At 37.6% G+C, this 71,794-nt stretch overlaps 4 protein-coding genes across 14 annotated transcripts in view; 1 reads left to right on the top strand and 3 right to left on the bottom strand.

The window, feature by feature from the left end:
* Positions 1-11,575, bottom strand: part of LOC113059914 (histone-lysine N-methyltransferase ASH1L-like) — a 24,009-nt gene extending 12,434 nt beyond the window's left edge. For 3 of the 7 annotated variants that reach the window (XM_026228595.1, XM_026228596.1, XM_026228597.1), the window contains exons 1-3: positions 11,157-11,575; positions 6,734-7,358; positions 2,616-6,051 (exon numbers count right to left, since the gene is read on the bottom strand). In XM_026228595.1, coding sequence (XP_026084380.1) covers positions 2,616-6,051; positions 6,734-7,201 — 3,904 coding nt within the window. In that variant the 5' untranslated portion in view covers positions 7,202-7,358; positions 11,157-11,575. The remainder of the gene's footprint in view (positions 1-2,615; positions 6,052-6,733; positions 7,359-11,156) is intronic. The other 4 variants (XM_026228593.1, XM_026228592.1, XM_026228590.1 and 1 more) reach the window with 4 other exon arrangements.
* A 7,444-nt stretch (positions 11,576-19,019) lies between these two features.
* LOC113059912 (E3 ubiquitin-protein ligase RNF115-like) lies at positions 19,020-30,138 on the bottom strand. The gene is made up of 9 exons (XM_026228589.1): positions 29,982-30,138; positions 27,595-27,653; positions 25,584-25,638; positions 24,183-24,451; positions 22,315-22,383; positions 21,929-22,001; positions 21,749-21,842; positions 21,414-21,529; positions 19,020-20,052 (listed from the first exon to the last, which is right to left on the bottom strand). Exons 1-9 carry the CDS (start codon positions 30,057-30,059, stop codon positions 19,933-19,935), a joined length of 933 nt encoding a protein of 310 aa, XP_026084374.1. The 5' UTR covers positions 30,060-30,138; the 3' UTR covers positions 19,020-19,932.
* A 510-nt stretch (positions 30,139-30,648) lies between these two features.
* Positions 30,649-37,058, top strand: LOC113059911 (DNA-directed RNA polymerase III subunit RPC3-like). 2 transcript variants are annotated; one of them, XM_026228588.1, is made up of 15 exons: positions 30,649-30,734; positions 31,476-31,622; positions 31,746-32,010; positions 33,850-34,050; positions 34,226-34,308; positions 34,381-34,482; positions 34,678-34,770; positions 34,916-34,996; positions 35,107-35,158; positions 35,415-35,475; positions 35,559-35,709; positions 36,027-36,128; positions 36,213-36,262; positions 36,341-36,490; positions 36,581-37,058. In XM_026228588.1, the coding sequence occupies exons 2-15, from the start codon at positions 31,476-31,478 to the stop codon at positions 36,660-36,662; spliced, it is 1,620 nt and encodes a 539-aa protein (XP_026084373.1). In that variant the 5' UTR covers positions 30,649-30,734; the 3' UTR covers positions 36,663-37,058. The 2 variants fall into 2 exon arrangements, with proteins under 2 accessions (XP_026084373.1, XP_026084371.1); XM_026228586.1 differs by having other exon boundaries at positions 30,654-30,779.
* Positions 37,059-37,172: 114 nt separating this feature from the next.
* On the bottom strand, positions 37,173-66,082 carry LOC113059910 (integrin alpha-10-like). Of its 4 annotated transcripts, XM_026228583.1 has the most exons (32): positions 65,976-66,082; positions 65,692-65,754; positions 64,979-65,191; positions 60,464-60,575; positions 60,111-60,220; positions 59,922-60,010; positions 57,640-57,754; positions 57,422-57,549; positions 56,184-56,332; positions 50,530-50,680; positions 48,239-48,404; positions 46,923-46,996; positions 46,655-46,799; positions 46,388-46,536; positions 44,916-45,059; positions 44,508-44,711; positions 44,148-44,278; positions 43,807-43,973; positions 43,514-43,656; positions 43,206-43,316; positions 43,016-43,101; positions 41,386-41,527; positions 40,696-40,788; positions 40,523-40,599; positions 40,206-40,295; positions 39,664-39,763; positions 39,458-39,571; positions 39,255-39,362; positions 38,486-38,596; positions 38,273-38,368; positions 37,729-37,842; positions 37,173-37,618 (listed from the first exon to the last, which is right to left on the bottom strand). In XM_026228583.1, the coding sequence occupies exons 3-32, from the start codon at positions 65,028-65,030 to the stop codon at positions 37,562-37,564; spliced, it is 3,528 nt and encodes a 1,175-aa protein (XP_026084368.1). In that variant the 5' UTR covers positions 65,031-65,191; positions 65,692-65,754; positions 65,976-66,082; the 3' UTR covers positions 37,173-37,561. The 4 variants fall into 4 exon arrangements, with proteins under 4 accessions (XP_026084368.1, XP_026084367.1, XP_026084369.1 ...); XM_026228582.1 differs by having other exon boundaries at positions 65,692-66,082; XM_026228584.1 differs by having other exon boundaries at positions 39,664-39,748; positions 65,692-66,082.
* Between the last annotated feature and the right edge of the window lie 5,712 nt (positions 66,083-71,794).

The raw sequence follows: 71,794 nt of genomic DNA, 5'->3' as shown, positions 1-71,794 counted from the left end.
ACTGGAGTGCATTCCACAGCGAGCCATGCCCTGGGTCTCCAGCACAATAAATAACACATTTGACAATAAATAAGGACAGGCAGTGAGAATAAAAGCTGCATGATACGGTTAACATCACTTTCATGTTATCCCTCTAAAAATTCTCTGAGAGGCAAAAAGGAAAGGAGAAAGAAAGTCGCAAAAAGATAGAAAAAAATGGCCTATGTAGTTGTTTCCACGAGCATCTACAAAGGAGCTATTTATGGTTTCTGGATGACAGCCAAACCTAGACTACAAAAAATGTCCATCAGCTCTGAATGGAATTGTGAGGACACATTAACGTCTGATATATCAGTTTTAATAACATTTTGAGGCAGAGTAAATACAGAAGAGTGGCATTTTTAGGGCACATCTGGCTCAGATTACAAAACGTGTTATTGCCATTTATTCGCTTGCGCTTACAAAAACATTCCTTGCTTTCCCCTATTATTTCTGTCAATCATTTTTCACATTTCACTTGTAGATTTCCATGCTCAGATTTCATCCTTTCCACTAGCACCACCACATTTCCTCACCGCTGCTGAATGCCTGCTTTTTCATATTCACCCTTTCCAAATCAAACAGACTGTTTTGGCCACAAGCTGACAGAAGGTCTATGGCAGAGTCTTAAATGGAAATTCTTTGGCAGGAACATGACAGAATAAGCACATAATTCCCAGTGGTTAAATGTATAGCAGAAATCTGGGTAGTTCCCTTTTACAGAAATACTCAAATGTCAAGTATTAAAAATAAAGCTCGTGTTTACTTATAAATAAGCACTTTCATACCTCACTGAAATGTAAAAGCAATTTTGATACCTAAATGAATCCATGCTCACTGAAAATACGGAGTCATCATGACAAAAAAAAACAACAACAACCAGTGTTAAAGTGCTCAGTGATACAGACTATAAACATCCCTGTAGTACCTTAGCATTTATATCCAGAAAGTGTTCATAAGTAAGTGAAATTAAATAAAAGCAAAATGGTTCTAATGAGGCGATTCATTATCTAAACCTAAAATCTAAGATTATGTTAAAAGGAAAGGTTAACACTATTCTTTTACTTCCTTGCAAGAACTGGTATTTCCTTAAGGAAATCAGGAAAAACAATTCTTTTATTTGTTGAGAATTGGCTTCAGTTTGCCTTTGTTGTGCATTAATAGGCAGGAGTGGCAAGGACTTCTGAAATGAGAAGAAAAACACAGTTTGGTCTTTAGTACTATGTAAATTCATGTTCCAGATTAATTTTTCCTTCACGATTAGGGACTATCAACAAGCAACCATTAACAAAATGCTTGTTACTCACAGATCATCATTTCAAGTTAACTTCGATTCAGATGTGACTGAAAGTGGAGACGTCCAAGTAAATGAGCTTTTAACTTTGTAATTAGCACATCGATATGCATTGGTTTGACTCATTGAGTCCAACTCACAGACTGGATGCAAACATGATATGCAGGCCCTGTCGCTTAGACAAGGGTAATTATCCAATCATAGTGATGATAATGATAAGCAGGAATCATCCAATTGCCAAAGTTATCAGTCATTCACAGTGACATGAAGGCACTGCTTCCCTATGGGACATTTCACCTGTATTTTGCACGTCAGTGATGTGAACATGATGAGCTTAAAGACTGCAAAAAGATTGCTGCACTCTAAAGGCTGTTTGAATGAATGCTACTTTCTCTTACAATTTTGTTGAGCGTCTGGCTCTTCCTCTGAGAAAGCGGCCCTGATGGGCAGTTACTGGACATAATAAACAGTAAAAGCTCATGCACTAGCAGACACCACGCACTACACAACACCAAATGTTCCAGTCTTCCTGCTGTGAGAAGTTCTTCACATGCTGGTATTTATTTCTTACCATATGCTTTCAGCAAGGCTAACTAATCAAATATGCATTTCTTTTTATTCTAAAGGTGTGTATTTGCATAGAAATGACTTAAGCATTGATTCACAATTTGTTTCATGTCAAATACAAATATATGTGGTAAAACATTTTTTAAATAAAAATTAAATTCTATTCAACTCTAATCACATTTCCCCCAAATATACTCTGGACTGTGAGCCACAGTCACTTGATAGTATGAGATACCATACAAAAAGACATTAAAAACACACAGGTTTTGCAGTTCCCTCACACATCACTTCATCTACAACTATCTAAGGATATATAACACAAAACAAATGCATAATGATTACAACATCAATGCCAGAATACCATATAATGTGTAGAACTAATGCATCACAATATTTACACACAACAGAGACCATATACCTCTCAATGGTCTGCTAAATAGATTCCCTGCCAAGGTAAATCTGTGTAGCCAATTACATGCAGAGCAAAATCAAGCTCCATTTTGGTACCTAACTAGTAAAACAGCGGGAGACAAATAAGACCATAGACTCTCAGTCCTGTAATAAAATAGTCTTATTTCACTCTTCAGAGTGTGTAAATAATTCATTCCAATCATTTTCTCACGTAGTTAATAGGAACAAAAGGATACTGGATGTTAAAACTGAACTTTTCAATACCAAACACTGAAAATCAGTTGTGCATTACATGCAAACAAAAACTAATCTCAAGCCATCTCACCTGATGTTCTTATGCCTCCAGCTGAGCAATCCTTCATTAAGGAGCCTCCAGGTCTCATTAAGTTCCTTGAAGCAGACTGAACTTCACCAACACTTTTTTGAGCTGTCATGTGACTGTACGCACTACTAGCAAGGTTGGGGTTCCTCAGGAAACTGTGATGGTGGATGGCTCTGTCTGCTAGGGGAGGTGATGGCAGGTCTTCATCCCCTTCATCATCGTCCTCCTGGTACCCTGAACCAGCTTCTTGGTTTAAAACCCTGTTCCTCGGCTCTACCTGTGTGCTCTCTCTCCACCTCCATGGTTGCTGATGCTCTGCCCACCTAACTTTTGATACCGGTCTCATATGTGCAAGTCCTATATATGAAAGTGGTGAGGTTTTATGTTTGTCTGCTTGTTTTGAGGGTGTTGAGGAAGAGCAGGGGGGATTTGAGGCCGGACCCCTTCTGAAATGGTCTTTTCTGGGCTTACTTTGTCCTATTAAACCCTCTTTTCCATCTCTTTCTCTAAGTCTATCATCCACAAACCTTTTACCTCTAGCCTGCTCTCTGATGTCTTCTCGTTGCCAGCTATTTCTACTGAACCAGTCAGGGGAATGAGATGTTACATTAGCATAGTTCCCCTGTGGCTTTCCGCCACAAAGTAGAGAGTCACTTCTCAGAAACTTGTGCTTCCTTTTATGGAACTTTGATGGGCTTAAAATGGGATTTTTGGAGTAGGGGTGCACATAAGAAGGTAAAAAGGGTGACGAAGGGTATATAGTTGCAGATGGAGGGTATCCTCTATAAAGTCCAAAACCAAATGAAGTGGTAGAAAGTGGCATTTTGTATGGCGAGTGGTAACAACCACCTCCCGACAGTGGGAAGCCAAGTTTGTGCACTACTGGGCAATGTGTGACAATATGTTCACTTGGTTGTGAGGGACACCCATTGTTCCTCTTAAAATCTGCCAGTCCAACATAATGCAGAGAGTCACGAGAAAAGTCTGACTGAGGTGAGTAGTAACCACTGAAGTTGATTTGAAACATAGCTGGATGATGAAGGTTTTGTGGTAGACACTGAAGAACGTGAGGATGAGCTTTTCCTTTCCCACTCTTCCTTCCAGAATTTGCTTCATCCCCACACCCTCGTGATGAGATATGATGCACAATACGAATCTCACTAAGTCTGACCACTAATTCCTCAATCTCTGCCAGAAAGGCCGGGTCTTGCCTTTTGGCCCTGAGTTGAAGATACTTTTTCTTACATTTGTGTTTATGTCTCCTAATCTTATCATGGCTAAAGCAATTATGACCTTTTCTATGGCACTTGTATTTGAGTCTTTCTTGCTCCATTAATCCTGATTGTCCAAAGTGTGTAGTTCTGTGGTCATCAGTCCTTACAGAGCCTAACTGGGATGTGGCTGAAGGGCATGGTGAAGACTGCGAGGAGGAAGGAAGTTTTGATTTCTCTTCGTGCACTGCTTTAACCCTTTGGGTACTGGTTACCTTTGGAGCAGAACGTTGATTATATTCATGGTTGCCAAGATGAACCTTTCTTCGAAAAGAGGGGGACATAGTGGGTGAAGGGGACACAAGATTCTTAAAAGGAGAGCTGCACAAACCAGACTGGCCATCAAATGAATGGCTATGATCATCAGAGGTGGACCAAGAGTTCAACTGATCAGAAGATTCTGCCAAGACTTGCTGAGACTTTTGACCTAGAACTTGTTCAGAGTCTTGGCCAGAAGTTTCTCTTTGAGTTTTAGGTTTACGACCTCTTCTTTTTCCTATGTAGACAGTACCACGTTTGCTGATATTTATTTGTGGACCAAATTTTCCCCCAAAAGAGGTAACAAGTGAGGATAAAGTGTGCGTTTCATCTGAAACCGAGCAATCTGCATCACCTTCATTGTCTTTCTGAACAACATCAGAATTGTAACTTTGGCTTTGCCCTGAAAGAAACTCTGTGAGTACTTTATCCTTCTTCTTCACTCTCATCTTATTGATATTTGTGATAATAGTCTTCATTATCAGCCTATTTCGTTTGCGGCTGATTTGAGCATCTCTAGCTTTAGACAAAGAGGGTTTGAGTTTTCCTGCAGCACGCTTCTTCCCAGATGCTGAGTCGAGTGATTTACATCTCTTTTTTTGGACAAAAGAGAGACATTTGGGATGACCTAGTGTTTTGGGGGTTGGCTTTGGAAGATTCAGGCCATTCTCTGGATCAGGGATATCTGCATCTTCAAGTATGGGGAATTTAGTAGAGGACTTTTGAGACTTACTTTCCTGAGGAATCTCCCCCAACTTGGTCATCTTTGGACGGCCCCTTTTCTTGGGAGGGGGCTCAGAGGAAAAGGTTTCTGATCTGGGTGATACATTTTGTAGTTTATTAGATTTAGGAAGTTGTCCAGCTTGTCTTGATTGCAATGACAACACCTTTGATGACTTAATGGAAGGAATTCTTTTATGGTTTGATTTTTGTGGTATCTTTTTACAGGCAGCCAGATCCATTTTCTCGTCTGGATTTTCTATCTTTGTCACCTGAACAGCTTTTTGTTTCTTCTGTGACATGAGGTTTTGTTTTGGATGTAAAGGTGGCTCATCACTTGGAACGCAACTGTTAAACTGAGAATCTGCACACCCAGGGGGTTGAGAGGAACACTGCATATCTTCGTCTTGGTTTGAACTAAGCCTGGCTCTTTTCTTATTCTTGTCAATGATTTGCCCCACCCTGCTGCCATCTTTTGGCTGGACAGCAACAGCTTGGGAAGGTTCCATCTCTCTGGAGTCAACTATGACTTCACTTTCATTATACTTATTACTTCCTCTGCTCTCCAGTAACTCTGGCATACAAGTGCTGTTCTCAGGAGTTGCTGATTCAGCAGATTTATCTGAAGCAGTAAGGAGCAATGGTGTCTTGACAGAGGGACTTTGCTGATACAATAAACCATTTTCCTTACTCCTACTGTTGGTGTTACTCGTGTTTTTGTAACATGAAGGGTCTCCATCTTCTTTATCTGCTGCATTTAAAACCTTGTCAACATTACTTTCCTTGATTCTACACTTTTTTGGAGGGCAGGGACTTCGCTTTCCTAAATTCTCACTACATGATATTGGATATGACGTGCTTTCACTGTCATTTTCAATACTGGAAGAAGTATCATTTGAACCATGTGAAGTGAGGGAGGAGATCATTGCTTCTCCAGTTGGGAGATTTTCACCCTTCTCTTTTTGAGCATTTAAAACTTGGGCGCTGTCTTGTAGACTGGAGTTCTGTGGTAAAGAGGAAGGCGGAGAAGGGGCAGCTGGAGGTGAATATGTCTGCTTCAGCAATGTAGAGGAGGTTATCTTATCTGAAAGTGGTACTTTGCTATCTGTTTGTGGCTGAACTGCATACGAAGGTCCATCTGATGTTAATAATGACTTTGAGTCAGTCTTCCTCATGTGTTTTGATGGAGCCTGTTGGAAGAGAGTACATGTGCTGACCAGAATTCATCAGGAAATGTTTGAAGATATTCAGTCATTCAGGTCATTCAAGGATATCGGCAAAATTAAATCAAAGCCAGTCTGGAGTAGCCATAAATTTGAGTAAATTTGACAGGCTTCATTAGATGATGATTCTGACAGACTTTGACTTAATATCACTGACATTTTATAATAACACATCACTAAGAGTTATTTTTTTAATGCTCTTTTTGTGTAACGACTCCATGGTACTATGATCTGAGGATCTAGAGGAATTTGGGTGAATGAAACAAAAGGACATGGCACATAACATTTGAGCAAAAATAAAACCAATGTGAGGAATACATTTAGCTTTGGGCTTTCCAGTAACTGTTTGCAGGTCATAAATGAATAACAGAGTGCAGATGAAGGACTTCCAACTACATATTTTTCAATGTATGGGAGAGGGAGATAAAATGAGTGAGAATGACAGTAAAAAAAAAAAAAAAAAGAACATAAGATCTGAGTGAGCAAAAAAGACAACGTGATAAAATTAAGGGATATAAAAATAGATAAAACATTTCAAACCACTGGTGGCTAATAATGGAAAGATACAGACAGAAATAGTAACAACAAGAATTTGCATAAACTGAGGAAAAAATGAAAGCAATAAAGAAAAGAACTGAGAAAGACTTACCTTTTTAGAAGCTGTAATGACTGATTTAGAGTCAGCTTTTTTGGATGATGTGGGAAGTGGGACACTCTGCCTTGTAGATGCTTTTGGAGAAATGCAATCGTTCCTATCTTTTTTCTGAATCTCACGATGAGACTGCTTGCCCACTCTGATATCAGGACTGGGGACTTCACCTCCACATGAACTATGTCCATCTCCATGTGCAAGCCTCTGAGAGATTCTGATTGTGGGCCTGCATATGAAGTTCTCAAGGCTCTTTGGGGGCTTCTTTGTCCGTTTCGCTCCAACCGCTATTTTCATTCTTAAATTTCCATCTGACTGGTCGGACCTTGTATCTGTTAACTCCCCCAGACTAGTCTGCTGCTGCTTAACTTCACTGGTAACACTCTTTGAGGATGCATCTGGTTCAGCCTCTTTGGGTTTTCTCATCTTCTTCCTGTCCTCTGTTGTCTTTTGCTTTTTCTTATCCATTTGAACTTTCAGAGTAGTAGATGCAAAGGGGAGAAGTTTTGTCAATAAGTAATGTTCAGCTTATGACGAAACGTGGTGTTTTTCAGTCTTATTTAATGCTCTTCTATCATCTCACTTAACTTGAGAGAGTAATAAGGTATTGGTACCATGGAAGGACCTATAAACAAGTAAAAACAAGAAAGAGAAGAACATTAGTAACAGTTTACTCACAGTGACACAACATTAAAACATTTTTCACAGGAAAACCTCACTGCATAGTGAGAAGATTAGATATGCAGGCAGTACAACAGAAAATGCTACAGATTTCAACTTTTGCCCAGATCAAAACACATATCTTGTTAAAAAAGCCTGCAACTTTACACTCAACAGTCCAGTTACCTGAGCTATTGCTGACTACCAGGTCAAATACTTAGTGCTCAATTTAGAGACATGGATTATCAAAGCATGTGCAGCTGGCTATGAACAGGCCGGTTCAGATGCTAATGGAATTTGTTATTGAGTAGCTGACATGAAATACTTATAGAAAGTAGACGTCCTGCAGCGTGACATGTTATGCTCTATCTTTAAAAAATATAATTCAGTTGTCACAAATTCACAATGCAAGATTACTTAACTAAAATTTTTTTTACAAATGTGTATATGTGTATATGTGTATATATTTATAATAAATATTTGCAAATTAAGCATTATACTATGACTTGGTACAAGCTGTAACAGCTTTATGGTCTGCAGCAGTGGTTCTCAACCAGGGGTCAGGGGCCAGGGCCCTCTAGGGGGCTTCAGCAAACTTCTAAAGAGGCCACAGGATGACTTAAAACAATTCAAAATAAGACAAAACAAAAATTAAAATCAATTCAAATATTACAACAAGATATTTTGTAATTTACTTAACCCATTTTCTTTTCTTTCAGGAATCAGGGTTCCCACAATCTTGATAATTGTAGATACATGATGGAAATTATCCCTTAACTTCAAACCTTAAAAATGTCCACAATTTTTTAATCCTGCTATTTCATTTATAGGAACTAAGAGTCTCGGGTCTTCCAATATTGCTGTGTGTCTTCTTGGAGTCAAGAAGGTTGAAAAGCACTGCTGTATGGTCAATCAACAGATTACATTAAGGTGATTAAAATGGTAACAATCTTAAAGGAAATGGCTGACCGTTCCAGTTGTTAAAATCAAGCAGTTCAGAAAAATGAGGTGCATCGTATAACCTATTGCAACAACTTTGACAATACTTTTCCACTGGAACCTTTTACTTTTAATTTAGAAGGGAGGAATGTCTTGTAACTACTTTTAACTGAGTTGAAATGCAATGATCTCTCTGCTTCCCGAAGACATGCACATTTTCAGCCCGATTGTGGTTTTTCTATGTGTTGCCCTGCCAAAACAGTTCTGAATATTTCCAAATTTGGTGTAATAGAAGGGCAGCATAGTGAGTGATGACGCAATGGAGATGAAGACTACATCTTTAAAAAAAATCCAGACAGCTTTATCTAACAAAGTATAGTCCTTAAATCTTAAGAATCAATTACAATAATCGAACTCTTAAGGAAGCTTTACATTAACTGTGAAGAGAACCAGGTTAGTCAGGTAGTGTCTACTTTCAAATTAACTCATACAATACAAATCTTTGAACCTACAGTACATAATGAGGTACATTAAGAGCACAAAACATCTTAATCTCCTATAGATCAGTTCCCTCGGGACATACCCACATAAAAATCCCCAGCAACTGTGAAAAGCTGGCTGAAACTCTGTTTTGAGTTGTCTGAAAGGCAGGTGCTTTCCCACACAGAGTGAGGTCATTCTATGGAAGATTCCGCACGATGACCTCAGTGCGTTAACTTGCACAGGGGACCCATAAAATCAGGCGGCTGACCTCCAGGCTGCAGGGAGGAACACGCTAATAAAGCCCAGCATCGGTAGCCTGAGCCATCTGTGCGTTTTCGCCTGGACTCTGTCAAAGCATTTCCAATAACTTTCTATCCACTCATACAGTCCCGCCTAACCACAAGGTAAAGTTTCCCACCATGATCTCCCGTCGTGAATCATCTTGTAAATCTAGTAAAAGTAAAACCTATCGCAGGCTGTTTCAGCCTTCGCTAATTCTTATAAAGACAACACAATCCAGCAACGTTTCGCTTGCTGAGTGCAATCTCCTCAACTCCTCCTTTAGGATTTGGAGCTAAGAAAACAATCCCAGTGGAACGCTTGAAAAGAAAAATGGCCCGAGGAGAGGAGAGAGAGCGAAGTACAATGATGTGTGTGTGTAGAGAGCAGAAGAGGGAGCTCTGTGGCTATTAGTAGCACAGTTCAGGAGCAATGTGAGAAGGACGTTTGAGGGTCTTTCTCTCCCTGGGACCTGAGCCTACTTTTCAACATTTACCATAATTATTCATTTTCTTGTACTGCTTCAACGTTCCCTCCATCCGCAGGTTTCTAACCCCTCATTCTCTTCCTTTTTCGTGTCCTTCCATCTCATTTAGGCTACTTCTGTTCATATTTTTTTCCTTTCAGTAGCCTATATAATCAGCTCTCTTTTTTACATTATATTTCTAAAGCATTTTCAAAGCAGACCACACTGAGCGGTTAAAGAAGTCACTGTTTCCCCCGTAAATCAAAACCATATGCTCTTCCTTAAAAATCTGTTTTGGTGTTGCTGATACAAATCTTTGCTAACACACGAACATCTCGAAACAGAAGATCACTGTTCTTGTCATCTAGAAATATTCTGCATGTTCCTTTCTTTCTTCCCCTTTCATTTTCTCCAAATTTTCTTCACAGTGTCAGTTTTATTGATCTTCTCCACCCAATGCTTTCTCAATCCAGCCCTTCAGCGTCAAGTGCAATGAGTCTCCAGGAAGTTATTAGGTTTCACTATGTTTCAGTTTGTGTATGTTATCTTATTACAAACGATTCTCTTGTACTGTTCAACCCAATGGGGTCTTCTGTCCTCTTATGTATATTGAGACAGTAATAGGCAGGTTAACACCAGCTTTTATCAGTTAAGCAGACCTATTTCAGGCAGATTGAATCAAATATTGTTAATCTGTGCAATGTGAAAGTAGCACACAATAGTGTGAAGTGCATTAGAGTAGCAAAACAAGATGACATCACTGAGCACTGCCCTTCATTCGGCAAAGATGTTCTCCCTGACAGGACTTAAGGGTTCTCTGGACAAACTCCGAGAATCGACTGCGATTTGCCCGCAAATCCATCTGCCAAATGTGAAAACACAAAACGGGGATAAAGCGGTTTCAATTCTACAGGCTCCTCTGACCTAGATATAGCCGGGTGCTCCAGAAATAGCAGAAAACGAAAGCATTTTATGAAAATATGATAGAGATAGGGATATGACAATCAAGTCAATGACAATCATGTTTTAGTTGGCTGGCCGCTCGAGCAGACAAGCACAGTATGTCAATGCAGAGTGAATAGGACTTGATTGATGGGACATTAAGTAGGATGTAATAAATTACCCTCTGTGTAGATATCATCTTAAGAAAGGTTTTTTTATTGTAATATATATAGTGAAAATAAAAACAGTGAAATATTAATACGATCCGGTTATCTACAGCGCGAGGCAAATCGATATAAAGTTGTCTGGAAAGTAGCAAAAAAAAAAAAAAAAAAAAAAAAAAAAAATACAGGATAGAGAGACCGCGACCCAGTTTCTAATCTATTATCGCTTATTTTGACTTGTTTACTGGTATTATAGCGTTATTACTTGGAAAGCTCAAATAGTATATGCGATCCTGCACGCGCGTATGTTTACGATAAAAAGTGTCGTAGTGTATTCCTGCGCGAGGGCCTAATGTCCCGTTTCAAATTACATTTTTATTAAGCGACGGGAGTAGTGCACTCCGAAATATATGTGCTGTAAAACCCGCAGGAGATTTGAGAAAACAGCAACTACAACAACCATTGCCTCACGAAATGAAAAATGACTTACCCCAGCTGCAAAGAAGACGCATCGCATGAAAAGGAGCAGCTAATTTACAAGTGTGTGCAACGAGCTGAAACGATAAATGGGGGGTGTTGCGTGTCCACGGGACCCATGAAGATGAACATTGTGCAACACCACACGATACTCACGTCCCCCCTTCTTCTTCTCTTCGCCCCCCTGTTTCTATTCGTCTCTTGCGCAGTTGTTTTACATCAAAAGCATGGTGGTACATTGTGTACCCAATAGCCACAACCCAAGTTCACCGATGAGGGGAGACGGAGGAGAGCAATGACCGTGCTCTATGTTTTCGGTTACTGAGCTGATGCCTGCAACTTGAGCTAAATTTACCCACCAATAACACGAGCTATTCGCATGTGTGTGTTAGAAAATGATATCGAATAATCTAACCGGAGATGGCCGACTTTGAAATGATGAGCAATGATGTAATTGAATTGTGGGCCAACCTGCGTCGCTCGGTTTAGAGATAAACTGTTATTATTTATTGAGTTGTACATCTTTTGGAATTTATCAATATTTGATATTTTATTTAATATTGTGCACGCATATCATCACTGGAAATCTAGTAGCATACTCTTGACGGTTGGTTCTCAAATTACCATGCGATCTTTTACTAACATCTATTTTAAGTCTTTTATTTACTTGAATTACGATGTAGCTTATTACAACATGCCATATAATATTTAACGGAATAACTGCGCATTTACTGCCAGTGACCTATAGGTGGTAGTGCAAACATAATACATAGATACTAACCAAAAAAAAAAAGTTATGTAATGTACAGGCTAGACTGAGAATATGTTAATGTCATAAAAATAATCTACAAAATCTGAAAAGGATTTCCGACCCACAATAACAATTTGTGCTTTATGCATCGACAAGTTCTTGTTTATTAGCCAGGTTTAGGGGAGTTGCAAATTAAACTAGTTGAAAGCACAGAGGGTGCTATATTTAAACCATAAACGGGTTGTTGAACACGTTTGTTATAACAATCATTTCTCTCTTTGAGAGTGCCATCTGTTAGCATTACAGTTCATCTCAATGTTTTATACATAACAATTAAGTAGGCTCTCATGACATAATCAGGGTCAAATGTTGGTCATATGGGTGCTCTAAGCAGAATTGTATTGTGCCCCTCCCCCAAATATTATGGAAGTAAAAACAAAACAAAAAACAACAACAAAACCTATTAACAGCTATTATAGGGGTCAAAATAGAACTTTAATAAAATATTTTTTTAACTGTATTATTTACAAAGTACAATTGTAGTTCTGTAGCAAAAAAATAAATAAAAAATAAAATGACACATATAAAATAAAATATTTTAAAAGATTAAATAATATAAAAATAAATAATGATAAATGAAATAAAAAACTGCTTCATCCTCTTTTGCAACACATTTCATTACTGACCCTGCATTAAATATAGAAGATATTAATACAGTACAGTTGTCTGATTGAATTTTATATAGTCTCAATCATTTATAAATCACACAAAAGAAAATTAAGCAGTTTAACTATGATAAAACAATGTTAATTTTGATGTCCATATGTTTTTGTTGAAGAAGGCTAAGGCTGTAGCAATTCTATCTCAAAAAGGTGGCCAAAAATGTAAGATATTTGAATCAAATGTTTGGTGAATATTAAGCAAGTATTTGTTCATCCTGTAAGTTTAACAGCAGCAATTAAAAATCCTTTGCAGGCATTTTTAAATTGTTCATTTATTTTTTATTACATTATGTATTTTAATAGTGTTTAACCATATGATTATTATGAATACTAACCAATCATTATTGCCTCATTGTTTTTATATAATGCATTGTAAGACATTTTAAATGCTTTTGTTCTCTTAGGTCTGTTTTCATAACCACAAAAAAATATAAATTGTATATTTATATAAAATTAATATAGAACAGAAGGTTTTTTAGGGTGGAGTTGGTATGTGTATAGTGAGTGGTGGTGCTGCATCTAACTAATAAAGTAGACCCAAATAAGGATACAATAGTAAGCCTAACTACATAAAATTAAATCAATAAAAATTAAAGGGCATCACAAACATATTTTAAAAGTAATTTAATAAAGACAGACTTTACTTTTTGAAATGTTTATGGATCCAAAATATATGAGCAAAATAGGATTGGATAGGACTTGCTTTGACAAATATTACATTTTCCTAATAAATAATTATAATAATAAAAACAATCAATGATATATACTTCTCTGTTCTAAATGTCATCTTGATTTAAGTAAAGTAAAAGTGTTGATTTATTAATTTAAAACTCAGCAATTTTATTTTTGAAACTCAGAAATGACTTGATGATGAAATGGAGAAGAACGTTGACATTCAAAAAATAAAAAATGTCTCTTTTAGAATTACAAAAGAAGCAATTGTAATCTGCATCCAAATTAAAGTGCTTGTTTCTTTCTCGTGATACATTCTGAGATTTATTTTGGCTCAGAGTAAAAATTAACTACATATATTTGACACAAATCCGAGCAATGTTTTTATTCAAACAATTTTTATTTTAAGAGTAGAGAGATGAACGAAGTGCGATTTGATGAATGAAACAATGACTCGCTCATAATGCACAAAAGACAGTCAATTGTCGCCACCTACTGGTGTAACTATATAGCTTGACTAAAGACAGGTTCACTAAACTGCGCCATTAAAGCACAAATTGACAACAGTACAGTTTAAATGTAAATTACGCAGAATGAAAATATAAAACAAGTGATATTTACATACATTTTTTATCTTTATTTTGTAATGTACCTCAGGGGAGCCAAACTATTGCACTGTTGACACTCCATGTCGTCGTATACAAAGACACTAAAGGCTTTTGATTTCAATATCTTTTTTTTTATTTTTTTATTTTTTATAAATGATCGTAGTTTTAAATATGTAACGTTAGTAATTTATATGAAACTTAATTTAATTTAAGGCTGAATGGGTATGGGTACAACAACAAATAATAAAAACGAATATATATATAAATATAAATTACGTATTTCGTATTAAATTAACATAATTCATATCTGATTACAAGCCAAACCTTGACATTTTGGTCATACGTCTCCGTCATTTACGTAATGACGTAACTTCCGACGTTTATCGAAACGATGATGGCGACCTCCATCGGCCGTGGTCCGTGACAGTACGACCCGTTCTATTCAAACAGAAATACGTGGTTATCGCTGTACACGTAAGCCTTAAATGACAAGTTGTTTTCTACGCATCTGTCGACTTTTTTTCTAGGGGTAAGGCGGGGTTTTGTGCATCACGTCTCATACACTTTCATGCTTCCAGCCAGCAAATCTCTCGCGAGGTGACAGACATCATGATCCCAGACTCTCTCTCAGAGATTAACATTATAAAACAGGGTTTCCTTTTGTCCATAAGGAGACACTTGCATAACAATCAATCAGTTTAATAGTTTTAATGTGAGTAGTTTGGTCAACTTGATTAAGTTACATTAAGAGAACCTTGCAAATTTGCTTTATTTTTTTTTTCAGAAATGTTATCTGCACAAACTCACCTCGCGACTGTGTCCAAAAGTAAGTGTCATTCACCTTTCGCATGTTATTTTATATTTTTGAAATAAAGAATATTAAAGGTAAGACCATTTTACTGGATATAATACTCATGACCATTATGTATCAAGCAACACAGAAGTTCAGGCACCACATTCAAAGCAGTGGCCAGCAGCTGGAGGCAGTTGCTGTGGAAACCGCATCAGCTGAACCGAATCTGCTGTCAGTCTTCAGAACTTCACAGCAAGATCCAGTACGTCCTAAAAACAGAAACTGTGTAGTGTCTTCGTTTATCAGTAGCTTTCACACATACCTATTCATGAAGTCTACCTTTTTTGGGATAGTTCACCCAAAAATGAAAATTCACTCACTATGCAAAGTGAAGCATTTTGTGTGATCCATCGGGCTTTTGCTAAATAATACATACATACATACATGAAATAAATAAATTAATTGCTTGGTAATTTACCTATTATTTAAATGTTTACTTGTTGAGCTGCCCCTTGAAACTGCATGTAAAATATGTTATGGAAATCATATTACATTCTTATTACAGTTGTTCTCTCCTTTCTCAGACGTACCATTCAGAAAGACATACTGGGCAGTATTACAAGCTCCCCCCGGCTCACATCCAAAAACTCTTCCCTTATGGACTGCCTCCTGATGCACATTCCTGATAGTGAGCTCCTTTGACCCTCATTCAGTCAAAATGTACAGTGATGTGAAGTTTGGAGCCTGATGCTGCTATGATGTTTTGTATAGCTCATCTGCGGGTTAAGAACTGTAAAGAGCTGGTACCATCTTCTTCCCGCCCCTCACACTTCGACCAGCCAATCCAAGCATCCCAATGGCTGAAGAACTTCAAAATCACCAACAAACGATTTTTATCAAAGGTACAACTTGAAGTGTTTATTGAACTGTAGTGTTTATGAGATTATGCAAGTGCTATTTTTTTTGTGTGTGTGTGTGTGTAAATTACCATATCACGTTGTTTTTATTTATATTTCTAAGTTATACAATAAAATTTGTATTTTATTTTAACAAAATATGGGCTTGCTTAAGTTGTCTAACTTTAAAATATATACAAAAATGTGTTTTAAAATTGTAAAACTGTAGAAATTAAAATTTCACAAAATATACTCCACTAGCTCGGTTAATGTTATTTATTGAGCTGCTCTGATGTCAGTCTGATCAATTAACAGTTAAAGAGAGAAAGTACTGAAAAGGGGCAGCCTTTAGGGGAGTTTATTGATCGGGTGAGTTTTATTATTACAGAAGTTTTATAGTATAGTTTTTAGTTAACCATATTTTTTATGGTTTTATTTCATTGGAGCAGCTGTGCGAAAGCTGAGGCTGCAGGCAGGGGGCGCCATAGAGGACGAGGGGGCCTTTAAACTGGCTGTAGCTGTGGATTAAATGCTCTGTGGGGCAAAACATCTCTTCGAAAGGAGGACAGAACTATGGTTTGTTGGTGTAAATTAGCCAGTAAAAATAAAGTAAAAATGAATTAAAAAATATTTACATAATTATGCATAATTATAAAAATTTTATTAAAGAATTGGTGCATTTGTTTGACATCCTGCTTTCTTTTCCTTTTTATGTAGTGTGAGAGCCAGAGGAACTGACTTTGATTCATAATCTGAGGAAGATGATGAAAAACAACTGGGTAAGAAAAACTCTTACTTGAAGGAATAGTTCACCCAAAAATGAGAATTTGCTATAAATGCACTCACCCTCAGGCCGGCTGAGATGGGTTTTTTTCATATTGAAACAGATTTGGAGAAATTTAGTATTAAATCACTTGCTCACCAGCGGATCCTCTTCAGTGAATGGGTGCTGTCACAATAAGATAAAACAATCCTCAAGTAATCAACACAACTCCAGTCCATCAGTTTACATCTTATGAAGTGAAAAGCTGCATCTGTAATAAACAAATATATCATTAAGACATGTTTACCTTATAACTAAAATATGAGTCCTCTATATTGCTTTCTCCTGTAAAAAAAAAAGTCCTCTCTATTCCGAATCATGAGATAAATATGCTCATATCAAGTACAGTTTACCATTTGAGTTTGCAAAAGAAAAGTATCATTAAAGAAAAACATTTAAAAAATAATTGAGAGGAAAAAAGGAGGAAGAATGACACTGGAGGAAGTTATTATGGATTATGGACTGTTATTTTGACCATAATAGATAGTATATGATGGATTTGTTTCTTAGAAACATCCAGCTTTTCATTACACAAAGCATTCATTGATGGACTGGAGTCGCGTGTAATATTGCAGTGTTTTTCTTAGCTGTTTGCACTCTCATTCTGACGGCACCCATTCACTGCAGAGGATCCATTGGGGAGGAAGTGATGTAATGCTAAATTTCTCCAAATCTGCAATGAAGAAACAAACTCATCTACATCTTGAATGCACTGAAAGTAATTACATTTTCAGCACATTTGTTTGCTTGGAGTCTGAGCAGTGTAATTGGGAGTTCTGTGTGTTAAAAGAGAATAATGAGGCCATATAAAATGTAGGAAGTTCCAATTTATAATTTTTGGTAGCCATATCACCCTTGAGCCCAAGACTGATTGTCCACTGAAGCTAAGCAGAGTTGAGCCTGGTCAGTACCTGGATGGGAGACCTACTGGGGAAACTGGGTTGCTGCTGGAAGAGGTGTTAGTTAGGCCAGCAGGGGGTGCTCACCCTGTCGTCTCATCCTAGTTGCTGCATTTTGAACTACCTGCAGATGTGACAATGTTTTCTGGCTGACTCCTGTGTACAGAGAATTACAATATTCAAGCCTTGAAAAAATAAAGGCATGGATGAATTTCTCAAGATCTTTAAAAAAGAGAAATATCTTAACTGCAATATACACCCCCTGCAATATACAGTAAAAAAAAAAAAATTTACGTTCCAAATACACACTGTACCTGTATATCATGTCTTCTGCTCTGTCCCAGCTGCCCAGACGCACCCCACGATCCAGTGAATTTCCACCCAGAACATGCCTCTGTTGCAAACAGGAAGTAGAACCAGAAGTCGGTTGTCATCAAGGATCATGAGGCGAGTTTGGAGAGAGAATGAAGAATGGAGTCCTGGACCCAGATCCAGGGCAATCCACACACACACTGTGTCTCCGGACTCCGGAGGAAAACCCAAAGCCTGAAAACTGTAATTTGTCAATTAAAAGGATAAAGCTCTTATAAAGCATTCATGTTATTTTATGTTAAATTACTCTAACCAGGAGGCGCTATTCTGCCTTCAAAAATTGGGTTTTAAAACCTTAGTCTCTATTTTAATCTGAAATACTGCATTAATTGAAAAGTAATTGTAAAAAAAGTAGATTTTTTTTTAATTATTTTCAATGGGAAAAAATTATCATAATGCATAAATATTAATTAGTACCATGAGATTCAAAAGAACAAATATTACTGAATAAAAATATATCAGATTGATTTTACTGAAAAAAAAAAGTTACATTTCAGGTGTCACAACTTTCACTTAAAAAAAATGCTTTCTAAAGCTTAAGTTTGCTATTAAATATAGCTTTCACTAGCATATGTGTTTACTGCTAAACAGCTATTACTGTTAAGTGCTAACATTTGCAAGCATGCGCATTACTTTTTTCCAGTATACTTGGGTTGTGTGTAAAATTACACATTGATTTATAAATCTGTTATATAATCCAAATACAGCATTCTTCTATACAATATGCAAAACTATCTAGTAGCCTCTAGCCTCTCACTGCAGAAGACAAGATCTAGGGGTGGAGATTGGTAGGTTTAGGAGGCGGAGATGGGTGGGTTTAGGAATTGGGGGTGGAGACAGATAGGTTTAGGTATATGTAATGTGGGAGGAGTTGGATCTGGATCCAACCACGCCCCCCGGGTTTATGTTTTGCAGTGAGGACCATCTCATCTTTTTGTACCTGACAGCAAGTTCCTGTGGGAGGAGTCACATAGAGTGGGCATGGCCTTGGAAATTTACATCTATATCAGACCTGATGCCTCAGCTATGTAAATGGTTATCAACAGGTAAGAGTATGTGATAATTACATTTAAAATGACTGCAGCAACCACAACTACAAATAAATAATTTCACTCAAGTCAATGGTGGTTTATAATCTATACATCTCGCTTGATAAATCTTAAAAGTAAGCTGTTTGGGAACATGCTAGGATTTGGCAGTCAGAAGACGATTTATGAGTCAATTATTAATTTTAAATGCAATGAAAATTGTGATCAAGTCATGTTTTAACAAATAATGCCAACATTGCTGGAAAAACTTGATGTATAAGACACTAAGAATTAAAAAGACACAATAAATGCAACTTTTCACAGACATCTCTTCTGAGAATGCATATTTATGGCAACAAAAATCCGTAGGAAGTTCTGAATGCATTTGTGGTTCATCTGTGCCATAAGATGTCAACATGTCTCCTGGTTTTTATTCAGTTTTATTATTAATACATCATGGTCATACACATCATATAATATATATTTATATACTTTAATATTTAGCAATTCATCATCATTTATTTTTGTTTTTCGTCTTCCTTAAATGAGTTTTCCAACTAAAATTATTTACATTCGAAGAAACTGTAATAGAAATGAGTGAAAATAACTAAATCAAATTCAACTGAATGACATTGATAGGTTTGTGGTATATATACACACCAGAGTTGGAATCAAAAAGGACAGAAAGACAAAACTTCATGATCTCCTGAACAAAAGGGATGTGAGAACAACAAAAAACCTGGGGAAGTAAAGCAACTTTCATGAACCGTAAAGACACGGCACCCCCATCCCAATGAGAATTCACATTGAACGATAAAAAACGCTATCTGGGGAGTACAGCTCGTCTCTGGGAAACTGAACACTGTACCATCTAAATGTGGGGTGGGAGTTGTGCTGCTATAGCAACAATGTGCCCGAGCCAATCCGCATCCTGCTCTGTTAGTTTGTTTGTTTGTTCACTCAGGGTAGGAATAAGGGAAGGGTATACTAAACAAAATTCTGTGTGGAAAACTGTGGAGGGGGTCAAAGACATCTGAAAGACACAGAAACATTAGGACAGACAAAACTGAGAAGGACTGTGTTAGAGAACAGAGGTATACAAACCATAGTAAAATATACCAACATGAACACAAATGATAGACAAAAAAAAAAAGCAAAGAGAGACAAACAGCTTGGGTTAAGACAAAGAGCTTGGATAAGATGGACGGACGTGTGTGCGTGTGTTTCAGAAGGACCATCTCTCGGGTGTGCGAGGATCAGTGTTTAGGGAGGAAGGCTCTGATGACGACTGAGTGCCGCTTTCATCCCCGTTAAGGCTCTTCCTGCACACAGGACACGTGTCGTGCTTCAGAGAGGAAGAAAAGAGAAAGATATGTCAGTGACAATTCGTGACCTTGAAATTATAGTTAAAACCGAAATTGAACCTCATGTCATGAGATAAATCTGAGCATGATTGGATCTAATAAGCACAAAAATACACATTTTCCAATTCTGAACAAAATAGAATTACTGTTCACCCCCGATGCTGTCTGTGGTATTGGTTATCAGTGAACAGTGAATTGTAACAAGATTCTGAGATTGGATTATCCACAAAGGAAACATACTGTATGATGACTTTTTTGGCTAAAACTACAATGAATTTTGGATAGAACTACTATTTTTTGTACAACTGTTGGCACAAGCTACATTAAAGTGATTTGAATATGGATATTTTTCTTACAAAAATCCATCGATTCGCTACAGGAGGCCTTTGTTCACCCCCCGGAGCCATGTGAGACACTTTTTTTTTTTTTTAATGGATGGGCACTTTTTATTTAACTTCATTTGGACTGATGCATGCAACACCCGCAGAGTGCCATTAAACAGCTTGAAAGATCAAAGACAATTTTTTATATAACTCCAAATGGTTTCTTCTGAAAGAAGAAAGTCATATACACCTAGAATGACTTGAGGGGGAGTCATTTATGGGCTAATTTTACTTTTTTTTGAACTAACGCTTTAATACAAAAGTCAGTATTTTCCAGATAATATTTACTTAATTTGCTTTGGCCTCAGAACAATAATATATAAGCCAGTTATTGAATTGAACAAACAAGTCTTTTTTTTATTACACATTACACTTACACTACCGTTCAAAAGTTTGAGGTAAGTACTTATTATATAAATAGTATTTTAAAAAAATCATACTTTTATTCAGTGGGAACAAATTTAACATTAAGTACCTTTACTATTTCAAATAAATATTTTTTGCTTTGAGCTCATTATGTTTCCACAGAAATATTAATCAGCACAACTGTTTTCAACATTGATAATACTAAATGTTTTCTGAGCAGCAACTCAGTATATAAGAATAATCTGTTATTTTATAGTTTCAAAGTATTTCCTACGATGCAAATCACGTGGATGTTACTGAATCAATCAAATGTGTTTGAAAAAAAAAGACTGTTTGATTTGTAATAAAAAATTTCCATATGTTTTACATTTATTATTTTGAACTGTGACCCCAATCTTTATTTACCAGATGTTTGTACACAAATAAAATGCTTTCTGGTGCTTACTAGATATCCAGGAATATTTCCATTACCATTCATAATTGATATTAATTCAAAAGATTCTCATATCTAAATGCATTCATGACCTTTTCCTATGTCTTTTCCCCCTTCTCTCCCTTTAGTTCAGTTCCTTCCTTCCTATTGTTTCTCTCACCAGTTCAAGCCAGGGCACGATGCAGTCACTATGGAAGAAGTGGTTACAGGGCAGCTGCCTGACCGGCTCACCGACTGTGTAGTCTTCCTTACATACAGAACACTCCATATTGCAGTCTAGGAGAAGTGAGGAGAGAGAGAGAGAGAGCGTGCAGGGGGTGAGAATAATGAGATTTCAGCGCCTTAAATAGGAATTATAATTCATCACCACTCAAAACTCATACTGGTAGGTCAATGACCCCCACTGAGTCTGTGAGCCTTAAATCATAACAAAAATGACTGTGCCTCTGACAGACCAGAATCAAAAAAAAAATTAGCTTCACAGAAGAGACTAACCAGTGTGTTCCTGAGTGATGATAACAGTGGGGAGGGAGGAAATTTTCTCTTTCTCAGCAGGAGGAGGACCCGTGTTTTCAAACTGACCCAATAACTGTGTGAGAGAAAAAACAGATGATCAGCTTATTTGCACAGAGCCAGGGATCCGGTAACACGCACAGACAACCAGTGTACAGCTACCTGTGTGATGACTGCATCCAGACCCCCCTGTCCCCAGGCGTAGTCCCCAGGGTTTGAGTGCAGCATGCCCGTCCTAACACACACACACGTGACAGCTTTAACCATATACATAAATACACACTTGCCCTTTATAAAGCTAATCTATATTATATAACTTAGTTGTATAAGCCTCGACATATAATACAAATAACTATATATAATCTATAATATATAACTAATTATGGTAAGTAGTAAAATGAGTCATTGTATGCCAAAAGACCACTAGAAGTGACATCTAGAAGACATCTTTCACAGTCAAAATGAACCAAACATAAAAATACATTTATCTATATATAGACTGACTGCCCAAACTACATAGTTGCAAAATCCTGAGTGAAAATCTTTACCATGACAGTGGAGGAGAGCCTGGTACTCCTGAATTGGCAAAAAGGCCTGCGAGAAACTGCTGTACTATTCTAGAAAGAAAGAGGAGAGAGACATCAGTGAGGAACTGATATTGGTGTTGGGGAATTCTGCCAACTTCCTTAATTTTTTTATTGACATTTCCGGAGCTGTTTTGATCAGTCATCTGATCCACACGCACTACATGTACATATTGCCAGTAACTACAAGAATACAGATTTTGTTCCCCACATTGTTTTGTGGAACTGAATTGTTTACACATTCCTGTTGAGAAGAACAGTTCATTCATGCTGGGACATATACCTTTCTGCATTAGAAGTTTACTTTCTATTGTAATACTGTAGTAGACCTAAAGTTACTGGCTTATTTATAACCATTTTTTTTAACTTTATTTTCTACTCATTATGCCCATGTTCAGTTTGTTAAGTTTACTTTTACTCCTGCCATTAAGAAATATACACTATCATATGCCTTTGTCACTTTTGAACAGTTTGTTACAAGATCATGATCTTGGTGCCTATGGATTCCTTGGGTCATGCCAGAAGTGTGGATGTTGATTTTTCAAGGACCAGACTAACCGTCTGTCCACCAATTAGAAATTTGTTAAAAAAATAGCATTTTCTATTGAACCTTTAAAGTATCTGCACAAAAACAAGCAGGGATCATCGACAGCATGTCCCCGAGGTACCTGACAAATCTGAACACAGCGCCACTTAGCGTTCCAGTGATATAACAGCTTTTGCAAAAATGCTTATAACTTACTTATTTTTGAATCATTTCATTCCTTGGGTTATGCCAATCTGTCGATATCTCATGTGTCATTTTCCATTAATATGTCTGTCGTAAGTAAATGAAAAACAGTTTTTTCTCTATTCCAGCTGCAAATTTTGTCCAAAATTGATCAGATGATTTTTGAACTGATCCGCACAGAAATTACTGAACTGATTTTTTCCTGAGAAATACCTCTCTGAAGTATACTGTGCCTGTGTTTGTTGACTTATGCCAGTTAGCTTGGCATGCTAACTGGTTGCCATTCTGTCTAATGTGGCTCTTCAGCAGGTTAACCATAGACTACATTAGCATTAAGTTAGCTTAGCATGCTAATCTGGTTAACATGCGAGGTCAAAGGTACTGTGGCCGGAAATGGTCTCAAAGTTGCTTCTGTTCCAGATGTTGGATCTTCCATGAGTGTTCATCTTAAATCAGAAATGTATTTTTGCTCAGTCTCATCTGAACTTTTTTAGGTATTTTCTATTTCTGCTGTTTTTGTTCTTCCTGCTCTTTACTGTGCTACAGCCCTGTATCGCTGCTTGCAGCTATATTTATTATTGTCAATAATATTATTTAATGTGAGGATAGCTATTATTTATAAGATATTAATTTTACCTAGTGTTTAATCTTCAAATTAAAAATTTAATTTATAATTTAATATTAAAACACTGTACCTTATATTATAATATCATTGCAATAAAAAGCAGCCATTTACAGCAACATATAATATGTGGATATATACACCAGAAAGAGGTAGATTTATGCAATGTTGTACTTTACTTGCAAACAAAATGGATTCTATATTCCTTAATGGATCACAACAGCTTGATTAATCTGCAAAATGTTATCTTTACTGTCTGACTGTCAGCTCATTTCATGGGAGACGATTTGATCTTTATTAAGCATGCAAAACATTTATGCTGAAATCACATTTGGTGTGAACAGGCCTTCAGCAGAGATTCGGTTAAAATTAAAAAAATAAACTATGACAGGGCAATCTCAGAGAAAAGAGGATGAAAACAAATCCACTGATTTGGGATACAGAACATAACCAAATGAAAAGCTGAGATATTTAGCTTACCCCTCAACAGCGGGAGAGCGCTCCGGTCGACTGCTTCCTCTGGATCGGTACCTCCTCTGCATGTGCATGCGTGGAGGACGACCAGGACCCCAGTGCTCTCCTCCGACTAGAGGGCCACTCAGGGACCCACCAAGCCCACCTGGGACAGAACCGCCAAACGGCCCTGTTCCAAGACCCCCAGACCCACTGCCACCTCCAGGAACCCGCTCGGAGTCAGGACTGTCTAGATCCAGACTGAACGGCCTCTCCACGAATAACAGCTGCCATAGCTACAGTTAAAGAAGGTGTAAGAGAGATAGTTATAAATGAGAAGTACAATGTACCTCATTTAAACTTAAGGTCCCGATATACTTCAAACGAAATCAAAGAACGAACTGATATGACATCATTATGAACAAAATCAGCTCAAAACGAAGTTCATTTTGAGTTTGTTTTCGTTTTGGCTCCTAAACACCTTTGAGATACCATTGGTCTGTGCAGATTACACAATCTGTGGGTGTGTTCTGGAACTCCACCTTCTTTGACGTGCAATTTTTTTTTCCGGTTCGTTTCTCATTCAGCGGAGGTCAGGCAGAAGAACAACATCTCCAAGTAACTAGCAACATGAATACACCGTGTCGGATAGCTGAGCTGCCACAGATATATCCGCACCTGTACAATCGCTCACGGAGAGACCTTAAAGATTCAGAGAAAGCATTTAATTCCTAGAATGAAACCGACAACCCGGAGTTATGCAAAAACTGATGTAGAGAAACATCAGATGAAAGTTGTCCAAAGCTATGAAAAGAAAGAAAGGAAAGAGTAAAGATATAAGGTAGCAAGTACCAAATACGTGTGTTTTAAATAAATGTTACACCATACTTCTGCTGCTGTAATACTTTCAATAAGCGAATAAAAAAAAAAATGGTGTTCCTGTGGCTCAGTGGTAGAGCATTGCGGTAGCAGTGCAAAAGGTTGTGGGATCGTTTCCCATGGAACACGTTAGGTAAAAATTGATAGCCTGAATGAACTTAAGTTGCTTTGGATAAAAGTATCTGCTAAATGCATAAATTTAATTTTAATTTTAAAAGTATACAATAAATGAAATGCCAAAAGAACATACAACAATAAACCTTTGTTTTTATCAAATCATGACACCACACAAAATATAAAAAAAAAGTTTCATAATTTATCCAGTTTAATAAAATAAATGAACACTAATAAAAGTGCAGGGGTGTTGGAATGTTCGAAAACAGTACAGCGTCGCTCAGCCCTTTCAAATTTAGTTTTGCCCCAAATGAAGAACAAAAACGAACTTTGTTTGAAGTATATCGGGGCCTTGAGACACCAACTCCTTTTTAACAGCTACACAATCTGTATCTCAGGCAGGAAAGATGTTGTAGAAGGAAGGGGTCAACATACCTCAGCAAACTGTGAAGCTGTGTCATCAAGGCTATTTGAACTACTGTCCAGAAGACTAAGGATGAAACAATCACATTCATGTCAGATCTGGCTACATACTGCGGTTTCATTCACTACAGTACAGCTGACTGCCACAACGAGGGAGTCATTGATCTAAACCAGTGCTTCTCAATCCAGAACGGCACAATTTGGATGTCTCACTCATTTAAAGGCTAACACAGCAGCTGCCTCGCTGCCCATGGTGTGGAGACAATGACTTCACAGAAGCCTTTTAGTGTGACGGCACCTCCTTAAAAAACTGGTTACGTCTGTTTTCCTGTGAGCTTAAGTCATAACCAAGCAAATATTTAATGACTGCAATGTTTATTATTTGTTAGGAATGCTGACATGCATTAAAATAATTAAAAATGAACATTTGTGAATTTATTTAGCTTTTTTTTTATTATCTGATACCGTATTCAACAGCTGAACCACACAAGCAGTATCGTGAGATACCATAAGCATCCATTATGCTGCCTTCAAAAGACCACCAGCATTTCTGTACTACATAGCATGTAAAAAAGGAGTATATAAATGTGAAACAGTGAGTGAACATTACCCAAATGACTGACTGCATCGGCAGAGATTGCATTCAACTGGTGGACACTTTGCTATCCTTCAATGTCAAAGCAGCTGAGGAGTCATCAGATTTGAAAAGTTTGGAGGAAAGTTGAGTTGAGTAACTCTTTTCTAGCGCAAATAGGTCAATGACAAATAAGAGTGTCCAAAAAAAATCATTATTTTATAATTCTAGTTTTTAACGTGTGCCAAGTTCTCAGAGGTGAACTTATTCATGATCATTTTCTTCTGGATTTAAAAAACATTTATACAATTTTCAAGAAAAGTTTCAATTCAATAATGACTTATAATGTCTTATGTTGTGACCATCAAGAGAAAGGTAATAACTTTTCTTTACACCTTAAAAATATTAAAATTATTTTATTTTTAAAGCAAATACTATGAATTATTAATTCCAATAATTGATTTAGCTCATTCCATAAGCTTTTTGGAGGGTTGCACCACATGACATTACACAACTTGAAGTACACTAACCTTGCAGTATCATAAAATGATCAAATTATTTATATATTTTAAGAGACATTTCTTACTTTGACACACAGTCAATAGTGTGTGCAAGGTCTACGGTATCATTTCCTGTTTTATGTTGTTTTTATTCCCCAGCATTTTTCTGCACTTCAGTTACACCACATGACTTTAAAAAAAAAGAAAAAAATTTAATTCACAAACCTTAACCATTGTTTTTTTTTTTCCCTAGGAAACAATAATACAATATCATGCCAACCCACCTTGTTTTTGTTTTTTTCAAATCGCTGAATAAATTACATTTTTTAAGTATGTTAAATGAATAGATCAGCCAAAATCTTTTCACAAATCCTGTCACACTATTTTCAAGGTTACTGCTAGTAAATCTTAAGCAAGAAAATATAGAGTCAATGACAATGGCAACATGGGAGATGTGGTATGTCCAGCAATTCTTCGTGTACTTTCACAGTATGCACTGAATATAATGATTTCAGACACAACACAGGTCTTCTAAAAAAAAAAATATATAAATAAAAAGCGGAGACATCCACAATGTGCAGGATTGAGAACCACTGATCTAAACCCTTTCCTCAATAAATTCCAAAATGACACAAACTAAACTGAGTTGGTATTCAACACAATTCAATTGAATCCTTCATGTTCCTCTGGCAGAATGGATGCACAAACTATGAATGATCTACAACTTTTCCTTGATTTATCAATACTAAAATATTACATCACAGCTCTGTGTTCACATCTGTAACTTCTCACGTCCGTTTGGCGGTGCTACGAATCCAGGTGACACAATCAGCTTATTTATATTCTCCAGTAGGCACTGAAAGAGCTGCTGTGTAAATGTAGCAGTGCAGGAGTAGCAACATGCCACTAGAGACAACGAATGAGGAAGTGCAGCCATTGAAAAGCTCACCTGGAGTCTTCTGTAACCTCCTCGATGAAGCCCGAGTCACATCTGGGACAGATATACTCCTGAACACAAGCAAAATCACAATTAGAATACAATGTCGAAAAATAATAATAAATCGCACTGTTGACATCAACATTGTAAACAAACAAACAAATGACATATGTGGGTTTCGTGGGGACACACACATTTGCATAGCACTACAAAACACATTTATTTGAATTTTAAAACAAATATTCCTGTATGAGGAGAGACACTCCCTGTAATGTGTGTGGCACAAAGAATTTCTGTCTGATTCCCATTTTAATTTTTTTAGTATTTGAAAAGTAGAGTTGTTCCGATTCCGATACTAGTATCGGAAATATCTCCGATACCACAACAAATTCTGGCATCGGCATCGGCGAGTACATGAACCCATATACCGATCCGATACCATTTTCTTAAAAAATACCTAGTTATGACCGCAAGCTTTGCCTAACCGCTGCACGGTTCTTCTTCGCTGCTCAAAATGCATTGAAAACACAGGAAGTTGTGCTGTGTTGCCACAAGCAACCCCTGTTTAGAGCAGCGAAGAAGAAATGAAAACGCGTTAGCAGCCCTGATCTATATATGACTGGATCACTCATCACATTCTAAACTGCCAAAAGACAGTGAAGCCGCTTCTATATTATAGATCAGTGGTTAGCAGTATGTCTCTGTAGTACCGGTAGTTACAGACTCTCGAGTATATTCAGTACCGGCAGCTGCGTTCAGTCGCTTCCGTGTAAGTCAAAGCGCAGGGCTCCAGACAGTAGCCGAATATATACTAGTGTCTGTGAATATTAAACTGCAAAATACTATTTAAATATTACTCCCGCAAAATCTACATCTCTGTGGGTGACTGGCACAGATGCGCGAGAGCTCGCTGTTTTGTAGTCTCTGCTGTGTGTCATGAGGACACGAACGCATAAACCGTCACTTCATGAGAATTTACCGTTTCATTTGAGAATACTGTCATATCATAAACACAGACACTCAAAGATCTTCATGGCAGCCCATTAAAATAAATGTTTGGTTTACATGAGTAAATTGACAATATATAAAGCTACTGTTGTAGCCTACAGTAATAATAATACGTCTCTATAATAATAATAATTATGCCTAGATGGTTGCTTGTTTTTTACTTGTTTTGTTGTAAAGAGATTATCTGATTAATAGATCTTTTTTTATATTCCTAGACTTATTTGTTGCAGTTTTTTTATACAGTTATATTGTAAAACTTAAATACCTTTTTTTAGTTTGCGGTGTTAGATTTTTGGCTGCATTTGAAGTTCTTTTTTGCATATGAAAATAAATAATACTGTCAAATTCATGTTAGATAATAAAAATATTGTAATAAATACAGTAGTTCACCATGTATTTGTTCATGTTTTATTGAGGGATCTGTCTGAAGCACACCATAAAAAGAATTCTAGCAATTTACACAGGGCTAGTAGTATATACAGCTGTATATACAGATACACACCCAGGTATCGGATCAGTACTCGGTATCGGCCGATACCCTGAGCCCAGGTATCGGAATCGGTATCGGGAAGAGAAAAAGGGTATCGGAACATCTCTATTGAAAAGGTCAAGACAGGTCATCCTGCGGGTCTCCAACAAAACAAGGACAATGGCTGCTCATCTCGACATGCACCACAACAGGGAACACAGTTCTGCCTCATTCACACTGTACACACTCAGCGTGAAACAGTTATGATTCATCTTCTAAACAGTGAGACGTTTAATAAGTTAAATGGGTAGTAATTAAAGTAAGTAGTGTGACACAGCTCATCCTCACCGAACAGCTCATGATGGATTGCCTTACTGACACACTGACCAACAAGTGCTTAAATTATACCGTCACTGACAGATTCGCGATGCACGTCAAACGTCACGTTACAACTAACTTAAAAAACAGAAACAGAAATATTTGGTATTCCGGTTTCGCTTTTGAAGAAAGTTCAGGACTGATCACATTTAAAGACGTTTTTGAACATCTCTCAACAGTGACAACGTGAACTGAACATCTATTAAAGCCTAACATGTCTTAAAATGTGAATATGTCACTATTAGTAAAGAAAGATATCACGAAAACACAAGACATTAGGGTAGCATTTGTGTTAAAGGTAAAACACGTCAGTTTTCCCGTGCACGAGCACCAGTCGTATGTTTAAAAACACCAGTCATCTATAAATACGTTTATTTTGGGTGTGTAATATTATATACAAACAACAAGACATGACAGGCCTTTCGCCAACATCAAGTTGATACACTGCTACCATGCTAACTTTAGCACAACAGCCAAACCTGCCGGAGCGACAGCGGGAGTACAGAGACGAACCGGATGTGCGTTACGAGCGACGCGGACTCACCGGCAGTTTGGGGCTCACTTCACCCTTACAACAGTGACAGAAGAAGCGATGCGGAGGGACCGCCGCAGCCTCCGCCATGTTTTCCGTGAGACTGTCTCTGTCTGAGCCCCAAACAGCAGCAACAGCAGCAGCAGCAGCCCTCGTCGTCGGTCCGCCCACTGCAGGAGGAGGCGCTCTGACATGAGAGCTCGGAAGTCCGATTCATTGTAGCGAGTCGATTCACTTGGACCGTTAAATGAACCGGTCAAAACGATACATTGATTCAGAGTCAAGTTTATTTGTCACACATCCTTAAAGCTGCAGTGGAATGTGCTTCCTACAAGCTTAAGAATGTAAACATTAAAAAATGTAAATAAAGGGAGATATTAATTAACAATAATGAATATTAAAAATTAAATTAAATAGCATGAAATGTGTTCCTGTCTCAGTCAGGGCCATCATTATGGGCCCTGCGTCAGCTAAGATCTCAGTATGTATCTTTTTCTATGAAAACGTATATTTTTTGTTGTACATTGTCATATATTATGTTAACGTTTTCAGTCTGTCATTCGTCTAATTGTTTTACTTTCAGAACATAGTTTTTAGTCCAGCGATTCACGTTCGGTTCTTTTGAATCATTAAAAGAATCAGTTCATTGTAACGATTTGTTCGCTGTTCAAGCATCACACTGGAACCTCCACATGACCACCGAAATTCGTCACTGCCAGTGCTGATCATTACACACCGCCTAAACAACACATGTGGGATTAAAAAGTGAGATTAAAACTCTAAACACGTAAAGCTAGATACTTTTTAGAGGTAGGTTCACGTTTGTGCATGATTGTGACTTTTTGTGCAGTGTTAAGCTACATGAGATATTTGATTTTGTAGAAAGGCTAGACAGCAACAAATGCTGATTTCATGTGTTAGTTTGTGTAAGGAGTATCACCTTGAACCTAAATATGAATGATGATTCCTATACGTTTTGAATAGGATGATATTTTACTGCTTTTAATATGCTGCTTTTACTGTAATGTTTTACTGTGTGTGTGTGTATAATAATCTATTATGGTCATGTAGTTGTGAAAATAACTGGGATTATTGGCAGTAGATCTACACTGATTGCTCATTCCTCTGGAATTAAAAAATTAATGATGCAGTCATCTTACATATATATTATAGTTTTAAAGTGAAGGCATTCATCAATGACATCATTCACAATGTTCCATGGGAGTTTTTGTTTTCTTTAGTAACAGCAACTTTTCTGATTGGTGGATCTTTCGTCAGGATTATGGGTAGTGTAGTTATTAATTGGGAATTCATCAATGAAAGATTAGTTTTAAAAGCCTCTGGGCTGCTACAAGCCCACTTGACTGCCTCAGAGCTTGTGGCTTTATAGCTTTATATTTTGTCACTAAAAATTGAATTGTGCTCCTTTGTCGGTCCTGCTACATTCGTGTTCTGTGTTTATAAAACCATGTTATTTCATCTGTATCTGTTATCTCTTTTCTGCAGATGACAGTGCAGGAGGTGCGTCTGTGTGGGCTTCTACTTCAGCAGCACTTTGGAAATGTGGTGGAGAAAGTGGGCACTCATCTCATCCGCAGTGGAGTTCTGACTTTGCGAGCTCTTGCCTATGAGACCAAACTTCCTCTTGACCTGGTATTGACACGTACTTAAGCTTTTCTATCACACCCTTTTCTTTCTTGTTTTATTCTTTCTGTCGTCCTTTTGCAGAGCCAGTAAATGAATTGTGTTCTCTTTAACACACTCTTTTCCTGCTAGGTCAAGAAGTCTCTGTGTGTGCTAGTGCAGCATGGGATGTGTACGTTTGGTGCTGGGCGTCGTGGTCCAGCGGGACCTGTGGAATATCGCATCAACTGTGAGAGCATCATCCACATGCTCCGTTATCCACGCTACATCTACACTGCCAAGAGTCTTTATGGAGACACAGGCGAGCTCATAGTTGAGGAGATACTGCAGAGAGGACAGATGACTATGAGCAGCACAGTCAGGACTGTAGCAGACCGGCTGACCAACAATATGCCAGGTGAGAAACTATATGAATACAAGTAGACTGAAGGGCAAATTCATATATGAAAAAATAACAGGATTTATTTTGGCTTTCAGTATATGTGATATAAACAGTATAAAGGATAGAAACTTTAAAAGGGAACTTAGCCCCTTTAAACCAAACCCAACTGAGGCCATCTTGGTATAAGTATGGTTTGCATTGTCAGCATTCACCTTATTTCACAATTACGTAATGCCAAATATTTTGGAAGCTATTTTACTGTATAAAGGGGATGTTGGCATACAGAAGAGGAAATGAGTTGTATATAACATTACTTTGAGTTGACAGAAACCTACAAAAAAAAAATATTGTACAGATTGAAGACAAAAGTCTTTATACTGCCTTGGAATGTTGTGTGAAAGTTAATATAGGTATACATACTGTAGATATTATTCTATTCATTTTAGTTATGGATGTATTAATTATTATTTTTGTATGTACAACAATCAATTTAAAGTTTTGAACTTTCATTATGATAAGAATATGTTTTGCTACATCCATTTTTTCGCTGAAAAAAATCCAACAAATTATAATAAAAATGTTATTTATCAAGCCTAAAGTTTTTTAGGATTGCTATGACATTTTGTTTTCAATACTTCCAACAATTAACTAAACTCTTAATGCACCAACACACTTACAACACGCAATTGGCTAAACAGTTTATTTCATGCACAAAATCACACATTGCAAACTAACCTTCAACACTACAATAATACCCTAACACGATACACTACATCTACTAAATCACTGTAAACATATCTCAAAATCAAATTATTATTCCAAAACACATGTTCTCTTCCAACAGGAACATTTAGTCAACCATATTACAGCAGTAAAGGCTTTATTTATAACAGGACATTAGAAAAAGAAAGAAAACAAGTATAATATATAGCTGTGATGTACAGTATTATATGAAAATACAAAATTATACATAAAAAATTCAACCGGAAAAGCCACCGAAGAATTAAAAAAATAACTAAATAAATGTAATTTAATCTGCCCAATCTTCTGTGTTTGGCCACGTTCTCATCCACATCAGACCTGATATCTTCTCTGGCCAGACAATCTTTTGGTATGCCTTATCCTTCCTGATATTGTTCAGCTGTGGTGTCTTGGCATGCAGCATCCATTGCATCCTGTCACCAGTCTTTGGTACACATCTACTAAAATCTCACAACTATGCAGGAGTGCACTATTCCGCCCAAAATCAGCCCAAAGAGTTCCTCTTTTACTGCGTGCCATATGCTCATGCGACTGAAAGAACCTCAACACCTGAGTCTGTTTCCTAGATGGGCATCAGCTGTCATTTCTATATTTGCATAACTTCAGTCAGCTGTTTCTCATTAGCAGTGTAATAGAATAAAATACAGGGGACATATTCATGCTTCAATTCAAAATATGAGCAGATGTTTACGTTGACTTTAGTGTTAGAGCATGACGTTATCTGTTCTGGAAAATTTGACAGTAGAATTACATTGTTTTGGTCTTGGTTGAGCTTGTGTGTATACAAAGTTCAAGCATTTTACATCTGTGTTAACTCTGCGTTAACATATGCATTTTGTGTCAAAGCAACAAGAAATGTGTTAATTGTACGGATGTTGTGCTAACTTTGTCTGAGTCTGTTTTTAAAACCAGTTCTTAAAACCAGGTTCTACATTCATTTTTGGGCTTGTTTGTATTCTTTAAAGAGGACCAGACAAATGTGTTAGATAGAGAAAGGACGTTGTAATTACATCTGAAATATGCTCCATCCATTTTCTTGTCTTGATTTCTATTAGAGATGTACCTATTGAAACATTTTTTTTTTTGCACCAGAGGGCCAGAGTATGGACTACAGTGAGGTTGTCTCTGCGTTTTCCCGGTTGGTTGAGACTCATTTCCTGCAGCGTTGTCCTCCTTTGGCTTCAGCAGGATCATCGAGCTCGACACTCGACACTCCCCTTCCAGCTGCAACACAGCCCACTGAACCAGAGAGCCACCCAGACTGCTACAAACTACCCTATATCAATCTCACCGGTCAGTTACTTCAGTCAAAACACACACCGAGAAACATTTTTACTGGTCAACTCATATGGTATATACAGTACCAATCAAAATTACTTACCCGATGAATATAGTTCTTATAGTCCATATGAGTATTGTTTCAGAGCTAGAAATATTCTGTCCTATTGAGAATAAATTGTTTATTCAGGTCAAGGAAAACGCAGACGCTCAAGCGAGGGTGGTGAAGCTGACCAGCGTGCAGCAAAGAAAGCCCGGACAGACAATAGTGAGGTATTATGATTGTGATGTCCATTAACTGGGTTTTTCATGCATTGTACATCTGTTTTCTCCACTCTCCTCCAGTGTGGTGATGACGGGATCCATTGGCAAGTGAATTTTCAACGCTTTCACCTGCACTTCAGGGATCAGGCCATCATTAGTGCCGTTTCCTGTAAACTTGATCAGGTGACCATAACCACCTTTCTGTATATCATCGTGCTGCGAGATATAATTAGCTTGTGGACTGAATATTCTTTCACGGCTGTGTCTGAGACAGAATGTTCTGGTTTCTCACATTTAGACTTTCTCCTCCAGGGAAATAATAAGCTGGTAGAATGTAGGTCTTTATCAGCTCAATTTCTCTCTGTTTCTCCCCTGTAGAGTAGCAGTGAGATTGTTAGGACCATGTTACGGATGAGTGAGGTTACCACTCCGGCTCACGCTGCTTTCACACAAGCTCTTTCATCCAACGAGGTAGTGGACAGACATGCATGTTTTGTTCCTTAATGAGAAACATTTAAAGTGATGCTTCTGATTATTTTAGGATTGAGTTCATTAGTGTTTAAAATGAGAAATGACTGTGTTGAGGTGTGATCAAAACCTTACTGTTTTCCGTCAGATTTTCCGAGCTCTTCAGTCCAGTTACAACATCGCCAGACCCAATTTAGATCAATACCTCTCTCTCCTGGTGGATGATCCGGTAAAGCAATGAATACACAGATACGCCCTTCTTTATAGTTGCTATTTATACAAGAGTTTAATGACTTTAGAAGGTTTTAAATGGCTTAAAAATGTCTTTTTTTCTACTAGATGGAATTTGTGGGGAAGACGGGTGACAGTGGCGGAGGAATGTATGTCGTCAGTATCCCTTTAAAACACCACCTGAAGGACAAAAGGATACTTTCCATGTCTAACTGCAAATAGTTTTTTTTATTATAATTGATTTATTTATTTTTCAGAAGTATAGGGTTTGGAATAAATGCAGCCTTGGTGAACATAAGAGACTTGTTTCAAAACCATTTCAATCTTACTGACCCCAGAATTTCAAACGGTAGTGTTTTATTCTACGCGTATCTAAAAACAATAATAAATTGGTTGACCCTTGACCCTGTGGTCAGATCTCCACCGTGCACTGGCTAACCTGGCCAGAGCTACCCTGGAGTCTGTGGTCCAAGAGAGGTTAGTAGAGTCATAGTGTTTTACCTTCCTCAAATCTTTTGATTTAGTTTTTAGTTGAATGATGGGGCTGTGCTTTATGTCAGGTTTGGTTCGCGCTCCGCTCGAATCTTTCGTCTGCTGCTGCGGAAACGGCACCTGGAACAGAAGCAGGTGGAGGATTTTGCCATGATTCCAGCCAAAGAGGCTAAAGACATGCTGTACACACTCCTGTCTGAGAACCTGGTCCAGCTCCAGGTAACACACTCACAGGTTCTGTCCATTTATAACGAGAAAGCAAGCAAAAACGGCCATTTTTTACCTTGAATGTGCAAGGCCTCTGGTGTCTTATGGATATAGTACGTGTGTGGGTAGTATGAAGACAATCCGTACTACATTCGCCAAGTTTAGTTTGACTTGACACACAGCATCAGTTGCATTGTTTATCTGCCTTTAACACTCCCATGGCCTCATGGGACAGTAAAGTAGCATTTTTTTTTTTTTTTGCTTTAGTGTAGCTTTTTTAATAGTTTAAAAATCATAATTATTCACCACTCTTTATATTGTATGTGCAGGAAATCCCCAAAACGCCAGACTACGCCCCTTCTCGCACCTTTTACCTGTACACAGTTAATCAGCTGCCCACCGCCAGACTACTTCTGCAACACTGCTACAAGGTACAGAGCTCATACAAACATCCTCGGAGTGTCTATTCAGTGCTTTTTATAATGTTTTAACATTTGTATGCGGACCCTGTTCAGACCGTTTGCAACCTGATCGAGAGGCGGCTGTATGAGACCAAAGAGAACAAGTACGTACCTCCATTTTTGTCCATTAAAAAAAAAACATTCAATCTAAATACTAGTTCTTAATTATGCCATTTTGATAGGCGACTTTTGGAAAAGTCCCAGCGAATTGAGGCCATCCTGGCGTCCTTGCAGGCCACAGAGGCAGAGGCGGCCCAGCTGACGGAGGTGGAGGAGATGATCACCGTTCCAGAAAGACAGCAGCTCGAGTCCCTACGGCACCACATTAACAAGTACCAGTTACTCTCTACACATGAATCAGTCACGTGATTCGTGTTCGGCCAATCATTAATCTGTTGTCTTTGTGCTCGTGATGGTGACAGGTTGGATTCCAGTGAGAACCAGGTGGATGAGTCCATATTTCTTCTGGAATCTTACATTAAATCTACACAGGCCTCTCGCTGACAGTTTATGCAACTGTAGGATAGTTCAGAAAACAAAGTTGTTGATGTTTGTTTGAAAAGAGGAGAAATAGGTGTCAAAAGAAGAGGAGATGGGCTATTACTGTTTTCAAACCGAGATGTTTATTTCTTTTGCAACAAGAAGTGACTGATTTGTATTTAATAGTGTATTTTGTGTAGCTGTGAACAATTTTATTTTCCACAGGGAAAAATAGAGATGTAATTATTTTATTTAATGGTTTAACATTTTTTATTTAATAATTTGTCCTGATTTACAATTTACCTGTGCCTTGAATATGAAGACTGAAACGGACATTATTTCAGTTAAGAAAAAATGTAATAAACTGCTTGGAATTACAACATATGCTTTCAACTTGAATAAAATTCCTTATTTTGTGCATTTGCTTGTTTTCCTGCTCGTTCTTTCAATACAATGCAATTGTAAATAATCTGGCTGTATGAAGCCAGAGGGTCTTCCAGATCCACCTTCTTTCTCATCCGGTAAAACCTTTTTCAGTACACTGGGATTCATGTGCTTTTTTGTGCCTCAACAGATTCCAAATCAAAACGCTAGGTGACCCAACTGACCTGCAAGAACTGATACACCCATCAATCTCAAAGCTTTACACAACATGCACACCTTTGCATATCCATTTATTAAATACTTTGGCACTTTTTTACACTCTCGGCTCCATTCGAAATATTTCATCAGGTTTAAATCCATTCTGCAGATTTTACCCCAAAATCAGCAAAGAAAATAAAAGAATAAGTCTGTAGATTCCACCTGGACTTGATGATGGATTGTTTGTGGTCCTGGAGCAGAAGTGTCATGTCTCTAAAGGGGAAGTAATGGCTACAAAAGGCATTATCTCCTGGATGTAAAGGAAATTCTGCTCTGCAGTGTCAGTTGTCTTCATTCTCATCCTCATCCGTCCTCGGTTTCCTTGTGAAAAACCCCAACTGTGAAAAAACATTCAACACATGCTATTAGTGGTAAATATAAATTGTTTTTAAGTAGTAATGTGCTTCAGATGTGGCAGCTGTACACCTGATTGTGTTGTGCTCAGTACCTTCCAAAGGATAAATACTAAGAGTGCAAGAAGCAGCAATCCTCCAATGATGCTGCCAATCAGAATCCAGAGAGAGATTGGGATTGAACGCCCCTTCAGCACTTCCAAAACCGTCTATACATACAGAGACAGCAACAGAGTTTAAAGACGAAAGCTACTCGAAAACTCTGAATTTGTCATTTTAATTTTAATTTTTATATAACAGCAGCAATATATACAATTAGGTCCATATATATTTGGACCCTGACACAATTTTAGTAACTTGAAGTGCAGACTTTAAACTTTTAATTCAAGGGGTTGAGCAAAAATATAACCTTAAATGCTTAGGAATTACAACCATTTATACACACACACACACACACAAAAACTACTTTTTAATGAGTCTTGCCTTTAACACCATCATTTATCAATTAAGATTTATTTGTGGATATGGAATACCAATGGAAACAACAGGATACATTTTTTACATGAAAAACATGTAGTTGTTCAGGAACAGGTCTGAACATCCCTGGTTTATGAGTTTATGTCCTGTCAGTTTTCTCACCTCCCTCAAGAGGGCAGCGTGTCCCATCTTAATCAGACTGGACTCTCGAGCTGACAGCTGGTAAGAGCCCACAATTGTCACTGCTTTAAACTTGGCCTGATAGAAGCACACAGTAGTTCGAGGTTAGAGACTGAAACACAAACACATCCCAGTAAAGACATCTGACCTCTGAAGCCATTTGCCTGTGCGTACTAAAGTCTGAGAGATGCAGACCTGTCTGAAGAAGTTGTCGTGTATCCTTCTGGTGATGCGAATCAAGGTCTGTCCCTTCAGTAGCTGCTGGATGTGACACACGACCTCCACACACCAAGAGGAACTGCAATTCTAAATATGAAAACAAAATGAGATTAGAATATAAGATGCTTAACAGCAGTACATAAATTAGCGGTTATTTTCACAAATATCATTATTTCTTGCACCCTCTGATGGTCGTTTCGGCCCTGGGTACTTTAGGTAAGGGGTTTTCAAACTAATGTTCACAAGGAAGTGCTAGGAAGTCTGTGGAAATGTTTAAAGAAAAGCTATGCAAAAATAAATAATATTAAAATGAATAAATGTGCTTAAAATAAATAAAACTAGATTAAAATAAGTCAATTAGTTAGTAAATCAACAAATACCAATCAACTAGAAAAGTTTAAAAGGTAACAATTTATTTCTAAATTAAATGTAATATATATAATTACTTTATCAATTGCAAGTATATATTGCAGCTTTATACAAAAAACAAAACAACAACAACAACATACAGATAAAATTTTCGGTCTTCTTCTGCTGCTTTCATTCTCTTAGATATGCAACCAAAACTTTCTGGTTCATTCCAGTTTTATTTTATCCTCTTGTCCACTCAAACACTTAACGGGAATTTTGTCCCATTTTTCAACCAGACAAAGAACAATGTCTATGCAGAGACATTCAGCACAAATCAACTAAACTCACCCTCAAAAGTCTAAACTGGGAGTGAACATATTATCTGTCTTCTCACCAATAATTCAGTTTTCTTCATGTCCTCTGGGTGAAATGGACGTACATCTCTCTGACTGGACTTTAATTTAGAAAGATCACTGATTATACTGCAGTTCACACCTGAAGACTACAAATACACAGAAAAACCATCAACAACTACAAGAACACAAAGATGCATATGAATACAGTAGAACTTTATACACACATGCACGTGATACTAACATTAAGAGAGAAAGCATCCACCACAGTTGCAAAAACTCTGTCTCCTGAAGCCACGGCAGGAAAATTGACGACCAGCTCCAGATTACTGACAGAGAAGCAGCCCAGATTCTGCACCTGATAACAAAAAACATACTCACATGTACTCATGAGCTTACTTATTTTTTACAGTATAAACCAATGAGCCTTTCAGGTTTACTTTCACCCACCCTGAAATGTGTGTGGAACTCGGGTCCTGTCCCCTCTGACAGCGTCCTAGTCGGGTGAACCTCATAGCGGTTTAAGTTGGAGTCACTGTAGTGAAATGAACTGAAATAAGACAACCACAAGTGCATGTTGTACACTGAGCATGCAGACATTTATTAAGGTTGCACTTACGTGTAAAAGCTAAGGTGATGTTGGGAAATGTATAAAAAAATTATCATTAATGTTCTTTGGATATGGGATGAAACATCATAAAGAAAAGAAAATGCAAAAATCCTTTATTAATGGCTATATAATAAAAAAAAAATTTGATTGACGTATACAAGGACTTTGAGTAGCAGCATTTTCATTACTCTTTTGTAATTAAAATGATTCTTTTTGGCATAATAATAATAATTATTATTTATTATCATTATTATTATCATTTTGTCGAATAAAAATGTGTGCTACTACTGCTGTACTATTGAAGACATACATCAAGTATTCACAAAGAATACTTAAGAAAAAGCAGACGTTCAGACGTGTGTACTGGTGTACTGGTGTGTACCTTGTGACGAAGAGATCCGGCTCATACTGTACAATACTCTGTAACTGAACAATGTTGTCTGAAAGTGTGCCTTCTCTCTCCACACTGTCACTGTGGAAATACACACACTTAGTATACTGTAAATATATGTATATAGTGCATGTATGTATGTATAGTATATATATCTGTAAATCTGTAGATGTTTGTGCGCAGTATGTCGAGTGGCACAGAAGTGTCATGCTACAATGTCAAAAATGCAAAAAAATGTATTATTAAAATAAATGGCCATAACATCTGTGGGAATTATCATTTGCTAATGGTTTATGGTGTGTGTGTACCTGGAAGCATTAAGCTTCATCTGGACCTTACTGATGAGAGACGTACAACTGAACTCAAATTCCAACATGAAGTTCACCTGAGAAAAATGTGGCAGTCACTGCTCAATGAAACAAAACAGCTTAATGATTGTTTCAAAGAATCATAACAAAACGTTGTCCTTTCAGAGGATTACCTTCGACTGAAAGCGGAACACTGGGTAACTGACATTACAGGAATGACTGTTGGAGCTAAGAGCCGTGCACTCAATCTTAAACTGAGCGTCTTCCTACAGAGAGAGAGAGAGAGAGAGAAAGAGAGAGAGAGAGAGAGAGAGAGAGAGAGGCAAGAAAAAAAGAGAAATTACTGTAGGATGCAAGACCAAGTGTGATTCATGAAACATGAACATTTTGTTTAACCTTAAACATCATTTTAAAGTTTAACCTTAAAAAGTTTTTTTTCAATTATTTAAACAATGTCTTACACTCATCAAGACTGCATTGATTTGACCAGAAATACAGTAAAAAAGTAATATTGTGAAATATTATCATATATTATCCTGTGATAAAATGCTGAATATTCAGCAGCCTTCATTCCAAACTTTTTAGTGTCACATGATTCTTTTTTTTTTGTGACATCATATTTTTTAAAAAAATTTAATTAACTGAATGCATCATTGCTGAATAAAATTATTAATATCTGAAAAAAATCTGATGTATATTTTGTGTGTGTGTGTGTGTATTTACATATATTTGTGATCTTTATCAGTGAAGTATCGACTATATTACTCATTTGGCAAATGCAATCACACTGCCATATTTAACACATGCTGATGTGTTTGTATCCAAATGTTTTTATGAGTTAAGAAGACAGATTGAGCTGGTACCCTTATACTCAAACTGCTGAAGTGCAGATTTTTGGAGTAATGAAGAGTGAGGCTAGTGTTGTAGGCATTTTCTAGTCTGTTTTGTAGCTGCACTTCTACTGGAAGCCGTTGCCGAGGGCCACGTATAACATACGGTTGCTGCCTGCAAGAACAGATGAGAGCAACATTGACATTAATTCAATTTCAATCACTGTTTAGCAGTCACTGAACATGTTGAATCTTTAAAAATGTTTGCTATGGCTACTCTAAATATTTATATTTTAACTATTGAAACTAGTTCTGCCGATGGTCAACATGTTTGCACTAGTTGTGGATCATTAGGTGTGCTTATTCTATACATGCTAACAGCCAGTGTTGGGTATAGTTACTTTGGAAAGTAGTTAGTTAGGTTACAACGTTACCATCAATTAAAAGTAATCAGTTATGATACAGCGTTACCTATTCATAAAAGTAACGCGTTAGAGTACTCATGCGTTACCAAAAATTAAAAGCCGTTTGCAGCGGCTCACACATGACAGACACAGCCCCCGGCCCCTTTAAATGCACCTAGAAGTCGTGACTCCCGACAATGAATAACGTCAGTCATCCGACTAAATTAACACTGCAGGATAACAATAACAGGAAAGACAGTCAGCAATCGGCTATTCCACATGGCGTTTTATTTATTTATTATCACAGAACATATTATTAATCAAAATTCGCACCTAACGTTACCCAGCCCGGGTAGCCTAGGCTACTGTATATTATGAGCACCACAAGATAACTCCTGATTTTTCTTTAACTTTAAATAATGCAGTTATCAAAGTACAAGTATGCTTACTTGTAAACACAACCTTAAACAGGTTTGCAGATTTAAATCCATTTAGAAATGATGAACAACCAGCCAGCCAATGATCTAACAGAAATTAACAGCTGCCTGTCAAACAAAAATGATAACAAACCGAATTAAATCCTTCACTGCCACACAGGCAAATGACAAATCGCTTAATAGCCGAACTAATTATTATTAAAGTGTCACTCACAGTCACAAGCCTAAATTCGCTTTAACACAGTCCTCTTACATTTACTCTTCAAAGTACTGATTACAACGTAGCGTTAAATTTGAGGTAGAATTTTTGGCGGTCGACAGAAGCTTTTCACCAAAGCAGATTGTGCATTTTACCGTTATGTTCTTTTCTTTTTCGTTGACAAATTGAAAATAATGTGCGTACTTCCATAAACCAAACACTGTCCTCTCTGCCATCTTGCCGGGAGTTCGAAAAAAAAAAAAAAAAAAAAAAAAAACCCCACACGCACACACACAGGGTCAGGCGCAGGGCACAGACGCATCACAGCCATTGACTTTACGATCACAGAGCTTCGGCTCCGCTGATACTGTACATCCGCAGGTGGCACAGTAGACCTAGGACTACTGTCTGACAAAAAGCAGGCTGCAGTCGGGATTTTCCTTTCCTTAAAATAACGGATTACTTTTTTTAAAAAAATAACGAAGTTACTGATTACTTACGCACGAAACTAACGCGTTAAGTTACAAATTTCAGGAAAAAAGTAATTAGAGTACTCTAACGCGTTATTTTGTAACGCGTTACACACAACACTGCTAACAGCAGGAGGACAATTTCTCTGTTACCTTGTTCCAGAAATGTTCATATGGGCCTGCAAAACCAGATCAGTTACACACACATCGTCCTCCCCACAGTCTTTGAAGAATGGGATCTAAAGTCAATAGAACAGATCAAACTTTGCAAAAGTATGAGGGGAAAAAACATTCATTTATATTCCTATTCTTCAAAGGAATAGTGCAACTGAACAGCACTCACAGACTTCATGAATGTTGTTGGCCAGCCCTCATCTAGTACTGGTCCACTCTCTGTGTCATTGATTTTGAAGTGCAAAGTGAAGCTGATTGGTTGGATGTAATCAGCTGTATCCTAGATATATAAAGGAAGACAGAAACAGAGAGAAGAACAATTTTCCTTGAAAACCATCAGTAAGTACTCATGTAATAAGAAGGATAATGTACAATCCGTCGGCCATTAGGGCATAACAACCCCTTTTTGTGATATTGACTGTTTAATTGTACATTAGCCTTTACTTCATTGATTTTTTTGAAGACATTTAGACTTACAAAGACATGAAATGGTAGCGTGTAGCACATGGTCTGCCCCACACGAACAATGATGCCCATTAGGGTCTGCCGCTGGGAGTTGTAGTCAAACAGAGCACGAGCCAAGATTTTTCTGTCATCCAACATGGCCTCAATCTGCATATCTATACAAATATGCAGATGTGTTTAGGGTAGTTTAGGAAGTGTCTCAGAGTTGTTTTTAATAGACATGCCGTACATGAAAGGAATTAAGTACAGTAATAGAAGTATAAAATGAAAAAGAAAAAAAGCTTTTTGGTTAAAAGACACTTTACCAAAATATGTGCGGTGAGAGCCAGGAGAGTGAGACAGGGCCAGAAAGCAAACCGTGGCGTTAAGGCATGCCGAGTCTCGGCCAGCCCTGTGGCAGTTCTTCTGTATCACGTTTATAGAGTGTGGCTGGAAAGACAGGCTGACGTTGATCTGCACTATACTGCGTGACCTGTAGAGTCCAGAGAGAGGTCAGGAGTCGAGCAAAGTTGTTACCACGGGTCATAATCAAACTTGACTTTAATACTGTTTGATACACAACTGAACGTGATGAATTGGCAACTTGTATGATTGCAGTGTTTAGAAGTTGCATAAAAACACAAGAATGTAATTATGCATCGAGTACTTCAGCAGAACGACATTGCCCTGTGCTCCCACAGCAAGATCCAGTAACTCATCCCCATCCAGATCCAGCAGAGCGCTCAGGCTACGGCCAAAATACTGCAGCCCAGCAGAGAGAGAGGATCCTAGGATACGCTACAGAGAGAAAAAGACAGGTTTATTAGTAAGCAAATATAATATACAGGGGTCTAAAAGTTAAAGACCACTAGTAAAAGTTGTCACTAGTTTTTTCAGTAATATTGAAAAATTTGGGGTGAGTAAGTTTTTTTTTTTTTTTAGCATGGGTGCTATTTTGTCTGATTGTCTTATATCAATGGTTTCAGAGTTGTGGTTGGTTGCACACATGAACTAGTGATATATTTACTTGTTTATACTGAGTTATGATGTAGTATTCGTCGCCATGGTAGACGTAAAGAGCTCCCTGGTGGTCATCCTCTAGTGGAGCTCCCACAAGCAGGTCAGCGAATCCATCATGGTTTAAGTCAGGGGCTACAGCCATGGCATAACCAAAGCGTGCATCCTGTGCTTTCTTCTGAGAATGTAGCGTACCATTAGGGACAAAACCATCCTGGTAGAGAGAGACAAATATAGTATCAGAGAGAGAAATAGTGGGGAGCATATTTCAGGTAAAATGTTTATGCAATTAGACATTAGTTCTCTAAAATGGCATAAGTTTAAGACTAGAGGAAGTTGTTTAGCATGGTAGCATGCATCTCTCTGTATTTCTCTAACATATACATCACACAAACAGTACTGCCACTGTGGTTCTCACCCCATCCGAACAGTAGACATAGACTTTGCCTGTTTCTTTGTTTCCTGCTCCCAGGAACATGGGAGCAGCTATCAGCAGGATATCTGTTATTCCGTCCTGATCCACATCCATCACACACACCTCACTGCCAAAATATGAGCCAATCTGCAGAGAGAGAGAGAGGAAAGAAGGTTCCCACACTTTTTGGCCAGTGTATTTCCATTAGAGATGCAATGATATTAAATCTATGGTGGATATGATAAGCCTACAATTATTTTGATGTTATGGCTGATAACTGATAAAAAAAAAAAACTGAAAAATACACAAATCCGTTCAAAACATTTGCTGGCAGTAAGATTTCTTTTCAAAGACTATACTTTCTATTCATCTAGCGGATTCACCCTGTTGGGGTGAATCCGCGGTGCCATCGAGCAGGGCGTAGGAGTCAATCAAATCAATCAAACAAAGTTTTAATAACCCTCGCGGATGACTGCCGCGCACAAACAAAAACCAAACACAAAATAAAACCCAGGTCTAGTCCTCTCATCCTTCACTGTCGTCACTCCTCTTTTATATCCTTCCGATCTCCTCTGTGGGACTCGAGACCGGTGAGTGTCGCAAGTGTCACTCATTTCCATATCACTCCACCGGCCTCGCTCCGTTCCCACGGCTCTCGTCCCTGCCACACTCGACAAATTCGTGTAGCCCTAGAATGAACTGTGTGTGTGTGTCATTGAAACGCAAATTTAGCTGCAGCCAAGTGACTTTGTGCAACCCATCTTGTTCCATTCTGTGAACCACAAGTGGGTCGCGACCCACAGTTTGAAAACCCCTGCCCTAGAGGACACTTTGGGGGAATGCCCTCGGCGTGACCAGTGTCTGAAGTGCATGTGGAATCATGACAATGAACTTGACATTGGCCTATAACGTGCTACTGGTGGCGACCACGAATATAAAAGGGCACCTTTAAAACACGTCATTAGCTTCTTGTCTTTAGGAGCCTTATGTTTGTGTGTGCTTGCGTGGAAGGTTGAGTAAATGCGAATTTAAGAAATGTGTGCCACCGTGTAAAAGTTTCATCACACCTAGTGATTCACATAAGCTTTGTGTGTTTTGTCTATGGGTGCAGCATGCATAGTCGGCTCTCAAGCTGTGCCGCTCTCAAGTTCATTGTCATGTTTCCACATGCAATTCAGACACACAGATCATGGTGATGGTGTTCCCCAAAGTGTCCTTCTCAGGGAACCATGGTTATATGGGTAACCTGAGGTGTTTTCCATGTCTGGTAAAACCCTGAACATCACTTTGATTTTATGAGCGACCTGAGAAAATAAAACCCATTTGCTTTTGCTTACTAAGAAAATAAACACAAAATTAATTGTGAGAGGGTTACAAGGGTTTGATTGAGATCTTATGTGTGGACCAGAGACAAAGTGTGTGAAGGTGGAGCATGTAAGTATAAATAAATACAAGAATAAAGGAGAGATCTCCACCTGTTCTCCATTTATGGCCTGTGTGATTATGACATCACCATCAGGGGTGAGGTCAAACAGGATGACCTTTCCTTTGTGCTTGAATCTAGGAGCACCAGCAACATACAGCCTCCTCCAGTCACCTAGAACCACTGAGGAAACTGTGTAACCTGCAAAAATTCACACATCCACATCTAAGCATTAGTAAATTGCAAACGTTATGTTCAGGTATAAACTTGAAGAAGTTATTAGTTATTTGGTGATTGGTTTTATAAAGTAAAATTTTACCTAGGTATGCTGCATGATTCTTCAGCTCCAATGGGAACTCTTTCTCAAAGGCCTCTCTTGAGGGCTTAAGCTGCCCTTCTTTGCTCTCCTTCAGGACGCCTCCCTCCCAGTCATATGCACCCACCATGCCAAACAAGATGCCATCCTACAGTATGGTCCAAAATAATAAAAACACAATTGCAATTTTATGTTCATATATCCAAGTTTATAATTTCATATATTTAAATAGGCACAAATGCATATGGACATAGAGTGTGTTGAAACTCACATCCAAAATGTGTGTCGAAAAACCAATCTGAGACATCTCCATGAGAAAGGCACTTTCATTGTATCCCAGGGTCCCTGAAACAGCAGAACACATTATCACTGCATTACACACTGTAAATGAATACACATACAAATGCTGTAATCAAATTTCAATGTAAATAAACTTTTCCCACTATCCTTTAAATCTTTGAAGTCAGATTTGTTTTTAAATTAATACATTTATTTAGCAAGAATACGTTAAACTAATAAAAAAAGAAAAGAAAAAGAAAAGAAGTGATAACCCATTTTGCGTCGTCACCGACGTAGCATCTCCGTTCCCTCCTTCAGGGAACAAGGGTTACCATACATAACCGAGATGTTCTTTTGAACTTTTTATTCATCAGGGAATCTATTTTCAACTGTGGTAATAATAAGAACTGTTTCTTGAGAATCAAATCAGCATATTAGAATGATTTCTGTAGTAATATGTGACATTTATATATTTATTTCACATTACTGCATTTTCATCAGATAAATGTAGCCTTTGTAAGCATAAGATACTTCTTTCAAAAGCATCTCACCTGCCCCAAAGTTTATGTAATTGCGCAGAAATCTGCTGAGCTGGAGCATTAAAGTTCAAGAAAAAGTACACTCATTATATTTTGGTTAATCAATGCACCTTTCTTACTGTATAAAAACGAAATAAAAATAAAACATATCCTGAAAAATGGAAAATGTATACAACAAGATAAGTAATTATCAATGGCAGTATACAAAAATATTTGACCACACAATATATAGCAGACTACATAATATAGCACAGCAATGGCTAATCATGTTTCTTTCTGTACTTCATGTATCCTGTGTCTGGACAGCTGTGCCCACTTTAAGGTCATCCATCTCCTCCCTTCCATCCTTCCTGCCTGGTTTTCCTCAGAATCAAGATGGCACAAGCATCACACATTGTTCTTACAGGAATAACTGTTTTTTTTTCTGAAATAATATCTTGTCCTGTCCGTTTTTCATGATGTTTAAGCCTTTTGGGGATACAAATGTTGCTTGTCTTGCAACATACTCATTCCTAAAATACAAGTTTAATAGGCATTTTATATCTTAAAAATTATAATTCATATTAAATATGAATTTAATAAATGTTGCTTGGTCTGATATGTTGTATATCTTCATACATGTTCATGTGGTTAAAGTGTCCAAATATGTTGAAAAACAACAACATCCTCAATGAAAAGCAAGTCAGATTTTCTGTTCTTCTTTAGGTTAAAGAGCCACTGTTGCTCTTTTTTTTCTATGTTCATTAAGGATGAATGTTCTTCCTCTTACCCTCTAGACTAAAAATGCGATCCCCCAATGCATCCACAATGTCATTTAGAGCAGCCTCATCTGTCACATTGAAGAAGTATTTCTCATCTGGGTCACTGGCAATGTACTTAATTTCACTGATAAATGTCTCTGGATCTTGCCGTCTGCGGCTGTAGTGACCTAATACCTGTGGAAGAGAGAGAGAGCGAAAGTTGTTAAAAGTATACACTGATCGAAAAATTAATTGGAAATGCTGATTCCCCAGGCCTTTGTTCACTAGCCAAGTTAGAGACAAGTCATATAGTAGAGGGAGAAGAACAACATCAGCATAGATTTTCTCATCCAGAGAGCCAACACCTCCTCCACACCATTAGGGTGAAAGCAGACGATCTGACAGAACACTTAATGACGGCATACAGGACCTAGAAACAAAACACCTACGCAGAGGAAACAGAGAGAGCATCACTCATATTCACTGGGAGCAGACCTCTGACAAGCCTTGAAAACCATCATTGCCAGTTCAACCTACGTCACTTAACATTCCCAACAAGACTTCAGCTGGTTGGATATGATGACTGGATAATCCACTTCCAGTCAACATGAAAAATATGGGTCAGAATTTTTGTCCAGTCATAGATATTTGTTCTCATCTTTCAAATTCATGAATATCTGGATCCGCAATCCCTTAACACTAGAACTACCAAGGCAGTAATTTAGACCATTTTTTAATTTTAAAATGTAATAACTTTGTTGAAATAAAATACATATAATTAACTTTTCCTAAATGTGAGTATATTTTAATATAACATTGTTATTTTATAAAAATTACAAAACACAAGGGTTCTGAGTATTTTTACCTTGAATGGTCAAATTGACTGTTATGATTTCAGGCGGCGTATCATTTCTGCTTTTATGACTTTTTCCCGCAGTTGAAGATGCGGTTGAAGATGCCTAGCAACTTTTTCTCTAATTGCTTTTATATTCTATTGCTAAGCTACAATTCCTGTTTGTAAAAAAGCTGGGTGGACACCTCCAATACAACAACTGCTGATGTTTGCCGGACACAAAGTGAATGTCGCAAAGTGAATGTCTTCCGTTTGCCGGACACAAAGTGAAACACGCACATCCCGGAGTGGTCTACATAGCTCTTACACAATGAAATATTGTATTTTGTAAGGGTAATGATGTCATAAAATATGACAACAGACATTCAAAGCTTCATTGTAAAACCTCAAAAGAAGATTAGAAAATAAAAAAAGGCATTTAGTTCAGTCTCACATGAACAGCTAGAATGACCGCTTTGGCCATTCTAGTAGTTATAGAAGTCCAGTAGTTCTAGTGTTAAAAGCACCAATGGGAGTGGAAAGCTTTGCGGGTGATTTACTGACAGTGCACAAATTAAAGAACACAAACAAAGCCATTGCATTTCTATTATGATGAACACAACCTGCCAAGAGCAGCGCAACCAAACAGCTAATGATAATGTAACTTTATCTCTTGCAGTTTAGTTTTAAGAGCTCTCAAACTAATCTGCCACATTTAACATATATTGGTCAGATTGTCAAGGTAGTTACGCAAAGGAGGATATCTGAGATCACAAGCAATACTGCAAATATATTCAGCTAATTTAGTTTATACTGTATCTTCTGTTATTTACAGTGAATTGCTGCACATTCCTACTATCTTGTTCTGACGGCACTGCAAGGAGCGAGAATGACAGAGACCCAGTAACAACAATCTGACACCGGGCAAGACAAACACAGGATTATAAGTAGGCCCACAGAAACAAACAACAAAACAACTAGACAGTCTATTTAAGTTTGGAAGCCATTTTGGCTCCATTGACACCCCAGGGTCTGATGGTGGCAACTTCACTTTGTCTTTATCTTGTGCGGTTATGGTTTAAGGTTGCAGTAAAGGAGTGTTGCCCATCCACTGACCCACCAGAGGGACGGGATGTCAGTTTCGAAAAGGTTTTGGGTGTGGTTCTTCCCTCTGATGCCAAAGAACCCCATTTTAGTCTATTTCTGAGCAGCAATAATGTGGTTATTATTGTTTCAAGACTGAGGGAAGACAGTTTTATCATTCAAACAGAGACAGAGACAGAGACAGAGACAGAGAGAGAGAACCGGGTGGAGCTGAGCAGAGACACTGAAAATAGAACAGTGTTAATTATGGTTGGTTTAAGTGGAGATCTGATATTCAGGTAGAAAGTCTGCTGCTTGCTGGTATTCTTAGGACGGGCTGTAGGTTTTTCCAGCCTACATCGCGGGTCAGGTTTAATTATGGTAGGAATGTGTATTTGCACTTACAGCGATGGCGTATCTGGTGATGTTACGTTTCTCACATTCAGCCAGGGACTCAGGAAGGTCTTCGCCATCATGGGACTCTCCATCTGTCACGACTATCATCACTTTAGTGGCCCCTTCCCTCGCTCCTCTGTCTGGACTAAAGGCCTCCGTGCTACGCATGAGTGAGAAAAAGAGAACAGTTAAATGTAAATGTTTTTTTTTTTTTTTTTTTTTGGTTAAGGGCAGCTTAAATTGGTCAAAAGTAACATTTTTTATAATATAATGTTAATAGAAGATTTCGAATAAACAGAAATCTCTTAAACTTTCTATTTATCAAATGATCCTAAACAAAAATATCACCATTTTCACAATTTTTTTTTTTTTTTGCATAAAAACTGTTTTCAACATTGATAATAAGAAGAAATATTTAGTGACCAGTTCAACATTTGATTTCTCAAGGATCATGTGACACTGAAGACTGAAGTAATGAAGTAAAATTCAGCTTTTCCATCACAGAAATATATATATATATTTTTAAAAATACACTTAAAATAGAAAACAGTTATTTAAATGTTAAATAATATCAGAGTTTTTTAATGTATTTTTTATTTTAAAAATTATGCCTGGGTGACTTCCTATGACAAAAACTTAAAAATAAATAAATAAATAAATCTGTATCAGAATTATGCATAGTATCGTGTTGTTGTTATTATTGTTTTATTGCATTTTTAAGTTCTTTTTTAATTACATTTATTAATTTAGCTTGAATTGTGTTTGTGCTATATACATAGACATATGTAAAATAAATGTCATATGGTTTAATATTTTGTAAAATAGCTAAATATTATTACATTTTAGGTGTTGCTTAAATTTTAAATGTATACTTTTTGGGACCCCTGTATAATTCCTGTAAATTCAAGATATATATCAGTCTGAAAACCTTCCATATTCATATTAAAATTCACAGAAATGAATGCAAAGAATTTTTATGTGTGAAGCAGCCGATACATGCAGCAAGTTTCTGTGCTGTTTGTGTGAGGGTGACTTGTGTTTTTCAAGATGTAAGTTTTATGGCACAGCCAGCGTTAGTCAACTTGTGATTTTCAGGCGGTCGTCCAGTTTCTAGCTAAATATAACTACGCAGCTGCCTGCAAGAGTGCAGAGTTAAAAAACAACCAGCAGAATTACACCTATCACATCCAGTGAAAGCGGAGAGAAGAGGAGAGGAGAGGAGAATAACGGTAAACATTGTAAGGAAGCAAACAACATTGAAAACACACATACAATGTTGAATACTATCTGTGATTTACACAGAATCAAAGTCTAAATGTGTAAAACTGTCACCCTGATTTTTCAAACCGAGGAATGAAAGAAGAAATGAAAAAAGGGACTGTTTTGATGTGGTATGTGTAAAATAGAAGGCAGGATTAATGGTGGAGAAAAAAATGTTTGTTCCATTAAGATATTTATGCACAAAATCTTGAAAAAAAATCTTGATTATGAGAAAGATAAAGAATTTATTACGCAGATGTTTCAGTGGGATTTTTGTGATTATGAAGACTTTGTAAAGGGATTTAGAAAGCAAGCAAGCAAGAACCATGGTGAAAACAGTGTGCTTAATAGTATTGAAGGTGCAATGGTGGTATGTTTCAAATGTTTAAAGATTATTTAAAATCCATATTTTCAGATAATATACTATGAACAGTGGTGGCTCCAGACAATTTTGATTGGGGGGGCAATGGGGGGGGGGGGTCCTGATCATTTCAAGGGGGGTCTCATGAAAACCAACAAAAAATACAGTGGACACAGCTAATAACTGCATATTACTGCATCGAATATACATTTTGTTCCAAAAACAGCAAAAACTATGACTTTATTCAGCATTGTCTTCTCTTCCGTGTCTGTTGTGAGAGAGAGTTCAAAACTCTGCAGAGGTTATATAGCAAAAACTATAGAAAACACTTGTGCCTCTACATTTTCCTCTTTCTCACCAGACTCTGTCTCCTGGCTTACTGTTCCCTGCTCTCTTTCTGACACTTGTGCCTCTACATTTCCCTCTTTTTCTTCCTCTGTCTCCATCTCCTCATCTGATCTATTACTTTCCACTCTCTGTCCATCTAGGAACAAGGGTCAATTCACTATTTCAGCATTAATCTGTTATTTTAACCATCACTATTACTCTTGCACCTAATCAATAAGTCCACCTTAAATATTGATACAAAACATTAAAAAACTGATACACTGGAATATAGTGATTAATATTATTACTGTTGTTGTTGTCTAAAATTGAACACCTTTCCGATGTAAACAAATGACAGGCTACATTTGTTATTCATATCCTTCAAACTGCACTTTGATGTCAGGTATATTATGCATTTTTTATTTAAATTTATTTCCAGAGAGATATTGAGCTTACAGGCTAAAGTGGTCTTGCTGTTGTAAACACTGTTGCTATTGTAGAAACAAAAAAAAAATATTTGCGTCACATTTAAAATATAATTATATTTTAATTCATTTCTGATTTGTTTTTATTTTTATAATGATAATTCAGAGAAAGAGAAAATCTGAATAAGTCTTACCAGTATTGTGATAATTATTTTTAAGGCACTCTACGTGTTAAAAAATAAATAAGTACTGTAATATAATAATAGTTTAGTCAAATAGCATAAAAAATACCAAACCCCTTGATGCCTGTGAAACTTCTCTACCTAAAACAGCACGCTATTGTTACTTCACACTTTAGGCTACACACAGCAATATAAACAACATATCTGAATGTTCTCACATCACATCGTACTTGTAAAATAATAATAAGTAAATAAACATCAAAATCACTGAGAATGAAACACCCCTTACCAGCTGCCACGATGTTGAAAATATAATTTAGCAATTAAAAAATGCATGTGCGGCGTGAGTTAATTATGGTCCCGGTTGGATGAGGTCGTTGTCGTCAGGTGAAAGGTCATCATGTTGGTAATTTTATTTACGGCTAAATTATTATTAATAAATTGTACTATTATGATTGGGCATGGGCAGGCATTCACAAAAGGGCACTTAAGGGGCAAAGGAGCAGGTGCTCAAGTGAACCGGTTCTTTCAGACAATTCGATCAAATAAACCAGTTGAAAAAAAAAACGGTTCGTCGGTTCTTTTGCGCTCGATGTAATGGCGTCATTGGCGATGGTTGGACCTTGATTCAATCCTTCGGTTTACCCGCGCTCATAACATAAGCACAGAATCAGTTCAGAATCAATCACCAAAAGAATCAGTTCGGTTCAGACGCTCTGTGTGTCGGTCTGCTTCACGCTGAATCACACATGCGCAGTATCATCAGCTCCTCGGTTCTCGAATTGGACGCGTCTGACAGAAACGGTTCTCAGTTCAGTGTAAGAATAAATGTCGAAATAATAATTATTATTGTTCTGCGTAGTTTGAAGAGAAATATATTTTTAATCTTTACCCCTGATATATATATAAATCAGGAAGAGGGTGGGGGGATCAAATGGGGGGTCAAGGCATTTTTTTGCAGGCTCTTGAGACCCCCCAAGACCCCCCCCCCCCCCCCCCCCCGCCGGTGCAGCTGGTGACTATGAATAATATAAAAGGTCACTTAAATGCACTTAGAGAGAGCACACTTTCATGACTATATTTTGTAATGTTAAAAAAACTGTGCTTTATAATAATGTCAACTTAAAAGTCATACTTTAAGTACATTGAAATTCTAACTATAGTGTGTTTTAAAGTTAATATATTTTACTAAACTGCAACTTCATCATATTTAAATACATGACATACAATTTCCAATATAAATTACATTAAAATTGATTTTTGTTTACCATAAATGTTTGTACATAAATCCAAACATGTGACAGCACATTTTTACCAAATATAAATGACAGTACAAGTAATAATCAAATTACATATAAATGTATACTTGAATGTTGGTCAAAAAAGCACACTTAGTCCAACAAATTGTCTTTGTAAATTACAATAAATTATGTTTGCACTTAAGGATATCTTACTAATAAGAATAATAAGTTATCTTTTTAAAAGCATGCTAAATGTACTTCTTTTAGGGAAACAAGCAAGCAAGCAAGAAAGAAAGAAAGAAAGTTGCAGAGAAAGTGATTTGAGCAAAGAAGTCTGTTAATTGCTGGGGCTGGTGTTATTTAAGGGCTGCTGTGCTTTTCTTGAGTGCTACATCTGGACTTATGTGGTTTTTAACTCGCACTCTTTTGTTTTACTGTGAGTTTGAATGAATTACTATACTTGAACTCTCTTATGTTCATGTTTATGTGTGCGACTGTACGCACGTCCTGGTTTTGCTGAGTTAGATGTGTTCCTAGGTCAACATATTTTGTTAACCCTGGAACAACATTTTCCTCCAAAAATTTATTCTTGAACATATCCCTTCACCTAAACCTAACCTTAACCATGAGTAATCCCTAAAATCAGAGGAAATGATAGATGAATGACACTGATGTACAAGCACCAAACAGTGATTTTAAGCGTAAACTTCACAAAATCTATAAACTGGTTCTTCAAATCTGATTGGTTAATCACAATGCTGTTCCAGGGACAACAAAGATGTTGTCCCAGGAACATGTCTCACTTGGTAAAATCAGGTTCTGCGTGACTGTACTGTATGAACAAGGTCATATGTGTTTAAACAGCTGCATGGGCGAAGGCTGTGTCTACTGGATGGTGACCACACCTGCGGCTCTGCTGAGCCAGCTATCCTTCTCTCTCTCCATCAGGAGACCTGAATGTTACGACAATCTTCCTCACCTCAGCCAACTACTGCTATCACTTCATCTACCATGAGAGAGTGTGTCAGTCAAATATGTGCCTTACAGAGAGTGGAAAGTCTTAAATGAAAAGCTCACACTACAAACAAAACAAAACAAACTCACACACACACACACAGTAAGAGAGCTGAAAAACCTGGTATAAACAAAAAATGTCCATGAACTTCTGTGCAAGACTAAATGAAGGATTGTGTGTTTAACACTGACAGAGATTCCTGATCAATTTTCTTGTTACAGTTTCATTGTTTTCAAATTGTATATTATAAATTACGCTTCATAATACAGCCTAATATATATTTATTCACTGAAAAGAAACAAGATTAATTTGTTCTTGGATTAAACTACATTTGTTGTGTTCTATGTTTTTGATTCACTAAAAATAACTTGTTCATAAGAGTCATTCAATCTGAAATCAGACTACATTATAACTGCATGTTTCTGATTTACTTAAAAAAATCAGCTCATAAAAGTAATTGTTTTGGAAATATGGCAACACTGGATGTACTGTACATTTCCACTGTACATTTTTCATTCACTATAAAGATTTGCTCACAAGAGCCATTTGTTTTGGAATCAGAGTACATAGTTCATATTCTATGTTTCTGATTTACTAAATATAATTGACTCATAAGATACTTTTGTTAAAGAATTAAACCACTGTGCTTTGCGCTTTTTGTTTTAGATTAACTAAAAGAACCGACTCATAAAAGTTATTTGGCCAGGAATCAGACTGCACGTGACGTGCTGTTATGTTTCAGCAAGTGTGGTCAGCAAGTGCAAGCTATCATAGAAAGGTCAGAATGTACCTAAAGGAGTGAGAGAGTGGGCCGTGCTACATTTGTTTTGAATGAGCAGTGGATCACCATACCAGGCCATCTGAATGGCGTACGCAGTGCGGGTCTCCCGTCCCTCCTGACGACTGATGTTCTTGGCAGCTTCAACCACATCCTGTGTTGTCTGATAGTCCCCGAGAGACCACTCATGGACCGAGATCTCCCCGTACTGCAGGACACCTACCTACAAATAGTTGCAAACAGTAAAGGCAATGCATCCAGTATACTTTCTGACAGTAACATTTCTCTCATCTCAGTTTCAAAACATTTTATAAAGACATCTCTGGGGTCTTTTCAAAACATTGATGTTTTTGTTCGAGCATCCTGATCAGCGCAACATAGTAACATTGTCTCAACCAACAGCCTTGAATCTAGGGGGGTCTATGGCATTAAAAAAACAGTCTAGTTGATGTTTGAGGTGATCTCCTGTAAATCACCCTATACTAGTAATTTGTGCACAACGAATTAACTCCAGAATGAGTTGTAGATGTAATTGGCATCTCCATTATGTGCTCTGCTCCACCATCAAGAAGGCCCGAATCTGTCTGAGCAAGAAATGCCCCACAAATCAGAGGAATTTCCTTTTACCTCGTGTTGCCCCCATACATTTCTAATTTTGTCCCCTCTGTCCTTCTACTCTAGAAACCACAATTGCTGTCTGTTCACATTAATATTGTCATTTATTTTCCCTAGCCTGCCAGTGCTGTTTCTGCTTGGGCTCATATCTCTCTGCAGACTGGCTTGTGGTTCTGTTTCTCACAGTCATTCATACTGGGTCAATGCATCAAAGCTAGACCGGCGTTGGAACTGACAGGATTTAGAGTTAAAAGGCCATTCTAAATATCTGTCAAAACCGCAGCCAGGTCTCTGTTACCTAAAAGCACACAGTTTGAGAGGAAAGGTTTTGCTCACTCACTTTGCTGAATGTTTATGCATACATTCTGCCCAATGAATTTCCATGATTGTTTGTTAACTTTACTAAATATTTGTAAAGAGTGAATGGGAAATGGTTGAGGTTTTTAAAATTCATTTTTGCACACACACACACACAGTCATTTCTAACTTAAGCAAGACTTCATAACTGCAAATAAATAGAAAAAGTTACATTAATTAGAATTTTCCATGACCTTTTAAGATTTTACTAAAACCTCTAAATAAGAAACATACTGAAATGCGTTTTAATATCACAAAGAGTTCTCTAAATCCACGTTAAGATAAACAGACTAAACTAAACAGACAGGAACTACGTCATTTAGGTAAATCAAACATATACCTGCATTTGCTCAGGACTTATGTGGAACTTGCTGAGAATGTTGCTAAGGAAGTTCTGCACCTCGTACCAGGGATAGATACTATTAGAACCATCTAAAACAATCACTATGTCCATGTATGTGGTGCATCCTGTGAAAAACAAACACAAAGGGAGATCAGTTATATGCAGTTGTTTCATTCAATCCACCAGGTCAGATGGACAGAGGATGTTTATCTCACTTTGTGCAGTGGGTGCAATGATGTCCTTGGGCTCCATGTCATTGGTGATAGATGCACAGATTCCCGTGCTGAACAGAGATGTTCCACATTCCTGGGACCAAAGTGGAGCGCAGGCCTAAAGAAGATACAGAGAAAGTCTGTATATACAATTCTTATTCAGCATCCGTAGCACCACCTTTATGCTTTACAGTTTTTTTTACACAGCTGTTACCTTACAGACTTACTATTAACTATAAACTCATAGAGCATGTGGCTGATATGCGCACAAACCATGGATTTTGTTAGTGTTGCATGTTAAATTCTCCCTGTAAAAGTAAAGTCTGGAATTTTAACATTTTAATGTCTTCTGTTTAAAAAGGAGTAAGTGCTGTGTGCTGGTCAGACCAATAAAATCTACTGAAGTGAAGTGATCCAGGGAAAGTAGGAGAGAAAAACAGAAAGAAAGAGAGAAACAAAGAGAAAGTGGTCATGAAAAAGCATAGAGGAATATTTTATAGCTCAGAAGTTTCTTTGATTGCTAAGGCAGAACACTTACACAACCATTGAAAAGTTTGAAGGTCAGTAAGCATTTTGAAAAGAAATTACAATTGATTTAAATGTAAAAAAAAATTTCATCATGGTTTCCACTGTTTTCAACATTGATAATAATAAGAATGTTTCTTGAGTCCCATATCAGAATATTATAATTATGTTATTATATAGGATTATGTGACCCTGAAGACTGAAGTAATGGCTGCTGAATGGCAGTATGCAATAAAAAGAAAGAGATATTGAAAAGAAACATGTGATTTTTCTTTTTTTATGGGAAATAATCAGAAATATGGGTTAGAAAGAGAAAGAAAAAGACTGATAAGAGAAGGAAAATGAGAAGCAATGATATGAATAGTGGACTGTTGTTATAGCTATTGTAATAAATGCTTTAACAGAGTTGGCGGCTGCTCATGTAATGAAGCAATTTAAACTCACTTGGTGGGAGTTGAGGCGAGAAGGGCAAAAAAACACATAAAAATAGTATGACTTCAAAGCTTGCAATTTCTTTGCCTTAAAAGCCATTGTGAGGATTGGTGAAGCAAGGAATGAAGAGAAAGAAAACATACCAAGAACTGAGAGAGTGAGAACAAGACAAAAGAAAGACAGGTTTGGAAGGAGTGGTTAGACTGGTAAATGTTCTGCGACTCCCCACCCTGTTATTATGAAGGCCTGTAACAGAGGGATGAGAGGATGGTGAAAGGGAAAGTTAAAAGGATAGAATGAGTGCAAGAGACAGAACTGAAGTGGCGATGAGGGTGAGAGGTGCTATGGCTTTTCCACTGCCTGTCATTACAAAGGGCTTGAGTCACATTCCTATCCTGTTATAGCACTGACCAAAGGAATAAACATAGACTCGCTAATCTTCAAACAGGTACATTCAATTAGACGCTTGGTTAATATCTGAATCTGCAATGTGGGGCTCATTACATCCATGCTGTGAGTGCAAGTTTTAGTTGGCATACACCACAGGGAACTATGTTTGACTCCATCCCAGAAGCTGTACTCACTTGCTCTCTGTTTAACCCTCTGTCAGACAAACACAAACACAGACATATTTTTGTTTGAACACACATAGCCTGACTCCCTCCACCGAAACTTTCACTCGCTCTCATTAAAATTTTGACTACTGGCAAAAGCCACCCAGCAATTCCACCGAAGCCACAGCAGAGCAGCTCCAGAACTGGAGTGATCTGGTTCACTGCATTCTGCCGACACAAAAAGTCTTGTGTATGTGAAAGAGAGTATGTGTGGGTCAAATAATTGTGGAGGCTGAAACCATGAATATTAAGAGGAAGACTGTTCTGGTTGAGTTTTGGGTCAGGTGAGGTTTTAGTTTGTTTTTGTCTTTGTCTCCCACTCCAAATACAAATCCTTTCTTCCATTCTAAAAGAAATAGTTCACTCAAAAACGAAAACTTTGTCATCATCTACATTGTTCCAAATCCACACAGATCCTGAGCTCAATGACAAATATCTGATCTAAGCACGCCTGTCCACAAAATTTAACGTGAAAGTGAAACACGAGTGCTCATTCAAAAGAGATTTATATAACATTACTCTGAATATTGATGGAGGCTACCTGATGCGTGAAAATTATATGCAATATTAGAATGTTTGCAGGAGCACTGGACACAAAAAATTGTCAGAAATTCAGTGGGGACTGAATCCAAATATTGCTGTGATGTCAGTGCTCAAACATGAGATGTATTTGGGCTCTAAATACAGTCTACAGAATTTCAAATATAATCTCACCAGGAAGCCATCTGAAGCAGCTGGGGCCAGCGTCATCCCCAAATGAGAGTTTTTAAGATTTCGAGACACATTCTGAAATGCATTTTCACCTATAAAGGCAATAACACAAAAACATGTTGCAAACTATCACACCATGCACGACAAAGTCATTGAATGTAAATTTTCATAGCCTGAGATTCGATCCAATACCTAGGTTAACTTTTGAGCAAATGGAATTTATCTCATCTCCCACAATGCACTTGTAAATATCCCCCTTCTTGTTATTTTGTGGTCCATCCCATGGAGCACCAACCAGAATTCTGTTCATAAAACAATGAGTCACTCCAATATCCAAAAAAAAAAAAAAAAAAAAAAAACAAACCTTTACAAATGACCCTAAAAGAACAGCAAAACATTCTGTATTTTTAGGGCCTGTTTTTTTCTATATTTTGTGATCACCTGATGAAACTTTAATATAAAATCTAGTCATCTAGTCCATATTTAATATCCTAATATCATCAAGAACTTCTAAATGTGAGTAAAAAGTACTGAAAGGTGCTCACGATTTTTCTCCATTGTTCTCATGCTGTAACACAGAGAAGCCGAACAGAGCATCTTCTGGCCCACTAAAGATCCGTGGCCTCTTCACATCAATATTAAAACACTCACACAGACCTAAAAGAGAGAGACATACAGTATAGTAAATTAATGCATACAGTGGTTAACATAAAAAAAATATATACACACGCTATTGTTCAAAAGTTTAGGGTTGATTAACTTTTTTTTCCTTTTCCTTTTGCTACACATTGCCACATTGTCAAAGGAGGAGCAGTTTCCTTTTCCTCTGGGTTGCAAGGCTTGTGAGTTGATAGTGAGCGACGTACTGTTTCCTCACCCTCGCCCATGACGCCCCATCGCCAGTGGCCAAGAGATCGCATTTCGGAAATGCAACGCCTCTCTACGTGTCCCCAGAGGGACTGGCCAGAGACGCTTGGAGAGGCGTTGCATCTCCGAGTTTTGGTGTGATCACTCAGAACACAGTGCCTTCTGGGCCACCCAGCATAACTCCCCATTGCTGCACCACCAGGTATGTTGACTATACCTTTGGTGCTACTCATACAGAGATTGGGAGCGTGGCTTGTGCTGCCCAACCTGTCCCGCTGGATCATTTAGTTGGTTCAACTCGACTATGGCATTCGGTTAACCTTCTGGCACCCCTCAGGAGCCTAACGAGTAGGTCATGTTTGTCCAAGGACCAACCATTCACTGCAACATGATGTGCTGTGATAGCAGCAACATAGACTTTCAAGTAGGAGGGTGACAGCCTACACTCCAAACCTTTCTTGCAGGAAAGAAAGCATGCCTCTAATCGAGCATCTCCGGGGGTCTTCTCAGCGAGAAGAACACCAATTTGTGAACAGACTCCACTTCAAAGCAAAGGCTTGCCTCGCAGAGGGAGCTTTAGGCTGTGTGATAGTGTCTACCACCACAGGTTGCAGATCACTTAGTTCTGCCACATCCCGTCCAGTAGCCACACATGGAGGTTCCAAAGATATGTACGCGGGTGCCATAGCGTGCCCAGCCCCTGAGAAAAACGGTCCTTCCTCAGGGGGACCCTTACGAAAGGAAAATATATTGTGATATATTGTAATATATTATTTTCTTTTTTATTTTCTAATATTTATATATTTGAATACATTTAATAATATATTGATGATACATATATTATATAATATATTGCAAAATATACAAATGATTGCCGCTTTCAATATATTGCAATATATTGGAAAAAATAAATATATATAAGAATATATGCCTAATATATTACATGATATTTTCCAATATATTGCAATATATTTTTGTTTCATAAGGGGAACCACCAGGGAGGGGCTCTCGCGAGAAGCATGAGTTCCAAAAAACAATTCTGGGTGGGTCAGTAAGGCACAACCAACAGGACCTATTCCTCGTCCTCCCTGATCTTGCACAGTGTATGTGCGAGAAGGCTCACTGGGGAAACTTTGCGGAGCAGTCTGATGCCAGGCCCAGTACTGGTGTTAGCATCCTCAGAGTCCCGGTCAGCCCCTGTACTGGGCTAGGTGTCTATATGGCTTGGTTTCCTGCGGGAAAAACCATATGTGTATTCTTCCACGCAAGGTTTCCTTCTTGGTGAACCTGTGTTTTCCTTTTACAGACCCACTCTGTCAGTCTCTTCTGGCAGTTGTTCCATCCCTACTCTAAGGTAGGACCTGTCTCAGAGGCCTATTCCATATGTAGTACTGCTCTCTGGGTCAGTCCATATCATTATCTTCACATGCAACCTCCTTACAGGTAGGATGTGGTCTCTGTAGCAACCTTTTCCTAAAGACTTGCTCCCCCATCATTCTGCCAGGCTGAAATAACAAATAGGGAAGATTTCAAGCAATCTTTCACTGAAGGTTGAAATTCCTTCCAAAGATTTTTTCTTTGTGAATGGAACAGCAGCATGGCCTTCTCCAGCAGTGATGTACTCACCTTTGGTCCCCTCAGTAAGACCTTTGGGACCAAGCTCAGTAAATTAACACTGTGTTTTTGGGAAGGTTATGAAATGGGCGTATTTTTGGTTTGTCCAACACAGCTTGTCAAGATTGCAAAGCCTCAGGGTTGTGACAGCATTCAGGTTGTGGTTTTTTCCATAGATCCCTAACAACATAACTTGTAGTGACCAAACCACTCTCTGATGGCAGGGACACGTTCTTGGCTACTCAGCATAAAACCTGAATGGTGGATGCACACTGTCGCCTTATATAACCATATGCACAGGGAGTGCTTCAGCATGCAAAGTCCACTAGCCAATCCTCATCTGCGTTTTCTCTGATTGGGCTCCCATTAGTTAGACCACTAATGTCATCACAATATAAAGTTTAATGACTTCCCTCCATCAGGGAATGAGGGTTACGTACGTAACTAAGATGTTTCTTCACATTTCTACACAAAAAACCTCAATACATTTAAAAAGGATCTATGATGGTCAAAAGTGCTTAGGTGATAAACATATGCAAAGATAAAAACTAATTTAAAGAAGGATTAATATTGGTTTCTCTAGTGTCCAAGATTCTGGAGAAAAGGAGCACTGAAGAACAGCTGTAGTTGATGAATGAACTGGGTGGATGGAGAGACAGACAGACAAACAGACAGACAGACAGAGAGGAAAAGCCCAGAGAAAAAGAGTTTGCAAAAGCGAAAAGGAAAGAGAGGGAAAAGTGAGGGAAGGGGCGTTAGTTAAAATAACTACTGAACATAATGGTTCCCTGTTATGACATACAGACCTGGCTTTTATATGATTGAAAGAGAGAGAGAGAAGCTGAAGCAGAAATTCACCGGTGGATTTATAGCTCATGGCAAATGTAACTCAAAACAACCCAATTGGCCAAACAGACTTGTGAAACATAGATAACCAGTCAATCACACTCCCAGTATAATACCAACAATGAAACCTACGTGAGGGGAAATCTCTGTTTTGTGTGATATGGGTTTTGATCCACACGCACACTGAGTTCTCATTTACTGTGGGTGAAGTTGTGGTCTGAGTGGATTTCTTAGGATTGTTAACCCAGAAAGCAAAGGGGAAGCTTTCAGAAGGGGCCAGGCAGAGAACCAAACCCCACAGACCTAAAACAGGGTCCCTACATCTCTCTCTTTCAGTCTCTCATCCTTTCGATCTCTTTCCAATGGAATGAGAACATGGATGGGGATCCAAATGGATCAAAGAACAAACGGGACATGCTCTATAATTAATTCCCCCCACATGTTCACAAAACTTAACTTGTCTTCCACAAAACTCTTGTGCTCCTATTTCTCCTTTTCCCTGTTTTGCACTCCATCCAAAACAACATGCAGTGCTTTCAAGGTATACAGGTATGTTGGATCAGTTTGTCTAATCCCAAAGAATCAAACAAATGACCTTTATGTTGATGCAACAATAAGCCACTCATAAAATGTCTTTGTGTTACATAACAAAAATATACAAAATTGCTTTTTAGTTTATTTTTAAATTAATATATAGAACAAAAATTTGCTGACTCTTTCTGAGTTTTTAAATCACACTTCTATCCAAACAGATTTAATAAACTGCAGCTGCTACTGATAACCATTTCACTGGATTGCCTACTAGTTTTCCTTTTCTGCTTCATGTTGTCTTTATTTTTCATGTTATGTCTCAATCCATTCTCCTATAAGTGATGGGGGCGGATGGTTTGAGAGTGAGAAACACAGGGAGAAGTGGAGGGGGCAAGGGGGTGGAATTCCCAAAGTCCACACCTGTGTTCTCCATCTAAAGAACATAGCTGAACACAAGACAGCTTACTCATCACAGAGCCTCTGTAGAATCCATCAGCGGCCACAGCATATGCTCAAAAACAGACACCAACACCTACAGTATGCGATCTAGGTGACACACTGCATACAAACAGCTAGTCTGATGAGTGTGTACAGAATGGCTAGTGGCATTACACTTGACTACAGTCTGGAAATACTTCAACTGCAACTGCTGTGGTCCATTAAAGCAGTATTTCTAGCGTTTACAGTCATTTGTCCAGATATGTGATGTTGTATACCTAATAGTGCCATGATAAGTAGGCTACTTTATCTAAAATCTTAGTTTCTGCCAGTGTTGAATTGAAACAAAATTCTCCCTCACAATCTCCGTATCTTGATGAAGTTAGTTAATAGGGGAGGTATACTTTAACTCTACTGCATAAATTAAAAAGTAATTCCAGTAAAAAGACTACTACAAGGAAAGTGATTATGATTAGATAAAAAGATTTTCATGCTTTACACTTTAATTAAATACAATCAAGTCTATCATTTCACTTAACTCAGCCACATCAGTAATTGCTGTACAGTATAATGTAAATGTGTTGTAGGAAAGGATTTAAGCTGAACAAATAATATATCCTTGGGGTCACAGTCAACAGCTTGTGTTACAAGAGTGTAAGTGGTGCAATCTTAAACATCAACAAATATATATTTTAAGCAACATCACATGAGAAAGCGTACAGCACAAATCAATGCAAATTAACACTCAAATTGGTTAAACTCACCTTTGAGAAGAACAGTGATCTTCAACAACAGCAGGTACTTGTGAATCTCCATTTGTCAGTCAAGTGATTGCGTTTCTTTTTTTCCTCCTTCAGTTTGTTTTTCTCAGCAGTGGTTGTGAATGTTCTCTCAGGTGGAGATGTGCTTCCTCTCCAGTGTAATAACTCACGCGCTCATAGTGCGGTACTGCAGCGCGCGCGACGCTCTCACATTCTCTGCGCATGAAAGGCATTACTGTAGTATTCAAATGTGACTGTGTTTCAAATTAGTATACATATATGCGTATATACCATTTTTCTATGATTAATAAAAAAAAAAATCAGTCATAAGTTACTAATAATTTAGCTACACGTGATAAATATCGTTATATTACAATGACATTTGACCCCAAACTGATACCTTAATGATTCACTATTCATCGTTATGTTAACCCATGTTAGCTACTTTTTTATTTCGTGTAAAATAAATTGATATGCTAGACTAAATATAGGAACTGGCTGTATCAGTTAACTTTTTCAGATAAAGAAAGTGAATGTTGACTTGACTTGAATTGTCTTCAGTTCATCTCGTTTTGTGTCTCACGACTCGGTTTGGTAAAACATGAGGGTGTATTAAATATTTTTTTAATCACTTTTAAATTTGGTGGTAAATACGCAGTTTAGTAGCTATAAGCAAAGCTTGACAAACCAACAAATTAAACCCTAGGTTAACTTACCGTTTTTTTCCCCACATAAACAGCGTTAATTCGAAATCCAGTTTGGCGCGGCTTCAGCACCTGCTGTAGTTAAAAGAGCGCGCGCAGAAGTTTAGCCAAGCGGTTTCCAAAATGAATACATGCGCAAAAATAACTGTCAAAAATATTTCCCAGGAATTTTTTTTTTATGCTGTTCGAGAAGAAAAACATATCCCTTGCATATGAAATGTGGATATTGTCTTAAATGTATTTTATTTTGCGCAACTGTCCAGACGAGGTGAAAGTTATTTAATTGCGTGCGTTACCGGCTGCTTTCTTTCGACAGGTACGTGTCTCCAAGTCTCCAAAATAAATGCAAGCAAATGAAGGAGCGCCTTGATTCTGCAGCAAGACCTTCTTCTCCCTCAGTCAGATTCGCTCTCTCTCTCTCTCTCTCTCTCTCTCTCTCTCTCTCTCTCACACACACACACACACACACACTCTCTCTCTATCTCTCTCTATCTCTGTGTGTGTGTGTGTGTGTGTGTGTGTCACACTATTTTACCCTCATCTTAGGTGAAGTTAAGATAGAAGTTGTTCCATCGATTTGAGGGTAAAATAAAATAGTATGGCCAGTGATTATAATAGCAAATATATTATGGATTTGGAAACTCCATGTATAGAGATAACAGAGGCCTATAAGTTTGTAAATAAACCTTTTGTTTTTATGACATAATCGCATCAATTCGTCAAAAAGAGCATCATAAACACGAAACACAGACTGAAAAAGCTGGATTTGGTATATTTTTCTCTCTCCACAATCATGCCACAGTATATTATCAGCTCTGTTATGTTAAGACATTGCATGGCCTTGGGTCATGTATGGGTTCACCACAAACCAGAAAACTCATAGTTTTGCTGGAGTAGGAAAGCTATGAAAAATCTTATTTTGGGTTCAGATATTACATGTTTAATTATTTATTTGCCAGTTCATTCTTCTCCATAACCAAATTTCCGTCACACTGTCATTTCACCGCATTTCAGATTATTTGTGTGTTTGATAACATTTTGTGTAGGAGATGGAAATTAAATTTTAGCATTTTTTTGGAATACCATTTGTGTGTGTGTGTGTGTGTTTATTGTTTTCTATCAATCTTTACCTTTGTCATAAAAGTGTAAATATAGTTTGAAAAGATAGTTTTTTTTTTTTTTTTTTTTGCAGATCACAGAAGATATTTTGAAGGTTTTTTAATACCTTTTTTATTTCTTTAAACATTATTTTCACTTTTGCATTTATGACAAAATTAAAGAGTTATCAAAAACAATAAACAACAAAATCTCACATTGATTTTTGAAAACCTTGATTTTTCTTTGCTTTCTTCACACGTCATAAATCATATAAGACCCAATGCTTTTCACTGACAATGTTGTCTCCTTGGTAAAACAAAGCACTGAAATTTTAAAACACTTTATTAGGTGCAGTTATTGAATAACAACTGGGATTAAACATTTCACAAACTTAGATTTTAAAACTCTGCTATTTTCTAGAATTATATCAATATTATGATATGCAATTCTTCCTTTGGTTGTTAACTGTGAATCTCGGTCATGCACCTGTAATATTCATCCAGCAGAGGGCGACAGAGTAAAACATCTTAGAACACGTCATTTTGTTTCTTCTGATGTTTCGTAAAGAGTCCTGAAGGTGGTACCATTCCCCTATTCGTTTTCCACCCGAGCCCGCCGGCGCAAAGTAATTGTAAAACTATGTTACCGGCAGTGATGACTTTCCTTCTGAACCTATTTCTTGATTATCGACGTTGTTGTTTGTCGACCTTTTGCACTGAGCGTTACTAAGGGTGTTAAGTATCACAACAACTCTAAATATTTGTAACTGCAGAAACTTGTGTAACGCTCATGTGGGAGTTGTGCGCTGCTTGTCACGTTAAGAAATGCCACACAGGTACAGTTGTGTGGGAGTTCAAACAAATGATCGTCCTCCCTGTTATTAACGGCTCTCTTTTACACACACTCTCATACAGAATGATCGTTTATGCAAAAATGCATGCAAACTTGTGCTAAATGTGAAATATATTCTTTAAACAAAAAAGATAATTGCAGTAAAAGCTTATACTTGTAATACTGTCATATTTTTGATAAAAAAGTCTTAAAACTGATGATGTCACCACAGCACTATGGACACAATAGCCACAAACACTATGTAGGCTACAGTACTACGTGCAAAAGCTACAGTTCAAACCAAATGTTATTAACTGGACTAGCAGGATTTTCCTTCTGACTCACACTTATAATAATAAAAAAACTAAACAGGGTGTTCACATCATCTCCAAGTACACACTCTCTTCCCATTAAAGAATGAACGCTGAGACCAAAACACACTGTAAGGGACAAATGTTAGGAAACTGTCTGAAGCTGATGTTTTGACTGTTTCTTGAATTCTGATTCAGTTCTCTGAACTAATCAAAACTCAGCAGTCACCTCGACTCAGCAGCTGCCTCCTGTTAATGTTTCCAAAGACATGGTACAATACAGCATTGCATGAAATCTGTAGATTGGGACTCCGTTCAGTAGAGCAAGTGAGTAATGATGGATGGATGAGTGAGTGAGTGAGAGAGGGAAAAAAAGAGAAAGAGAAAGAAACAGCACAGCAGTAGAATTACCAGTCCTGTATTTGAATGCTTAGAGTTAAGGTCACATAGTTTGGTTATTATTGAGTGTGTCAACTGCATTCAGGGAATTCACACCTGTGAATTTGCAAGACTCACAACCTTTTTAACACAACCATATGGAAAACTAGTTTAGTGTGTGTTGTGTGCTTTCATGTGTGGTTTTGCTAAAATACAAAGATGGAGATGTGTCACCTTAAAAGTTTAGATCCAGTCATTTTCTTGTTATATTTTGCAGTTTGTCAGTAGTTTATGTGACTCAAATGGTACACTCTCAGAAAAAAAGGTACAAAAGCTGTCACTGGAGCCATACCTTCTCAAAAGGTACACCCTTGTATCTAAAGGGTCCATGTTGGTACCTTAAAGGTACAAATTCGTACCTAAAGGGTACATATTAGTAACTAAAAGGTACACGCTGACTGTGTGAACATAGCCTAGATGTTGCTTTATTATTATGTCTACTCTCCCCCTTCATGCATTGAGTTCCATGTAATGATATCTTACCCTATTAAAGCCACTGTGAGTCATTGGGGTCAACGCTGTGATCTTTATAGTCTAATGTCTGCTGATCTCATCTACCCTTTCGGGCATCTGTAATTTCCCTAACGTTATTCTCGCTGCAAATACTGCAAGAGATCTGATTCTGTTTTCAGGGAGGACACGCTTTCTTCAAAATGTGTTGCAAAAAGGACACTTTGTCAAACTGACGCACATGTCCACAGGCTCCCTTTATTTTCCAGACTTAGGCCTAAAGGACTATTTAGTACAAGTTGTTGATTAAGTCTACCACAAAAAATAAATTTGACTCATCCATCATTTTCTTTAAAAACACACACACAAGTGGAGATTTTAAAGCAGAAATGTGAAGCTTATTATTGTAGAAAAGCACTTAGACTTTTTTTTTACTATTGTTTAAGATGTTATGGCCTTACCAATTAAGGATTTGCCCCCTTCAATTCCATTGTTTGTGCCTCACTGTAACCAGACTTTTTATGAAAATGAGAGACAAGTGGAAATAAAATGTTGATGCTGTGGATTGAACTGAACTTGTCCTGAACCCACATTATTTGTCTAAACTTGAGAGTTGCCCTAGAAGCCTGGCCATGAGATTGCGACTGTTTCCGTGTGATTCTCTCCACACCTCGGTGCGGGACTCACTCTTTCCGTATGTCTGGAATCTTGGAATCCTCACCGCCGGCTCACTTTGAGTCAGCACTGCACTGTGAGAAATGTTTCAGACTGTTTGTCTTTTTCTGCTGGAAGTAGATGCCCGAGTGCATGTGTGGAGTTGTGTATGAATTGCCTCTGTGGTAGTGTGCAAGCAAAACGTGTAGATAGACGGGTTTGAGAAACATATTTGTTCATTTGAACCCTGTTTACGTTTGTGAGTTTGCGTAGGTATCTCACAGGCTGCCTTCGAGGTTCATGGATCAGGGCCAGCTTTGATCTACCAATCAGCAGAAAGGCAAAAATGGTTTGTTTGACCCATAATGCTTTGCATTAAGCCCACAGGGCCTTTTGGAGTGTGTTGTCTGTGGGATGTTTCTCACCGTTAACACACACACACACACACACACACACACACACACACGCTTGTACATGTCATAGGAAAACTCTGTGCCCACACAGTTTCTGCACACACACCCTCTGCTTCAGTTTTCATCTCTGTTGTCACTCAGTGTCCCTGATGAAGTGGTTTTTGCGAGCACATGCACACACACACACACACACGTTTGTTTTGGTGAAAAGTGGTTTCATAGGCGTAATGGTTTTTATACTGTACAAACTGTATATTCTATGGCCTTACACCTAACCCTAACCCTCACAGGAAACTTTGTGCATTTTTACTTTCTCAAAAAAACTCATTCTGTATGATTTATAAGCGTTTTGAAAAATGGAGACATGAGTTATGTCCTCATAAGTCACCCTCTCCTTGTAATACCTGTGTCATACACATGTCATTATACAGAGTTGTGTCCTGATATGTCAAAAAACAAGAGCACACACACACACACATTCAGCTGCATAAATCTTTCTGTCTATCACAACATTCTGTGCAGATTTTTGCTGTAGGGCACAAAATATTATCATTACTCAAGTGACTGTCCACATGTGTAAATCTGATCCCGAATCACACCTTGCTGTCAGGTTTAGCATGGATCTGATACATCTGTTATCTTTCAGCAACAAAGACTGAGATCTGACTTTGTATGACAGCCAGCTCATCCCATGTGTGGCTTGTCTGCACCACGCACAACATTATTTACAGCTACAAATCTTTATAACATCAAATGTGAGATAAGAGATTAGAGTCAGTTCTAAAGGGTTGTTACTAACAACATCAGTGATGGTAAAGGGAATTAGTTGGTCTGAGGATTTTTATTTTATTTTATTTTTTATGGAAACACCATTTGAGAGTCATTGAGATTTTATCTATTGTTGTTTTTTGTATTTCTTTTGTTAAGGAAGTTTGTTAAGAATGCTTTTATTCAGCAAGATTTCATGATATTGATCAATAAGACTACTCATGAAAGAATCCTGAAAACAGAAAATGCATCATGCTTTCCACAATATAAGCAGAACAACTGAATGATAATGATAAGAAATGTTTCTTTAGCACTAATTCAGCATATTAAAATGATTTCTTAAGGATCATGTGACATCTGAAGACTGGAAAATTCAGCTTTGCCATCACTGGAATAAGCGTAAATATGTTAAATTGGAAAACTGTTTTCAATTTTAAATTGTAATAATATTATATAAAAAATCTATAAACATAATATTATATAAAAATTACTGTTTTTAATAAAATAAATGGAGTCTCAGTGACTTCTTTCAAAAACTTAATAAAAAATGTTGCTGACCCTAAAATATTTAGAATATTCTGAAATTTGGAAAAATAATAATAATCAAAAAAAGTTGCACATTTTCACTTCATCAGTGTTGTGTGGTGGTTGTTGATGGAAACGTTGTTGATTGAATTTATATATTCACAATTTTTGTGTGTGTGTGTGTGTGTTTGTGTGTGTGTGTTCTGTGGCGTAAAATCTCCTTGTCAAATTGCCTGCCAGCTAAATCCAAAGTAAACAGAATAGATGTTGGGAAGAGATTGCCATTCCAGATTTACCTGTTCTGCACATAGCTGGGCAAAATCAATGTGTGTTTATGAGTTGTTAGACTTATATCTGCTTTAGCCTTTGAAGCTAATGACCAAATATGCAACTGTTTCTGCTACATTTAGGTCTATTACTGGCTGTGGGCGCTCATGTGTGTGTGTGTGTGTGTGTGCGGTTTTACCGTCTGTGCTCACAGTGGCCAAACTGTTTGATGGTACATGTGAAGTTGTGAAAGAATCTGGATGTTTGGTTTCATACGTGTGCAAATGTGCGTGTGGTTTTTGAGAGGAGAGAGACAGCTGCCTTTTACAGCCTCGGGGCATAATAAAGGAGAGGCAGTTA

This window comes from Carassius auratus, chromosome 41, assembly GCF_003368295.1.
Source record: "Carassius auratus strain Wakin chromosome 41, ASM336829v1, whole genome shotgun sequence".
Lineage (NCBI taxonomy): Eukaryota > Metazoa > Chordata > Actinopteri > Cypriniformes > Cyprinidae > Carassius > Carassius auratus.
Note: the sequence above shows the minus strand (reverse complement) of the source record. Positions and strands in the feature narration are given on the sequence as shown.

Bases quoted from the DNA above. Each gene is read 5' to 3' on its own strand.
- LOC113059912 (XM_026228589.1), bottom strand. From the start codon at position 30,059: ATGGCGGAGGCTGCGGCGGTCCCTCCGCATCGCTTCTTCTGTCACTGT. The intron at 21,843-21,928 runs GTAGCTGTACAC...TCTCTCACACAG, and splicing joins TGGATGCAGTCATCACACAG to TTATTGGGTCAGTTTGAAAA. The intron at 21,530-21,748 runs GTTAGTCTCTTC...CACTTCTCCTAG, and splicing joins CATCACTCAGGAACACACTG to ACTGCAATATGGAGTGTTCT.
- LOC113059911 (XM_026228588.1), top strand. From the start codon at position 31,476: ATGACAGTGCAGGAGGTGCGTCTGTGTGGGCTTCTACTTCAGCAGCAC. The intron at 34,483-34,677 runs GTGACCATAACC...TCTCCCCTGTAG, and splicing joins TTTCCTGTAAACTTGATCAG to AGTAGCAGTGAGATTGTTAG. The intron at 36,263-36,340 runs GTACGTACCTCC...CCATTTTGATAG, and splicing joins TATGAGACCAAAGAGAACAA to GCGACTTTTGGAAAAGTCCC.
- LOC113059910 (XM_026228582.1), bottom strand. From the start codon at position 65,030: ATGGAGATTCACAAGTACCTGCTGTTGTTGAAGATCACTGTTCTTCTC. The intron at 50,681-56,183 runs GTATGGTGATCC...ACTCATGCGTAG, and splicing joins TACGCCATTCAGATGGCCTG to CACGGAGGCCTTTAGTCCAG. The intron at 37,843-38,272 runs GTGAGAAAACTG...CTGTATGTATAG, and splicing joins ACGCTGCCCTCTTGAGGGAG to ACGGTTTTGGAAGTGCTGAA.